The sequence below is a fragment of the Tachyglossus aculeatus genome, chromosome 16 (assembly GCF_015852505.1).
Source record: "Tachyglossus aculeatus isolate mTacAcu1 chromosome 16, mTacAcu1.pri, whole genome shotgun sequence".
Lineage (NCBI taxonomy): Eukaryota > Metazoa > Chordata > Mammalia > Monotremata > Tachyglossidae > Tachyglossus > Tachyglossus aculeatus.
In genome coordinates this window covers 26706954-26779042 of record NC_052081.1, presented here as the reverse complement: position 1 = coordinate 26779042, position 72089 = coordinate 26706954, and positions in this window count along the sequence as shown.

The window sequence follows — 72089 nt, the reverse complement described above, 5'->3', positions numbered from 1 at the left end:
TACTGAGCATTGGGGTGGGTATAAGCAAATCAGGTTGGACAGAGACTATGTCCCACATGGGGCTCACAATCTTAATCCCCGTTTTACAGATGAGGTAAATGAGGCACAGGGAAGTTAAGTGACTTGCCCATGGCCATACGGCAGACAAATATCAGAACTGGGATTAGAACCCATGATCTTCTGATTCCCAGACCTGTGTGCTATCTGTTACGCCATGCTGCCTCTCCGGTTTAGTGGGACTGTCACAAAGCCTGAGATTAACAACCATCAAGGAAGTTAAGGAAACTAAACAAACTGGAGCCAAATTCTTGAATTTTTTAAATTTCTTGAATTACTGCTAGAGCAGTAATAATAATTATAATAATGTTAATGATTGTTAAGTGCTTACTATGTGCCAAGGACTGTACTAGGTGCTAGGGTAGATAGAAGATAATCAAGCCCTACATAGTACATAGTCTATGTAGGAGGGAGAACAGGTATTGAATTTCCATTTTGCAGCTGACAGAACTGAGCCACAAAAGAATTAGGTCACACAGCAGAATCGTGGCAGAGCTAGGATTAGAACCCAGGTCCTCCTACTCCCAGACATGTGCTAGTCACACTGGGCCATGCTGCTTCTAATATCTGTATCTAAAGCTCTCCACCCTCTTCTATCTTTCAATTACTTTGTGTCTGATTGACTGTAATCTGCATCTTTCCTTAGTCTTTATAGTTCCTCTCCTCAAAAACTTCAAATTCTATCTGTTTCTCTGCTTATCATTGGATTTGATACAAGTACAATATAACAATAAACAGTGATATTCCCTGCCCAAGACGAGCTCACAGTTTAGGATGATTCCCGGACTAATCCCGACCTCCCTGGTGAGGTCATCTTCTATATTGGTTTATTTATTCAATTACATAGTCCCTTATGGGTCCATTTTTTTAAAATTTCTTTGGTTGTGGCCATTGGCATCTACGCTTTCCCTTTTGTTCCTATTGAAACTGTGCTATAGACTGTAAATGTCTTTGGGGAAGGAATCAACTCTGGGTATCCTACTTACCCAAGTACTTAGTATGGTGCTCTGCACACAGTAAACACTCAATAAATACCAGTGGTTAATCGACTGATTGCTTGATCTCTATCTCTCTGTCTTCCCCATTTAATTCTAGGTTCCTGAGAAAGGGCTGTTACATTACTGTATGCTCCCAGGAACTAATATAAGTTCTGTCCCAGATAGACATTTAGAACAGTGCTCTGCACACAGCAGATGTTCAAGAAATGATGATGATGATGATTTGCACAGCAATTTTGGACTTGTCCGAAGTATAGACAATTATGAAGGACTGTGAGTGGCATAAACAAAAGTTTTGAAAATGAAAGGGTAACTTCCAAGGAATTTTATTTTTAAAGATAGCCTGTTATGACTTTTAGGATGGATAGATTATTTTTTGGCAGGGGGTTTACTGTTTAATAAAAACACTTCTACTAAATATGAAAGAAGCTTCAGTCTCTTAATTGTACTGTCTACGTCCTGTAGGCTAAGGGCTCCTTGTGAGCAGAGTTCTTGTCTACCAACTCTATGGTATTGTAGGGATAATAGTAATAATAATAATTGTGGTATTTGTTAAGCTCAATGCACCAAGCCCTTGTCTAATAGCTGGGATAGATACAAGGCAATCAGGTTGGACACAGTCCCTGTCCCACATGGGGCTCACAGTCTTAATTCTCAATGTACAGATGAGGGAACTAAGGCCCAGAGAAGTTAAGTGTCTTGCCCAGGGTCACACAGCAGACACATGGCAGAGCCAGGATTAGAACCTACCCATGTCTGTACTCTCTCAAACATTTAGTACAGTTCTCTGCAAGCAGTAAGCACTCGATAAATACCATTAATTGATGGACTGATTGATTAAGCATCCTGGAAGATTCCTGATAATCATGCAGTACAGGTTAAAGTGATTTTTCATCTGAGCCTTCGCTAGGGCTCTGGATTTGAAAGTGGCAGCCAGAAATGTTACTTTAGGCAAGAGCTTATGAATTATCTCCATTTCTCAGATGAAAGGAAGATTGATTTGCTTCTATTCACACCAGCCATTGCATTATAAATATTATTTCAGTTACGGTTTCCTATGTGCCCTTATGACAGAAAGACTGAAAATAAGGAACAAAACCAATAATGGATGAAAACCAAAAGCATATGTACTGAAGCAGAATACACACGGCAAACAATGACTGTTAAACAGATGAATCCACTGAAATGTAAAATATTCCACAAAGTTTTGGCAGCTTTGAAATGCTACACTTTCTAGATTTCATCTGTTAATCATCTGAAGGAACTTTCTCAGCTAACCAGAAGACAAACTCTGCTCTTTCTGCATTAGTAGTTGGAAGTACTGACAATAGAATAATTGTAGGTTCAAATGTATCATAAAACAGGGGAGTAGCAATAGCCCAAATGAAGGAAAAAATTATATTTGCGTGTGACAACCTTTCTGAACTGAACATAACGCAATCTAACACATTTAGAATCTTTTGTTCCAAGCCAACTTCAATAAGCCTTTAAATAAACATGATTAAATTAGGGATAATAGCACAATGAAGCTGACGGACAAAACGTGAAGATTTGAAGACTAAAGAATAATGATGTACATAATAATAATAATAATAATAATAATGATAATAATGGTATTTGTTAAGTGCTCATTATGTGCAAAGCACTGTTCTAAGCACTGGGGGATACAAGGTGATGAGATTGTCCCACATGGGGCTCACAGTTTTAATCCCTGTTTTACAGATGAGGTAACTAAGGCACAGAGAAGTTAAGTGGCATGCCCAAGGTCACACAGCTGACAAGTGGCGGAGCCAGGATTCAAACCCATGACCTCTGACTCCCAAGCCCAGGCTCTTTCCACTGAGCCATGCTGCATGGAAAACCACCCAACAAACTATGTCCTAAAAGACCAAATGGAAGACTATGACCTACTTTCACTGCACACTTCCAAGCACCTAGTTCAGTGTTGAATAAATGATCTCGAATGAATGAAGAAAATGTACTTATTGCCAAAAATTCATGAAATGTAAATCGAAGCTTTTTGTGACTTTTAATGCTCTGTATTCCTACAGTGCAGTACTAATTCAGAAAACCTGGAGTTGGAGAAAACAAATTTCCTCAAAGAATTAACTAAACCCGCAGAGAACATATTAATCAAATCGTATTATTAGCATACACCAAACATAAAATTCACCAATATCAAACCTAGTTCGGTGCATACCAACGTATTATGAATTGATTCCACAGAATAAATAAAATTCCCTTTACAGGGAATCTAAACACTGACAAGGAAATGAATATGTTGTTGTTGAGGGAGCTGTTAAGGAATCCTACCATTTAGTATAGTAAAATAAAAAGGCAGAATTGCAAATCTTTTAGGGAGAAGACAGATGCCAGCAAATTGGCAAACTTTTCAAAGAAGAGTAGCACTAATAGCAGATTTGTAAAACATTTCTTTAGAGCTTCTTGGTCAATCAATTGATCATATTTATTGAGCACAAACTGTGTGCAGAATACTGTACTAAGTGTTTGAGAGAGTACCATATCACAGAGTTGGTGGACACGTTCCCTGCCCACAACAAGCTTACAGTCTACAGGATGCTCCTTGTAGTTTATGTCCTCCATTCAGTAAAGTCTAAAGCCTAAAAAATGTTCATGAATGAGGATCAAGCTTCGTCACTGCTTCCCCTGATACTATTCAACTGAAGTACTTACTAGTCAGCATGGCTCAGTGGAAAGAGCTCAGGCTTTGGGGTCAGAGGTCATGGGTTCAAATCCCGACTCCACCAATTGTCAGCTGTGTGACTTTGGGCAAGTTACTTAACTTCTCTGTGCCTCAGTTACCTCATCTGTAAAGCGGGGATGAAGACCGTGAGCTCCCCATGGGACAACCTGATCACCTGGTAACCTCCCCAGCACTTAGAACAGTGCTTTGCACATAGTAAGTGCTTAATAAATGCCATTATTATTATTAGTCACCTTGCAAGAAAGAATGTATTGGAGAGGGAAGCAGAAGAGTTCAGAATGAAGAAAAACAGAAGGTGCACCATTTACATGAACTTTTTCTGGTTTCATCACTCGATCACAGAGTTTCCAGTACTCTACCAGTCTCAGCTACAGGAGAGAGGCTCAAACAGAAGCAAAACCATTCCACTCCTAGCTTGGGCAATGCCCAGTGAGTGGAAGACAATCTGCTACAAGTCGAAACTCGTCTGTGCTCTGGCAGATGCGGCATGGGATGGAGTGGAGGGTGGAGACTCAGGTTTACCAAGCAGAAGATGACAAGGGTAAACCACATCCAAATTTTTACCAAGAAAAGTCTCTGGATCCATTACCAGAACGATTGTAGATGGAGGTGGGGCGTTCTGGGAGAGATATGTCCATGGAGTCGCTACAGGTCGGAGATGACTTGACAGAATAAGGCAAGACAAGACTATATGCTAGCCACTGGAGGTACTTGGAGGAATACTTTAGAAGCAGGGCACACACTCCCTGCACTCAAGGAGTTGCAGTCTAATGGACTGGACAGACAAAACTAATTTACAGGTCGTAGAATCGATTATAAACAAGGAAAATGCAGGAAGGTGTACAAACACATTAGAACGAAGAACCTGAAAAGTAATTGCAAGTGCGGTTAAATATATAAAATATAAATACATAAAAACACATTTCTAGATATGCGTGCTGAGGATAGGGTTAGCTTAATACATGCCCGGCTCACCATAGGTGTCCAGTAATTATGATGATATTTATTAAGCAATAACTATGTGCCAAACTCTGTGTTAACTGCTGGGGTAGATCCAAGACAATTAACTCTGATACAAACCCTGCTTCACAAGGGGCTCATAGTCTAAGAGGGAAGGAAAACAGATACGATTGAATGACTGGGGTGTTATGAAATGATCTGGGATGGCTTCCAGGAGGAGGAATTTAAGAATGTTTTATTCATGGAATGAGCTGTCTGGGAGATTCCAGAGGGAAGAGACTTTTTGGCTGAGAGAACAAAGAGAGCTAGGGTTTGGAGGGAGGAGTGTTGAGAGACAGGTACAGTTAAAAGGGAACCTGGGAAGAGCTCTGAGTGTGAGTGGGGAGTAATAATGATTATGGTATTAAGTGCTTACTATGTGCCGGGCACTGTACTAACTGCTGGAAGAGTGAAATACCTCTTCTCCCTCCTACTTAGACTGTGAACCCCATGTGGGACAAGGACTATGTCTGACCTAATTAACTTGTATCTACCTGAGAGCTTAGAACAGTGGTAGACACATAGTAAGCACTTAACAAATACCATAAAAAAGAGAGTCGATACATAAGATGTTGATAGCAGGTGAGGAACTTTGAAGTCCATGGTAAGAAGTTTCTATTTAATGTAGCTGTGTACTCTTCCAAGCCCTTAGTACAGTGCTCAACACACAGTAAGCACAATAAATACAACTGAATGAATGAACCATTGTGGGGTTTGATAATAATAATAGTAATAATAATAATAATGGCATTTATTAAGCACTTACTATGTGCAAAGCACTGTTCTAAGCACTGGGGATGTTACAAGGTGATCAGGTTGTCCCACGGGGGGCTCACAGTCTTCATCCCCATTTTATAGATGAAGTAACTGAGGCACAGAGTAGTTAAGTGACTTGCCCAAAGTCACACAGCTGACAATTGGCAGAGCCGGGATATGAGCCCATGACCTCTGACTCCCAAGCCCGGGCTCTTTCCACTGAGCCACGCTGCTTCTCTGATGAAACCAGGTTTCTTTGATGAAACCAGAGACTCATCCCACTATAAGGTAAGGCAAGAGCATATGCATTCCCAAGAGTAACAAGTATTTCCATGAAGGACATATGGTGTCGGCTGTATCTATACATACAGATTATCTGGATAATTTGATAATTGTATAATTTTGGCCTAAAATGCGCATATCATAACTGATAGAGTTTTTTTAATGGAGATTGAAATATCCAGATACTTAGGATCAATGTATAATCTAGATCTGAATTATTTGGGTGAATTGAATGAGGAGACATGTCATCTTTTATGTGGAACTGAACCGGGATTTTCCTAAAAAACAGGAAAGGCAGATTTCATTTATCCAAAAGCTGTAGGGCTGTTTTTTTTCCGTCTGCACTTCTACCGTCAATAGCCCTTCATCTTGTCCTTCAGATGGCAAACCTCTGCACTTAGAATTCAGTAGGTCTCTTAAATGAACAAACCTCTCAATCCTTCCTTTACTTAATTCTAAAGGTATTTAAAATATCTAAATATTTTAAAGGCATCTTGAGCTGCTGAATTTTTATAAAGGCTTGACGAATAGAGGTGCCATAATTTCGGTCTAATGCTCTCTAATTTATTGTGGATTGTCGTTTAACTTTTTTTCTTTTTAGTTATCATTTCAGACATGAGGCTAATAGAATGTCAAAAAAACCCAACCCGATTTACAGAGAAATGGACTAGGAACCTTTACATGTCAAAGAAGAAAAACAGATATTCAAGTTCCTAATATTTTTCTGCACTCCTGGAACTTTAAATCCATTTAAAACATGGTTTAAAAATTTATTGTTGAAGCAGGGGAAAATCTTTAGCTCTGTGTCTGAGATTTTGTTGGGCTAAGTTTGAGCACCAGGCAGATTTTTACGGTTGAGTTATAAGCCCCTGAAAATAGGTTTATTATAGAAATGCTAACACACAACCATAGCCTATAGCAACATGAATGGCTCCATATCAAAATGCTTAGATCCCACCCTTTGTGTAGAAGTGATGAAGGAAACACTTGATTTTGTCTTTCTGCTAATACATGTCAATGTCAGTTAGCAGTTTGTGTCATTTTATAACTGGATGTATGCAGGTTTTAAGTAATCTCAGCATAGATAGGACTCAAGAGGCCCCATCTCATAAATTACTTAACCTATCACACATCCGAAGGATGCTTGACAGCAGGAATATATTCTCCTGGAAGGAGAGAGATTTTTCAGTCTTTCTATTTTTGGAACAGTAAATGTTATAGCACGTATTCCATTTAGTGTCAACATACAGGAAAGTATAGCTTTAATCCTCAGTTCATTTTACTGTGCATGAACAAAGGCCATGGAGTGTGCACGAAGAACCTCAGAGTCAGATACTATCATTTGCTCAGAATTTAAATGTTCTACATACTTTCAGGATCTGAAGTTTTCCCTAAGAAACCCACATGTTTATTTTCTTTCTCCTTTTTTTTACTACAAAGTAAAACATTTGGAACTATATTGCATGGTGCTCATACAATTTTCATGACAGAACTAAAATTATACTCAGATGGAGGCTGATTCACTATTGTGATTGGTTGCAAAAGCAGTCTCTCCCAGTAAAGTACTTCAGAATCCCTCATCACATTGGTAACTAACGAAATGGTCTAAAGTTGCCATGTGTACATTGTCTAAGTCTAAATGTTGAAACATTCCAAAGTTCTATTTCTACTTCTCGGGTCTAGTCCTGTTTCTTGTGAAAGTATAGATGCATTTGAATTGACTGCATTGCCATTTCAGTCAGTTACATGCCTGAATAGGATTTCACTGTCAATCATCTTTGAAAATGAAGGATGTTTTTCCTCTTGGAAAATGAAATTGGGCCGTAATACAGTCGCTTGTGTCCTTGAAAGAAATCAAGGAGAATTAATGAAGGGAAGGAGATGGATTCATAGATACAAATATCAAGCAATCAATAGTATTTATTGAGCACTTACTGTGTGTAGGCACTGTACTAAGCACTTGGGAGAGCACAACAATATAGCAGACACATCCCCAGCCCACAATGAGCTGCTGATTCATATTTTTTGATACGATGCCTATATTATTATTATGTCCAACACTAGTGAAAGGCTTCACACTTTTGCCAGATGCACTATTTTACTGTACTGAATATTGTAGAGTTGCAAAAACCCAAGAAAATATAAATTATTGTATGGTATAGTAGAGTAAGGCTGACATGGAAGGTGGGAAGTGTGGTGGGATTGAAGTACCAATAATATTTTCACTTCTCCCACTGACTTCAAAGCTTTCTGAAAGAAAGAAGCCCTGTAATTTAATTCAGTTATTGGATTGATAAGAATAAGGATTCTCAGGTCACCCATCTGCTTCCTTCCTTAACTTGGAGTACCCCACAATTCCATTAACACTGAGGATATAAAGTGCATAGTCTCTTTCAGTTATAGGGATTTAAAGGTTGTTTTTTTTTTGGTTTTTTTTACCAAGGAAAAATAATGTCTAATTCTCCCATATGAACATTCGTTCTTCCGCTTCTCTCCAGCCTCACCAGTACTGGCTCACTTACACATCAAACTACCACTGACAAAGGATCTGAAATCTCCCTGCTTTTCCTTACTGTTGGCAGTTGTCATTTTTTATTCTTTACTCATCTTTCCCTCATCATCCCCACTCACCCTGCCCTCTTTTAAACTTTGACCGCTGTTCCCTGTTCCATGTGTTAAACCCATCCACACCCACCCACTATTAACACCGCCCCCAGCCCTGAACGAAAAAAACCAGTGGTATTTGTTAAGCACTCATATATGCCAAGTACTGGGGAAGATATAAGATAATCAGATCAGACAATGTTACTATCCCACATGGGGGTAACAGTCTAAGTGAGAGGAGGAAGAGGTATTGAATTCCAATTTTTCAGAAGAGTAAGCTGAAGAACAAAGTTAAGTGACTTGCCCAAGGTCACGCAGCAGACAAATGGTAGATCCAGGACTAGAAACTAGGTTCCCTGTCTCCCAGGCCTGTGCTCTTTCCACCAAGCCAAACTGCCACTGCAGCCCTGAGACCCCAAATTCAAGCCCTCAAATCCAGTCTTTTTGGACGTTTTTGCCAGCTTCCTCATCCTTGTCCCACAAGATGGTTCCCATCGAGCCCTCAGAAACCTAATCTCTGAAAACCAAGCTGGCAAACATGACTAATAGAGACTTTTGTCAATACATTACAAACTTCAACAGGAACACTACTGCTACCTATTCCCATTAGCTTTATTGGCTTTGTCCCAGAGCTAGGCAGGCAGGCTGGAGAGGTAGCTATACTTTCTCCCTTGGGCCATTTACCTAATCAGAGAGTGGAGTTTGGGTAAGATTTAAACTGAATGTGAAGTTTCCCTTTACATAAGAAGCCCAAGCTTACTATTTGGCAAAATTGTGGTGCAGTTTCTTGATTTACAGCCATTTAAGTGAAATACATCAATTCCTCTCCAGTAAGTACAATTCAAATGAGGTAAATGCCTCTTCATTTAATAGACAATATTGAAAACATCTGCTCTGAGGAGCAAAATCCAAGACCGTGTTAATTTTTGCTGTTACAACCATTTGAAGCCCATTTCACCCCTCTGCTGATACCTGAATCATTTTTTTAAAATAATCAAACACAATGCAAATGTATTAGGAAGGCATCTTGGGTTTGTTTTCATTTGAGCGTATATATGGGTTTATTTATTTATTTTGCAAATAAATTATGAAAACCTCTAACATGAGATAGTGTTCTGCTAACAAGATTTGATTTAAAATTCATGTCCAGCATAATGGTCTATCAAAGAAAACGTTGCATTTGAATCTTGTGTGTGTGTGCATGTGTGTGTGTGTGTGTGTGTGTGTGTGTGTGTGAAATGCACAAAGTAATTACAAATGTGACAAAATCTAAACTCTACATTTAAAAAGGGAATGGGGCTAAAAATATCGCTTGATGTGTAGATAGTAAGAACGGCTTATGAGCCAGTGAGTTGTTTTATATATTGTAAATAATGCTGAAGGTTGCAAACAGTAAAGATTATTTTTAAAAATATGCCTCAAAAATCAAATTAATTTAAAAATAAGATCGTACATCAGAGCTTTGTTCCAATTGACGGGATTGTCTTAGTCACACAATAGCCTCCTTTTAACAAATGTCTATCATTTATTTCACATCTTAACAGACTTCAGTGCATTACCTTGCATCAGCCCAGCGGTGTCAATCGCAAACTGTGGGGCCCAAGCTAGATTAAGCTGCTTATTAGCAGGAGCCTCAAGCCTGCCAGCTTGGGCTGCTGTTTGACCCTCAATTTCTGGGAGCCACAAGTGAAAAGGACATAGAGGAGATGAAGAGACAGAGGACAGAGCTCTTTCTGCCTATTTTCTCACTCATCTCCTTTTTCTCTTTGTCTACATTCCCACTTGAAACACATATTCAGCAAGAGGGATGGATTTCCATATAAGCAGATATTTATGAATATATAAATTACATACAGAGACCTGTAAATGATATGCAAATATCACTGACCTTCCTGTTTGAAGAAAACACACCTGAAGCTGATTTCGCATAGAAATATGGTAAACCTCATTGAGAACCTCCTTTGGTCAATAACCACAGCTCCTTAGGATCATCCCAAAAGAGACATCAGCAAAATCCTGCAGTTGACAGGCAGACCAAGATGCTAAGGCTGAAGAAAATCAAGGTAGCGGTGGCATCTTCCAAAATGAGAACTCCTAGCACACACTGAGAAAACCAAATGTTTCAGTGCACATCTGTATCACCACAGCTCCCCTGAAGAGCTCAAATAGCTCCTCCTTCCCCCGACCATGAGGATATCTATCATCAAGGATGAGGCTCTACAAAGAAGAGAGGATTCTCAGTCAAAATGTTCAGTTTTCATTTTTGAGGAGCAATAAAGTACCTAAATTTCATATTCACCGTATCCAACATCTACTATGAGCAGAGCAATCAATCACTCAATCAATTGCATTTATTGAGTGCTTACTTTGTGCAGAGCACTATACTAAGCCCCTGGGAGAGAATGATACAACAGAGTTCATAAACACGTTCTGTACTAAAGGCTTGAGAGCATACAACAAAAGCAGAAGACAAGGAGGAGTTTTCCAAACTAACAGAGAAATTAGCAATCTAATAATTTGGTGGTACTTCCTCAAAAACTAAAAATAAGGAAGGGACTTGAAACCTAGATTTCTATTTGGTTTCTCCTCCTTTGAGGAAACACTGAGAAAATACCACAGAACTTCCAAGACACTACCATAATCACCTTCACCAAGTAGGAGAGAGAGAGTTGTGGGTGGAAAACACCCTTCAGTATCTCACTGTTTTTCACTGCTGGCAATCCATAGTCAAAGATTTCCAGATAGACTTCCAAGCTATAAGTTTGACCTGGACTCTTTAAATTCCACTGTGCTTAAAACCAAGATACATTACAACTGACTTGATCAGTGCAAGTGTTGGGAGTGAGATTAGACTGAATTTTAAGTTGCATTCGTAGACCTGATGAAAGTGTTTGACACCATCAACAGATTTGGGTTTGATCAAAGTTACTAAGCAAATTTGGCAAGGTATTAAGAGAACGTTCATCAGTACCTTTTGACTAGTCTATTATGGTTTGGCCAGTAGAAATAATGTAGATCCAGATTTATTTAGGGATTTCTGAAATAAGCAAAATACAGAGGACTCCATGTGGGACAGGAAGCATGTCTGATCAAGTTATCTTATATCTTCCCCAGTGTTTATCACAGTGCTTGGCATATAGCAGGCAACTGATAAATGGCATCATTAAATGCCACTGTCATTAGGATCTTGACTATTTTGGATTTTTTTCTGATTAGCATCTGAATCCTAATACCAAATTATTCCAAGATAATTTTCCCACTGGATATTGTTTAACACACCAGCATATTCTGGAGAGATGACTGTCAGGAATGTAATTATATTACAATGGAATTACCAGTAAATACATACCTCAAAACTATCCACACAAATGTCTAGAAGTCAAATCCATTAGTATCCAAGCCACTATGACTGGTTGACATGCAGAATTTAAAAAAACCCCTCATAATCCACAATGTATATACATTGCTCAGGTGTTGTGTCTCTCTACAGGGAACAGGACACACAGCGATGTTTCTTTTGAACACCTTAATGAAGTTCCCTGACCTCCCTGGCATATACACGCAGCCAGAGCTGATTTCATCCTTTCAAAATAGCCATGCTTTCTCCCAGATATTTGGCGATGAAACAATTGTCCTATCCTAGAAAAACCAGTCATATAAATTCAAAAAGAGAATAGTCTTTGTATGTGCAATGTGGAAGGGTTCTGTTAGCCTTTCATTCCCATCCCTCACACAGAAATAGAGCCTCATCAGAAGTGTCATCTTTGAACACTACAAACGCAAGCTCCAAGGGCCACCCCTTTGGAAAGGGATTCATGCTTGAATAATCAGGAAAGCCACGGAGAAAAAAAAACAAAAAAGAGCAATCTGCATGCAACTCACATCGAAAATATGAAGTCTCTATATCTCTATCGTGAGAAGCAGCGTGGCTCAGTGGAAAGAGCACGGGCTTTGGAGTCAGAGGTCATGGGTTCAAATCCTGGCTCTGCCAATTGTCAGCTGTGTGACTTTGGGCAAGTCACTTAACTTCTCTGTGCCTCAGTTACCAGATCTGTAAAATGGGGATTAAGACTGTGAGCTCCCTGTGGTACAACCTGATCACCTTGTAACCTCCCCAGTGATTAGAACAGTGCTTTGCACATAGTGAGAGCTTAATAAATGTCATTATTATTATTATATTATTATTATTAGCACTGGAAAAACCTGCATTACAGGAAGGAAAGTACATTTGTGGTGTGTACAACTGTGTATGGGTATGTATGTGAATGCATATGTTCTATTACATTTGTTGCTCCCATTTTTCTTAAAGTGCAAAACCGAGGCTCAAAGGGGTTAAGTGTCTTGCCTAAGGTCATATCCAGGGAAAGACAGTACCTAAAATCCATGAAGTCTAGAAAAACAGCAGGAAAATGTGATGACACATCCATTTTCAAGGAAAGAAAGTTAGCATGAAGAGGTCCAGTGAGAACGGAAGGAAGCCACGTGGCTATTGCATATAGCACAAGACTGGGAAGGACTTGGGTTCTAATTTTGGCTCCGTCACTTAATAATAATAATGATGATGATGGCATTTGTTAAGCGCTTAATATGTGCAAAGCACTGTTCTAAGCGCTGGACTTGTCTGCTGTGTGACCTTGGGGAAGTCACTTCACTTCTCAGTGCTTCAGTTTCTTCATCTGTAAACTAATAATAATGATGGCATTTGTTAAGCACTTACTATGTGCAAAGCACTGTTCGAAGCACTCGGGGGATACAAGGTGATCAGGTTGTCCCACGTGGGGCTCACAGTCTTAATCCCTATTTTACAGATGAGGTAACTGAGGCTCAGAGAAGTTAAGTGACTTGCCCAAGGTCACACAGCAAACATGTGGCGAGCCAGGATTAGAACCCAAGATCTCTGACTCCCAAGCCTGTGCTCTTTCCACTGAGCCATGCTGCTTCTCTGAGGATTAAAATGTAAAATGAGGATTAAGACTGTGAGCCCATGGGGGACAGGGACTGTGTCCAACCTGATTAGCTGGTATCTACACCAGCACTTAGTACAGTGCTTGGCACATAGTAAGTTGGCACCTTGTACTTCCCAAGCGCTTAGTACAGTGCTCTACACACAGTAAGCACTCAATAAATATGACTGAATGAATTGAATGAATGAAGTGTTTAACAAATACCAATTAAAAAACAAAGAAATATTGACTGTAAGCTCCTTGTGAGCAGGGAACATACCAACCTTGTTATACTGTACTCTCCCAAGCACTTAATACAGTGCTCTGCACACAGTAAGTGCTCAATAAATGTGATTGATGGAAAAAAGTTCCACAAAGGACAACCATACATGATATATCTAAAATATGAAGCTTCTATTTGGAAAATTTTCCAAATATAAGACTTTCTAGCAGGGAAGTCACTCTGGGTGTACCCTGGTGTAGAAACATATGTTTCAGAATGGGTTAGTTAAAGAAACCATTGTGAACACCTACTACCTTTGGAGAAGCCCCAGTACATACTATATGCCAAGAATTATATTATGCACTAGGATAGATTTCAGATAATTAGGTAGGGCACTGCCCTGATCCCATATAGGGCTCACAGTCTAAAAGGAAGGGAGAACAAGTATTGAATCCCCATTTTATAGATGAGGAAACTGAGCCACAGAGAATTAAAATGATTTGGACAACATCACCAAGTACGTATGCAGTGGAGCTGACAGTGGAGCTAGGATTAGAACTCAAGTCTCCAGACTCTCAGGCCCACGCTCTTTCCATTAGACTGTGGAACACTACAGTTCTTTAGAACTTTGATAGCAGTGGTAACTCCCACGAAATTTGCAAAATCGGCCATACCTCCTCTCATATACAGGTTCACTATTCTTTGAAGTGGAAGATGTTTGAAAAAGTGTTGCTGCCAGTTAGGATTCCCTTCTTGTTCATGAAAGAGGGGAGCCTACAATATCTTTCAGGTGCTTTAATGACAATCAAAAATCTGCTGACACTTTTAAGAGGTATTTTGACTCCTTGGCCTCGGATGGGATCTACAAATCCCTGGAACTTTTCAGGCTTTAGCATCTCATCACTGGTTTCATATGCTACATAATATTATCTGTATATCACAACATGGACTTCCATAAGCCTTCGTTTTATCAGGAACATTTGGAAATATAAGAGTCAATGACACATTGCTTGCTTTGTTCTACATAGCTCCTTGATCTCTAGCATCAACTGACATCGGGCGGTGTTGATGTTCGCCTTGTCTCTTCTTGGAGATTTTTCAGGTGTCTTTCCCACTCAAGGAAAATTCACACTGGACCATCTGCGTAATCTGCATGCCTCTTTTGATTCATTGGTTGAATCATTAATGAAAGTTAATTAGACATTTTTTCCATTAGATTGTAGATTGTAGAATGACTTGCCCAAGGTCACAGAGTAGACAAGTGTCAGAGCCAGGATTAGAACCCAGGCCGGGGCTCTTTCCACCTCACCTAAGTACAGTGCTCTGCATAAAGTAGGCCCCCAATCAATCAATCATATTTATTGAGCACTTACTGTGTGCAGAGCACTGTACTAAGCACTTGGGAGAGTACAACACAACAATATGACACATTCTCTGTCCACAATGAGTTTACAGTCTAGAGGGAGTATACAGTCTAGAGGGGACTAATAAATAGTATAGATTGACTGATCAATTGAGCACGGACTGCACCAAGCAAAGATGAAGCTAACAATCAGAACAGAACTGAGTTGCAATAATTCATATATCTCCTAAGCCCACTGCTGACTAAAGAATCTGGTCAGCTCTGCCACTTGTCTGCCATTTGGGCAAGTCAATTATCTTCTCTGTGCCTCAGTTCCCTCATCTTCAGAATGGGGATTCAATACCCCCAATACCTACATGGGCCCCATGTAGGACCTGATTATCTTCAATCAATCAATCACATTCATTGAGCATCAAGCAATCATATTTATTGAGCACTTACTGTGGACAGGGCACAGTACTAAGAGTTTGGGAGAGTACAACACAACAGACACATTCCCTATACTCCAGCGCTTAGTATAGTGTTTGACACATATTAAGCATGTAACAAATATATACAATTATTATTATTATTACACAGTGAGATAGCACTGTTTAGAGACATCCATAATCACTTTTTATCTGTAGAAAGAAGATGATGTTGATCATTATGAGTTGGAGTCGACCACTGTTATAAAGACTTGCTATGTGCGACATAAATACAAGTCATTATAGATTATTATTTTAACCTGGACCAAATTTAGATTAGTTGTATGAATCATTCATGAACCTTTACTTTGTATAATTAAAAACGTGTGGTTCTGGGAATCTTGGCTTGGTAAGAAAGTTAATGGAAAGGTACTAGGATTGGGTGACCTTCTGGTCTAAAGTGAGATAAATTAACTGATAAAACAAACTCCATTTTCAGTTCTAAAAAAAAAAATCCCAATTTATTTGAAATGGCCTTATACAGGTTCATTCTGGTTTGTGGCTTACATTGTTCCTTGTTACTCCTTGTTACCTTCTCTGTACTTCCCAGGTGAAAGAGGCTGAATAATTTTCTATTCATTATTCCTCTGTTTCTCCTGATATCCAAAGAAATCACTGGCTTCATGCCATACAATAACTGTCTCATCAGTGGCTCATGAAAGGCTAAGCAAGAGGTTATAGCTTCACTTACAGATCTGGGGGAATATATTTGGGTTGTCTAATGTATTCCTCTTTCTAAAATCGTGTCAGTGAAGGGAAGCCCAGTTTTCAGCTATTCTTTAACATGATATCCACAACAGGATATTGATGCACAGCCTAGTGGAAAAAGCATGGTTCTGGGAGATCTAATTCCCACTCCAACAGGTGTCTGCTGTGTGACCTTGGGGAAGTCACTTAACTTCTCTGTGTCTCAGTTACCTCATCTGTAAAATGGGGATTAAAACTGTGAACCCCACGGGGACATGGACTGTATCCAACCTGATTATCTTATATCTACCCCAGTGCTTAATATAGTGCCTGGCACATAGTAAGTGCTTAACAAATCCCATAATAATATAATAATTTTTAAATTTTAATTTTTAAATTAAATAATTTAACAGTAACAAAAACACATGGATATTTGGTCAGAACCCTATCATGTTTTATGAAATAGCCCATTGTGAGAACTCATTTAATCCCCTGGGATAAGACTTGTCTTGTCTTATGCCGTCGAGTCATCTCCGACCCATAGTGATGCCATAGACACATCTCTCCCAGAATGTCCCACCTCCATCTGCAGTCATTCTGGTAGTGTACTGCAAGTGTTTAATTTGTCATTGAAGAAATAATGGAATGCTGGATCTAAAAAGCTCTACATTACACTGAAATCCTTACCGTCGACTTTAAGGCACTTAATCAGCTCTCTCCCACCTACCTTACCTCGCTGATCTCCGACTACAACCCAACTCACTTATTCCAGCCCTCTACTGCCAACCCAATTACCTTGTATCTACCCCAGAGCTTAGTGCAGTACCTGACATGTAGTAAGCACTTAAAAAATACCACAGTTTTTTTTTTGTACCTCAGTCTCATGTATTCCACCACTGACCACTTGCCCACATCCTCCGTTAGGTTTGGGACTCCCTTCCCTCTCTAACAGTCCATCCTCTCCCATCTTCAAAACCTTCCTAAAATCACATCTTCTCCAAGAGGCTTTTCTTCATTAAGCTCTTATTTCCCCATCCTCTCTCCCCTCTTTGCCTACTTTGCACTTGGCTGGGTGTACCCCTATGATACTCCCCTCACTCCCCACAGCATTAACGTACCTATCATTTTACTTTATTTCTCCTGTCCGTAATTTATTTTAATGTTTGTCTTTCCCTGTGGACTGTAAACTCCTTGTGGGCAGGGATCGTGCCTACCAACTCTGTTGTATTAAACTTTTCCAACTGGTTAGTACAGTGCTCTGCACACAGTAAATGCTCAATAAGCAATAATAATAATAATAATAATGGCATTTGTTGAGGGCTTACTATGTGCAAAGCACTGTTCTAAGCACTGGGGAGGATACAAGGTGATCAGGTTGTCCCACGTGGGGCTCACAGTCTTAATCCCCATTTTCCAGACGAGGTAACTGAGGCACGGAGAAGTTCAGTGATTTGCCCAAGGTCACACAGCTGACAATTGGCAGAGCCGGGATTTGAACCCATGACCTCTGACTCTCAAGCCCGTGCTCTTTCCATTGAGCCACGCTGTTTCTCATTGCTCTCAGTCAAATATCATTGATTGACTGATTGATTGGATATTGGCATCTCTCTAAGTCTCCTTCTTAATGGACTGTCATCTTCATTTTCCTTCCCAAATCCTCTGCACCTAAATTCAGCATCGCTCTTGACAACACCACTATCGTTCCCCGTTCTCAAACCTACAACATTGGCATTATCAATCAATGATGCCTCCTTCTCTACCAGCCTCATATTCAATCAATCACTTCCTTCATTTTCTTTACAACATCTCCAGAATCTTCTCCTTCGTGTCTGTCCATATTGCCACCCTGCTGGTTCAAGCAAAGGTAATATAGCACTTCAACTCCTGCATCAGCCTCCTCATAGACCTCCCTGCCTCCAGCCTCTCCCCTATCCAGTCTATACTTTATAGTTATTTTTCTAGCCACCTTTTGTTATCTTTTTTCATCATCAATAGCATTTATTGAGCACTAACTATGTGCAGAGCACTAAGCACTTGGGAGACTACAAATAATAATAATAATAATAATAATAATAATAATAGCATGCATTAAGTGCTTACTATGTGCAAAGCACTGTTTTAAGCACTGGGGAGGTTACACGGTGATCTAAGTGCTGGGGAGGTTACAAGGTGATCAGGTTGTCCCACGAGGGGCTCACAGTCTTAATCCCCATTTTACAAATGAGGTAACTGAGGCACAGAGAAGTTAAGTGACTTGCCCAAAGTCACAGAGCTGACAAGTGATGGAGCCAGAATCTGAACCCCTGACCTCTGACTCCAAAGCCTGTGCTCTTTCCACTGAGCCATGCTTATTCTCAAATACCATTATTATTATTATTATTATTATTAAATACAATAGAGTTAGCCAACATGTTCCCTGCCTTTAATGAGTTTACAGTCTGTAGGTCTAACAGTCTTCCAGTCTTTTTTCAGTACATTTCTCCACTCCTCAAAAACCACCCATGATAGCTCATTCTTTTTTCATATCAAGCAGAAAAGCTTCCCCACTGACCTTGTCACTCAATCAGCTACTTGTCCTCACATCTCTCCCACTATCCCCCAAGTCTCATAATAATAATAATAATAATGATAGCATTTATTAAGTGCTTACTATGTGCAAAGCACTGTTCTAAGCGCTGGGGTAGATACAAGGTGATCAAGTTGTCCCACGTGGGGCTCACAGACTTAATCCCCATTTTCCAGATGAGGTAACTGAGGCACAGAGAAGTGAAGTGACTTGCCCAAAGTCAACACAGCTGACAAGTGGCAGAGTCAGGATTTGAACCCATGACCTCTGACTCCCAAGCCTGGGCTCTTTCCACATCCTCCCCACCCACTGTGTCACTTAATTACTTTGGTCTACACACACTTCCACACTCAATATACTTCTGTACCCATCAGTGTGCTCTATTGCTTCTCTCCAACTGCAACTTATTTTTGTATCTGTCTTGCCTGCTAAATTATGAGGTCAGAGATGCAGCGTGGCTTAGCAGAAAGAGCCTGGACTTGGGAGTCAGAAAATGTAAATTCTAATCCCGGCTCCGCCACTTGTCTGATGTGTGACCTTGGGCAAGCCACTTAACATCTCTGTGCCTCAGTCAACTCATCTGTAAAATGGGGATTAAGGCTGTGAACCCCATGTGAGACAACCTGATTACCTTGTATCTACTCCAGTGCTTAGAACATAGTAAGCGCTTAAATACCATCAATATTATTATTGTTATTATTATTATTACTATGAACAGGGATTGTGCCTACCAACTCTATTGTACTTTCCCAAGGGCTTAGTGCAGTGCTCTACGCAGTTATCAATGAATACTATGGATGGATTCAAGAAAGATGATCTGAAAAAGCAGAAATTCCTCTTATCCCAAGTGTATCAGATTTAAGGACTTTTCTTTCAGTGATTCCCATGGAGGGTGCATTGGGGTGACCATGGCAATTTAGCCTCTTTGAGGATCCAGGTCCTGACCCAAAGTGTCTTGGGCTCCACCCTAGATCCAGGGACCTCCAGGAAGTACACGCTGCCCACTTTAGAATTGAACGAACTCCAAACTAAACTGGTTTTAAAACAAAACTAGAGGAAGAGAGGGAGTGACTTTTTCCTGTTTCCAAATCTTATTTTTTTTTTTTTGGCAAAATGGGACTTACTGATTCAAAGGACAATCAAGCTGGAAAAAGACCCTCTTTAGGCTTCTAGGTCATCAGTTCACTTTGACAAAAGAAGGTTTTGATGAGTTTGGGGTAAATGAAGTGGAAACATTTCAATTACACTTTCTTTGAAACCCATGGGTTTTTAAATTAAGGGAAAGTGATTGGCAAAACATGTTTTGGTTTTTGCCGAAACTGTAATGTTTGAAAAACAGTTCAAGATGTTCATCCAAATCCCAACCACATCTGGGTTCACATCCATCTCTAGTTTAAATCTATTTTTATACTTCGACAAGTTTGCTGGAACTCTTCTGCTTGAGAAATGCAAAGAATAAAGACTCTCACTGCAGAAGACACCCTCCATATTTTTCCCTGTAGATGACAATACATTAAAGTTGAAACAGACAGTGTTCAACATCTTCTGTACAAGTAATTGACTTTTTGGCTTATATTACCTCATGTTTCCAAAATTCAGTCATGATTAATAAAAGATTTCTCTGACCTGTTTATTACATTTATTTGGAAAAGAAGTATGGAAGGTCATTTGGAAGACTGTAAGAGTTTCTAGAAGACTATGGACAAAGAAAAGGCTGAGAGAAGTCTCTGCAATATGTGAATAGGTTTTCACGTTAGTAGAAATGGGTAGTGAAAGGAGGGTGGTATATGCAGAGATGTGGAGAAGGAACAAAGAAATTACTTGGGAAACATTGACTGGATACAAATAAATCAATAGTTTGAGATCTTAAACCATATTTCTCTATTGTCCCCATTGTGCGTAGAATGGATATAAATATTGTCGCAATCTAAGTACAAGAAGGAACATGGAGAGAAGAGACATGGGACCGGGGAAGGTAAGAAGCAGCATGGAACAGTGGATAGAGCATGGGAGTCAGAAGGTCTCTGCCATCTGTCTGCAGTGTGACCTTGGGCAAGTCACTTCACTTCTCTGTGCCTTAGTTACCTCATCTGTAAAATGGGGATTGAGACTGTAAGCCCTGCGTGGGGCAGGGACTGTGACCAACTTGATTTGCTTGCATCCACCCAGCATCTAGTACAGTGCCTGGCTCTGTACTAAGTGCCATACCATAATCATTATTATCAATAATACCATAATCATTATTATTATTACTGGGAAAGCTGGGTAATGGCTGGATTTGAGGATGAGCTGAGTATTGAATGGAGATCAGTACTTTTCTGGTGTTAATTAAATATTTACTGATTCTATGACTCAAGGAGGAAAAGCTACCCTTTATAGAAGATATTCTATAGGAATTAACAGGTGAGCATTGCCTGGTGAGATACTAAGGATGGACAGAAGCAGACTTGGGTCTTGAGAAGGTAGAAAGGCAAGAAGGCCAGGGGTCTGTAGCGAAGCTGGAGGGGATTAATGGGGAGAGTGGGCTACCAGGAGATATTGGTGTTGTTTTGAATACTTAGGGGCACAAATGAAAGTTTGGGATTAAGGCAAAGAAAGGAGGAAATCCAGAAGAACAGACTTAGGGGGTTCTCTTCGAGCAGGAATGGCAAACAGTGATCTGGGCATTGTTAGGGATAACATCCAGGGAGGAATTAAATTCAGCTCAGTGGTCTGGGACAGGGAATGTAGTTCAGTGATTCAATTCCGATCGGAATGTGGTTGTATTTCAGTGTTCAGCAGTCCGGGTAGCGATCAAACACAGAAGGAATGACACTGGTCATTGGCATAGTTTGTCCTCAGGCATTTCCTGGACCAGTCATTTATATGTTATAAGTCCCTGTTGTTCTTTAAGATACGTTTGTCTCTGGATAACAATCATTCCATTCCCTTTCATTCATTTTCCTGCAGATTGGGAATTCCTCCTGAGAGCACGGGCTTGGGAGTCCGAGGATGTGGGTTCTAATCCTGGCTCCACCACTTGTCTGCTGTGTGACCTTTGGCAAGTCACTTAACTTTTCTGTGCCTCAGTTATCTCATCTGTAAAATGGGGATTAAGACAGTGAGCCCCACCTGAAACTACCTGATTACCTTATCTGCCCCAACGCTTAGAACAGTGCTCAGCACATAGGAAACATTTAACAAATACTATAATAATAATATACCTTGTCCTTGCACTCATCACAATAGCTGGCTATTGATAACACTTCTGATTTCACTGACTTGCGGGTGAGAAAATCTTTTTCATACACCTCTACCCCTTCCTAATATAGGACCTTTGACAGTCAGGACATTTTAAATCTGAAGCTAATGAATTTGCAGAAGGAGAGTTACAGACCTTTACTACCCTGTTGTCTCAAAGACAAAGCAACTCGAGTTTTCAGAGATTAAGGAAAAACTGGATCCTCTGGGGATTGCATCCACCATACAGAATCCTACTTAAGTGTGCTTTTGAAGAAGTTCCAATTTTGCTATGGTTATTTGGTTATGGTTTATTTGGGAATGAGATAAGAATGGTATTCTCCTTATAACTCATTGAACACATCAGTTAATTTATCATGTTGCTGAGGACACTGAAAAGCTACCTATTTTCTGCCTAAGTGGAAATGGTGGCATTAGTAATTGGGTTGTCACATGAGGTGCAATATGTGGTTTCAAAGCCATTATAGGATTAGAGGCAATTTGAGTATTATTATCCCCATGATATCACTACAAGAGGTTGAGGCAAGTGGCAGGGCTATGTTCTCTGTGATTCAATCACTGTGCCTTGTCGGATTTATATGATGGTCTGTCAGTCTGATACAATGGCAGCCTACTAAAGCTTTCCTTCCTACATGGCAGGCTTTTATAAGCTAGCCTATCTATATCAGGATGCATATCTTTTTTTTTCTCTCTCCTAAAACTCACCCATGCTGGGCAGCAGCAGCATGGGAAAGAGTCACGGGAGGCGACTCAAGTTTACTGCGCGGAAGGTGGCGATGGTAAACCATATCCATATTTTTCCCAAGAAAATTCTATGGGTACACTACCACAATGATTGCAGATGGAGACAGGAGCATTCTAGGAGAGATGTGTCTTTGGTGTCACTGTGGGTTGGAAACAACTCAATGACATAAGGCAAGATAAGACAAAACTAATTCTAAGCCCTTCAATTGACTTTTTTTAAGCATTCTGTCTTACTGCATGCAACTATGCCAAATATATCTTTCTAGGTTACTCTCTCAAATGCTGCATCCTTAAAGATAACCACATCTCACACAACTTTTCCAACCCGAAATGAGGATGATATAGCCTCTCAGGAAGATTAAGAAGGGATATCGTCATCATTTTCCTTTAATTCCTCCCTATAGCTCAATTCCTTTCTAGTCGTCCTCCTAGGCATCCATCCATTCCTGCCCTTATAGAAAAGCAGCTTGGCCTAGTGGAAAGAGCACAGGCTTGGGAGTCAGAGGTTGTGGGTTCTAATACAGGCTCTGCCATGTGTCAGATATGTGATTTTGGACAAGTCACTTAACTTCTCTGTGCCTCAGTTAACTCATCTGTAAAATGGGGATTAAGACTGAGCCCCACGTGGGACAACCTGATTACCTTGTATCTACCCCAGCGCTTACAACAGTGCTTGGCACATAGTAAGTGCTTAACAAATACCACCATTAATGCTGTTGTCTTTTTCCTACCTCTCTTTCACCTCCCACTTTCCCTCTGTGTCTCAGCCTCCTATCCCTGCAGCTGGAGACAAAGAAGGATGAAGATGAGATGGTCACTGGTCTCCTGTTCTCAGGAAGTTCTGTCACATGCAAGATAAAAAAAAAAGCTGATGATGATTAATGAACCCATATCTCAAAAATATGAATTGCATATCTGTGGGTGAGGATCCCAAATGCTCACAAAATTAAGAGATGACCCCTGTCACTGGGCCGTTACTCTGGATCAAGGGATGCCTGAAAAGGTGCAAGAACTGGGTGGGGGAGGGGGAGGATGGGAAAAAAAAACACTACAAAGACAATCATTTACATTCCCTAATGGAAATGTTGCTGTTGGAAAGGGGAACTATGCTGATGAAAATCTGGGAGAGGTTGGCTTTAAAGCAGAGTGGCCTGGTGAATAGAGCATGGACCTCAGAGTCAGAAAGACCTGAGTTCTAATCCCAGCCCTGCCACTTTTCTGCTGTGTGACCTTGATCAAGTCACTTAATTTCTCTGCTCTTCAGTTACCTTTTCTGTAAAATGGGTATTGAGACTTTGAGTCCTATGTGGGATGGGGACTGTGTCCAACCTGTTTAGCTTGTATCTGCCAAAGCGTTTAGTACAGTGCTTGGCACATAGTAAGTGCTTAACAAATATTATTATTATTATTAGTAGTAGTAGTAGTATCTACCCCAGAGCTTATTACAGTTCCTGTTACTTGGTAAGCACTTAAATATCATTAAAAAAAAACACAACCCAGGAACTTTTCCAGGGTAGCTAAGAAATCCAATACCAATTATGATGTTCTATTATTATTAATAACAATAATAATAATAATTACGGTATTTGTTAAGTGCTTACTATGTGCCAAACACTGTTCTAAGCACTGGGGTAGATACAAGGTAATCAGGTTGTCCCACGTGGGACCCACAGTCTTATTCCTCATTTTACAGATGAGGTAAGTGAGGCACAGAGAAGTGAAGTGGCTTGCCCAAAGTCACACATCTGACACGTGGGAGAGCTGGGATTAGAACTCATATCCTATAACTGCCAAGCCTGTACTCTTTCCACTAAATCACACTGTTAGCCTAACCTAGCATTCTCAGTGTGGTGTATTGGCCACATTCATTTAACCCAACATGCTAGGTACCTAACTCCTGCTGACAGCTGGTTCAGTGGAATTCATAGAAGTGACAGAATAACATTTGCCCCAGCAATAAACAAAGCTTAATGGCAAAAAGAAACATATTGATGTGGCAAAGGAGAAATGTAAATTGGTGAAATCATTTTCCCTTGAGTTTTTCGTAGAATATTCAGGATGGGTCTGCAGTAGCCCTAGACTCGTCCTGTGCTTCCCTGTCTTCCAAAGAACATGGGTGAACAAGGTTCACATCCTAATTCACCGGACGGTCCATGCTTTAGTGGAAATCAGGCTCCAAGACGCAGCATCCATTTAAAGTAGGCAAGTGACTAGCCATTTACCCTTGGAGTGAGGGGTATCAAGTGGGGACATTCAACTAAAACTGAAATTTCCTGGCAGCAACAAGTAGATTTCCTTGCCTGGGGTTGTAATGAGGTCTTAACATTAGTCAATAATTGCTGGAGCACTGATTCAGATTCCAGTTTGAGAAGCGAGCCTGTGATGCAGGTCGAAGAGGAGTCAGCAAATTTTGGGCAGATGAGCCAGACAAAAGGAGCACCAACTCCTCGAAAATTGCAGAGAACCAATCATACAACTTATACGCATTCCCTCCCATGCCATGTGACATCGGGGAAAGGGGAGATGAGGGGAGAGGATGACGACGTGAACTGGATGGGGTTATTTTCTTTCACTTCCTTCCCTCTGGCCCAAGGATGTGAGGTGTCAGTGCCCACTTGGGTGAGCATGGGCAATGGTGGCATGGTTCCTATGTTGCCTCACAGTGCCATGGGGACCAGGAACATCGCTGGGGGTGGATGCCTTGAGCCCGCTCTCTCCAGCTGGGAGCCAGACACTGTCTCTCCCCACCCTGTGGCCAGAGACAAGCTTTAGATGAGCTTTGGATGAGCTGAGACAAGCTGCTCAGTGAGCCCATTGTTGGGTAGGGATTGTCTCTGTTGCCAAATTGTACTTTTCAAGCACTTAGTACAGTGCTAGTACAAGTACTTAGTATAGTGCGCTTAGTACAGTGCTGGGGAAGCAGCGTGGCTCAGTGGAAAGAGCCCGGGCTTGGGAGTTAGAGGTCAGGGGTTCAAATCCTGGCTGCACCAGTTTTCAGCTGTGTGACTTTGGGCAAGTCACTTAACTTCTCTGGGCCTCAGTTACCTCATCTGTAAAATGGGGATTAAGACTGTGAGCCCCCCATGGGACAATTTGATCACCTTGTAACCACCCCAGTGCTTAGAACAGTGCTTTGCACGTAGCAAGCGCTTAATAAATGCCATTATTATTATTTAGATGTGCTGCTCCAGTGCCTTTCTGGGGCTCCTTTTCCCGCCCACAGTCACCCGACTTCCCCCGTGTCTGGATTAGCTGCTGAGACTTCCCTTTTTCCCTCCCATCTGTGAAGGGCTGCAAGTCCAAGGGGGTTTCCAAGGTAGGTGGAGAGTCTGCTCCCTCAGGGTGACTTCAGGGACGGGAGCCCCTTCTCTAAAGGGGTGACACCCTCCGTCGTGGGCAGAATGGGGAGGGGAGAGATCCAGTTCTAGTCAGTAAATGAGCTGGGCCCTGAGTGACCCCAGAGGCCCCTGAGGTAAGGCCTGGATCTATGGCCTTTTCTGGGGGTGGATACCCACCCTCCCACCCAATAGAAGGTGCTGGGTGGGATGCTGCCTGCTGTTGATTTCCCCTGCACTCCCTTTCCAAACCCCTGAAGTTATTCAATCATATTTATTGAGCGCTTACTGTGTGTGGAGCACTGTACTAAGCGCTTAGAAAGTACAATTTGGCAACAGATAGAGACAATCCTTACCCAACCATGGGCTCACTGAGCAGATGACCACTCTGCTTATATTCAGAGTCCACCAGAAAATGAACCTTCTCCAAGGGATATCCTCTAACTAATGTCAATCATTCTGCATCATGTCATTATGACAGTCATCCCTTTGCATTCATGTATAGATCCGTCCACATTCTCCATGTACCTATACATTTTATTCTTTTTGCTATACTTTCGCTGGGCTTCTTTTACAGTATGTTAAGTACTATGTGGCCAGCACTGTAGTAATACTACTAATAATTATAATAATAATGATGGCATTTGTTAGATGCTTACTATGTGCCAAGCACTGTTCTAAGCTCTGAGGTAGATACAGGGTCATCAGGTTGTCCCACGCAAGGCTGACAGTCTTAATCCCCATTTTACAGATGGGGTAACAGACACAGAGAAGTTAAGTGACTTGTCCAAAATCACACAACTGATAAGTGGCAGAGCTGGGATTAGAACCCACGACCTCTGACTTCCAAGCCTGGACTCTTTCCACTGAGCCACGCTGCTTCTCTATCGCTGGGGTAGACACAAGCTAATCGTATTGGACACAGTTCATGTTTCATATTAATCCCCATTTCACAGATGAGGTAACTGAGGCCCAGAGGAATGAAGTGACTTGCTCAGGGTCACCCAGAGCCGGGATTAGAACACTCGACCTTCTGTTTCCCAGGCCCATGCTCTATCCAACTACGCCATTCTGTTTCCCTTCACAAAGCCCAGCATGGATTCATTCAATCGTATTTATTGATTGCATACTGTGTGCAGAGCACTGTACTAAGCACTTACGGATTGCAGCAGCAGTGCTGGAGAAATTGAGAGCAAAGCTGGAGCTTAACTACAGTTCCTGCAACTAACTACCCAGAGCTCAGCGGCTGTTTCTTTCCCCTCTTCTGCTCCTCCTGATACTCTGCTCTGCCCTAATACCGTTTGTTGTGGAGGGTCTGAGGATTATTATGAAAAAGAACTTGGAGGCAGGAGACGTATCTAAGAACTCTGTTGTACTGATCATACCCTCCCAAGTACTTAGTATGATGCTCTGCACAGTCGTTGCTCAATGAATTCCATTGATTGAATCATTTATTGTTTATTTGACTAGCTGGGTGAGCTCTTGGTTAAGTGTATATCTGTCTGTCACTCTTGCATGTTGGCACAGTGGATAGAGCATGGGACTGGGAGTCAAAAGGTCATGGGTTCTAACCCTGACTCCGCCACTTCTCTGCTGTGTGACCTTGAGCGAGTCACTTCTCTTCTCTGTGTCTCAGTGACCTTATCTGTAAAATGGGAATTAAGAGTGTGAGCCCCACATGGGATGGGACTGTGTCCAACCTGATTAATTTATATCTACCCCAGTACTTAGAACAGTGCTTGGCGCATAGTAAGAAATAACAAGTACCAAAATAGAGACACAAATATTCGTCTCTTGTATTGTCTTCTGTCTCCCTTTCTTGCTGTAACCCTCTCTTTCTCTCTGTCTCTATTTTTTCTCTGTCTCTCCTCTTGTTCCTTTTCTGCCTTATTCCCTCCCTTGATCCCCCATCCCCTGAAATTATTCCCTTGTCTAAACGTGACCTCCAGAAAACAGAGTCACTTTGATTATTTTCCTGAGGGCAAGTGAAATGAACTTTTCCACTGTATATGTTTTACCTATGACAATGTGCCCATATGCCAGTTAATAGTCAGTGGTATGTACTGAGCATTTGCTTTATGCAGAGGACTGTACTAAGCACGTGGAAGAGTACAATAGAGTTGGCAGGCACGATCCCTGCTCACAAGGAGTTTACAGTCCAGGGCGATACAGAAGTTCACCAGTCAGGCCCAGTCATCATTTTCTGAATTTGCTAAAATGCACTGTTTCATATATTTCTCTAACAGGAAGCAATTTTTTTCCCACCCACGCTCACCGTATGATTTTCAGACAACCACATAATGTTCATCATAAATGGTACGATAATCCTAATTTTAATAGTTGTAAGAATTGTGCCAAAAACCCATTTGCTGCCTCGGAGTCCTCTAAATTGCTAGGCTTTGCCTCTAATCCATGCCCTACTTAGTAGAAGTATCGATAGCAAGATATCACTTCATATGCTCTATCGTAGCCTGATGGAGCATCACTCTGAAGTTTCAGGCCGCTTCGTGGTTACAGTTGCCTTAGATCCAATAACAGTTAGAAAAATGGTTTGCATTAGAAAGTCTAACTTCAGAATTTGATATTTAGAGTAGGAGAAACCACCAAAAGAATGTAAAACGCATTTTCTGAAAGGTTGGAAAGAGCCTTACAGAATCTCTTTACTATTTCAAATAAGGAAAGTTTAGTGTCATTGGATATTTTGTTTGGTATCAAACAATTAAATATTTTATTTTAAAGTGTTAGGCCCTGATGTTGATGCAGAGTTAAAGGTTACCCACCCAATCCTCTTCCCTAAACTTGAGGATCCTGGGTGATTAAATGCTGCCCCTCAAGTTAGTCAGCCAGTTGTATTTATTGGGTGCTTACTGTGTGCAGAGCACTGTACTATTTGGGAGAGTACAATATAACAATGTTACAGACACATTCCCTGCCCACAGTGAGCTTATAGCCCAGAGGACTATAAATTAGAAATTACATCTCTAGCCAGAGCCTTTGGACTAGATCAGGGTGGGTCAGCAGTTCCAGAGAAAGATGCCCTTTAGGATATATAAGAATTGAAACTTCCCAACTTAATAATAAAAACTTTGCATTTGTTAAGCTCTTACGATGTGCCAAGCACAGTACTAAGATCAGGGATAGATTCAATATAATCAGATCATAATAATTATACTAATAATAATTCTGGTATTTGTTAAGCGCTTACTATGTTTTCAAGGCACTAAACTAAGCACTGCCGTAAATGCAAGATAATCAGGTTGGACACAGTCCCTGCCCTACCTAGGGCTCCCAGTCTTAATACCCATTTTACAGAACAGGTAACTGAGGCACAGAGAAGTCAAGTGACTTTCCCACGGTCACACAGCCAACAAATGGCAGAGATGAGATTAAAACTCAGGTCCTCTGACTCCAAAGCCCATGTTCTTTCCACTAGGCCATGCTGCTTCTCTAATGGGTTTTCAATTCCCATTTTATGGATGAAGAAACTAGAGCCCAGAGAAGTTAAATGACTTGGCAAAGGTCTTGCAGCAAGTAAGTGGCAGAGTTGGAATGAGAAGCCCGGTGTCTTAACTCCCAGCCCCGTGCTCTTACCACTATCTATCAATCAATTGTATTTACTGAGCGTTTACTGTGTGCAGGGCACTCTACTAAAAGTTTTGGAGAGTACAATCAAAAATATAACGGACACATTCCCTGCTCCTAATGAGCTTATAGTCTAAAGGGGGAGACAGACAATAATATAAATAAATTAGAGATATGTTCAAAAGAGCTGTGGAGCTAGAGGGGGAATGGTGAATAAAGGAAGCAAGTCAGGGTGAAGCAAAAGGGAGTTGAAAATGAGGACGTAACGGTTCAGTCAGGGAAGGCCTCTTTGAGAAGATGTGCCTTCAATAAGGCTTTGAAGGTGGAGAAAGTAGTTGTCCGTCAGATATGTGCTTTGCACATAGTAAGCGCTTAACAAATGCCATTATTATTATTATTATTACATGAAATAGGAGGATGTTTCAGGCCAGAGGTGGGGTGTGGGGTGAGAGGTTGGCGGCGAGATAGACAAGATTGAGGTACGGTGAATTGGTTGGTGCTTCCAGGGGCGAAACGTGTGGGTGGTTGTAATAGGAGAGTAGCAAGGTGGGGTAGGAGAGGGCAAGGTGATTGAGTACTTTAAAGCTGATGGTAAGGAGTTTTTGTTTGATGCAGAGGTGGATGAGCAAACCCTGAAGGTTCTTGAGGACTGGAGAAACAAGGCCTGTACAATTTTGCATAAAAATGATCCAGGCAGCAGAGTGAAACATGGATTGGAGTGAGGAGAGACATCAGCACGAATAATCCACCATGCAGAAGTGGCTCTATCCTGCCTGGATTATTATTATTAATAATAATAATAATGGCATTTGTTAAGCACTTACTATGTGCAAAGCACTGTTCTAAGCACTGGGGGGAAACAAGGTGATCACGTTGTACCATGTGAAGCTCACAGTCTTAATTCCCATTTTACAGATGAGGGAACTGAGGCTCAGAGAAGTTAAGGGACTTGCCCAAGGTCACACAGCAGACATGTGGGGGAGTCGGGATTAGAACCCATGACCTCTGACTCCCAAGCCCGTGCTCCTTCCACTGAGCTACGCTGCTTCTCCATTGCATCAGCCTTCTTGTTGACCACCCAACCTCCTGTCTCACCCTGCCCCAGTCCATTCCCTCTGCTGCCCAGATCTACAACACTGTTCAGGACATGTCTCCCCACTCCTCAAAAATATCCAGCCCATCCGCTGCCGCATAAAACAAAAACTCCTCTCCATCAGCTTAAAAGCACTCAATCACCTTGCCCCCTCCTACTTCACCTCACTTCTCTCCTTCTATAACCCAGTCCACACATTTCTCTCCTACAGTGCTCAGCTTCTCACCGTGCCTATATCCTGCCTATCTTGCCACCGACCCCTCGCCCACGTCTTATTTCTGGGCTGGAATGCCATCTCTCCTCAAGTCCGACAGACAATTACTCTCCCCACTTTCAAAGCCATATTGAAGCAAATCTCCAAGCGGCCTTTCCAGACTAAGTCCCACTTTTCCTCATCTCCCACTTTCTTCTGCATCACCCTGACTTGCTCCCTTTGCTCTTCCCCCACATCCCTAGCTACACAGCACTTATGTATATAACTGTAATTTGATTTATTTGTATTGATGTCTGTCTCCCCCAAGACTGTAAGCTCACTGTGGGCAGGGAATGGGTCTGTTTATTGTTGTACTCTCCCAAGTACTTAGTAGATGTCCAGAGAAGCAGCATGGCTCACTGGAAAGAGCCTGGGCATTGGAGTCAGAGGTCATGGGTTCAAATTCAAGCTCTGCCAATTGTCAGCTGTGTGACTTTGGGCAAGTCACTTAACTTCTCTGTGTCTCAGTTACCTCATCTGTAAAATGGGGATTAAGACTGTGAGCCCCCAGTGGCACAACCTGATCACCTTGTAACTTCCCCAGCGCTTAGAACAGTGCTTTGCACATAGTGCTTAATAAATGACATCATTATTATTAGTAGTAGTAGTAGTACAATGCTCTGCACACAGTAAGTGCTAAACAAATATGATTGAATGAATAAATGAATGGATCTATACAGAAGTGCTACGAAGGGTAAAGATAAATACCTAACTGTTAGAAGTGGCTAATGGGCTGTGAATTGGGAAGCTGGGGTCTAACTAGAAGGAAGTGTGGTCTAATGCAAACAGACTTAGGTTCTAGTGCTGGCTGCCGTTGTCCAGCTGGGTGATCTTGGACAAGTCATTTAACTTCTCAGTTCCCTCTGTGTGATATGGGTAAAAATACCACCTGCGTCTCCTTACCTCACAGGAGTGTCCGCATGCGAGATACTGTATTTATTGCCATAATTGACCAACTCTGTTGCATAATTTTTGTCAAAGTCTTAAAGGGAGAGGAAGCTACAAAAAGCAATGTGTGCAGATTCTGAAGCTAAAATCTCCTGTATCCAAACCTGATGTTGGGTAATGTCTTTTATGTGGCATGGCCATTTTAGTTCCAGAAAGAACAACCAATACTACCAAACTATGTCGCAAAGCTAGTTAGCAGCAATTTCTAAAAAGGAAGACCCAATCGTCTTCAAAAAGCAAAATTGCTGATATACGGAAGGTGGGTAAACACCAGATCTTACTGAAAGACACTGTAATTTCCTAAAGGGAAACCAGCACAGGTTAATGTGCAGAGGCTTGAGAAAGATTAAACTTCTCAGCCCTTAGAAGAACTGTATTAGTCATTTTTCTAAATACTCTGGCATTTTCTACGTAAATTATCAGCTCTCACTGAGGAAGTTCATTTTCCATGGCCACAACAAGGCTCTTTTTTAAAGGAACAATTGCGATTTCCCCATCATTTGCCTTACAAAATAATGGAATTAAAATGCAGCACTTTGCTCTCATGGAAATGGTAAGCTGTATTCTATAAATGGAAACTCTAATGGTGCTGTAATGATAATTAAACGAAAAAGGCTTTTTAATTGTCAATTACGTTTTTCAACTACAAAGTGTCCGGGCTACAGAATGGCCACTGTAGTGTGTGCCAATTACTAATAGAATTGTTAAGATTAGACCTTGAACGGATTTATGTACGATTCTCCTGGAGTTCAAACCCAAACACTTTTTTGACCATTTTGGTTTTTCCCCTGGTATGTCCTTGTTCGTATATTGAATAAAATCGTACTTCTCTTCCTTACCTTCAAAAACAGAGATAGTCAAGCCTCCTGTTCAGGGCTTCTGAAATCGATAATACAGTACTCAGAGGAAACTGCCCCCGCTAACCAATACGATGATAATACCAGAATTCACAAGAAAGAGCTATGAGCCTCTAGCACTTACCAGCTGTAATACTGAACAGATTACACAGAAATCAGGCCCAAAAAGTAATATGCTTTCACCTCACAGCTAGAAACGTTTAAGTTCAGGAAGAGGAAATATGTATTAAGAGAACAGGTTAAAAATCGACATTCTCCAGCCTTTCATGAAATCAAAATTATAGGCCTGATGCTGAGTTATTATAATGTATTTATTACCAGAATTGCTTTCATACTTAACTGATTCGGCCCATCTTGAGACCCTGTTTTAAAATGCACCACCTTGCCCACCTTTTCATTTTCATATGAAAAACAGGAAAGCAAAAACTAATTTACTCAGAGAGACACATCGCCTGTTTGCCCGTTTATCTCTTACAGACCACCCCTCAGCCCAATGTTGACAGTACATGATATTCCATTAATCTGCCTAATGAAAATTTAACCAGTGTTATAAACAAATAATTGGCTATTATCCTCTCAAAGATCCCGAATAAATTACTTCAGCTTATTTTTCCCCCCTCCTCTCTCTGGGCTCAAAGCTGGCCCTTTCTGATTGATGTTGCAGGGAGAGGAAAAGGAAAGAAATGATTCTACTTTGGCTGCTGCCTCCGTTGCTGCTATCACTGCCGCTGTCACTACTGCCACTGCCTGTGCTCCTCTACTCGTGGGTCTCTGTGAGAGTAGCTAATGAGAGGTTTGGGGGGCCGAGGGAGCCCCCAAACTAGCCCTTAGTTTGGGGGGTGCCTCTTTAAAGAGGCTGTGAGCTTTCCATTGCGCTCCACAGCCCCTCCCATCCCACCCCCGCCATTCCATCCGCTCCTATTTCATCCTCAGTGCCATCGCCAATGCTTTCAGACTCTGAAGTCCAACAGGAGACCTGACCTTTCATTTGTCATCCATTTGGGCACCCCTCACCCCTCTCCCCTCACCAGATGAGTGGGTGTGCTGGGTCATAGGGGGGCCTGTTTGATGGAACGTTCTGTGTAAATACAAACCGAGCATCCAAAGCATGAGCTCTAATAGAAACATTCCCTACTTATGGCTATATCTGACAGGTGGAAAATGTCTCAATCATCGTAATAAAACAAATCATTCTGCAAACCATTTCTAGTTGCCCGAATCATCTCTACTGGGGAGTCACAGCTGAGAGAGAGAGAGAGAGAGAGAGAGAGAGAGAGAGAGAGAGAGAGAGAGAGAGAGAGAGAGAGAGAGAGAGAGAGAGAGAGTGTATGGACCTCTGTATTTGAAGAAAACCAGGTGGCTTTCTACATGGGCAGGAGTGGATGAATAGGATCATGGTTTATAATATTGCTGTTTGTTAAGTGCCTACTATGTACCAAGCATGGTACTAAGTGCTGGGAAGACATAAGATAACTTGTACATAACTTGTACTTCCCAAGCGCTTAGTACAGTGCTCTGCACACAGTAAGTGCTCAATAAATATTACTGAATGAATGAATGAATGAATAAGATAAGCAGGGCCCATATGGAACTCAGCCTAAATAGGAGGGAGAACAGGTATTGATTCTCCATTTTGCAGATGACCGAACTGAGGCACAGAAAAGTTAAGTGGCTTGCTCAAGTTCATACAGCAGGTGGGTGGCAGAACCAAGATTCGAACTTAGGTCAACTCCCTGGCCTATGCTTTTTCCAGTCAATCCAATCATATTTATTCAGTGCTTACTGTGTGCAAGGCACCGTGCTAAAAGTTTAGGAGAGGATAATATAACAGCATTAGTATACACACTCCCTGCCCACAAGGATCTTATAGTCTAGAGTGGGGACAGATACTGAAATAAATCATGGGTAAGTGAACATGCGTGCTATGGGGCTGAGGGTGAGGTGAATTAGGGGTACAGAGCCAATGCCAGGGAGACACAGAAGGGAGAGGGAGTAGGGGAAATCGGGGTTTAATCAGGGAAGGGCTCTTGGAGGAGATGCACTTTTAGTAAGATTTTGAAGTGGGGAGAATGGTGGCCTGAGTGCTTCACACATAGTAAGCGCTTTATAATGCCATTATTATTAAAGGAGAGGGTATTCTGGGCTAGAGGCAGGACATGGGCAAGGGATTGGCAGTGAGAAAGATGAGATTGAGGTACAGTGAATCCAGCGTGGGGGCTGGATTGTAGAAGGGAACCAGAGACGTAAGGTAAGAAGGGGCAAGGTGATTGAATGCTTTAATGCCAATGGTAAGGAGTTTCAGTTTCATGTGGAGGTGGATGGGCAACTGCTGGAGGTTCTTGAGGAGAGAGGAAACGTTGTCTAAATTTTTTTTAACAAAACTGAGCTGGTCAGAGGAATGAAGTATGGTCTGGCCTGGGGAGAGACAAGAGGCAGGAGGTCAGAAAGGAGACTGATGCAGTAAATCAAAGATAGATAGAAAAAGTGCTTGACTAGGTAGCAGTTGATGGAGAGGAAAGGAAGGGTTTTTTTAGCAATGTTGTGAAGGTAGAACCAATAGGATTTGGTGACAGTCTGAATATGTGGGTTGAATGAGAGATGAGTCGAGAATAATGCCACGGTTATGGGCTTGGGAGAAGGGAGGGCGGTTGTGCTTTGTACAATGAGGGGAAAGGCAAGGGGGGAACAGAGTTCAGGTGGGATTATGAGGAGTTCTGTTTTGGACATGTTAAATTAGAAGTGACGGTGGGACATCCAAGAAGAAATATCCTGAAGGGCGGAGGACAGGCAAGACTGCAGAGGAGACAGATCAGGCCTGGAGATGTAGATTTGAGAATCATCCACTTAGAGATGGCAGTTGAAGCTACTAAGTGATAACTGCTTCTCTGATAGTAGACAGTGGCAGGTCTCCCTCCTTCCCTCATGGATTAGTCAGTCTTTTGTCTCTAAAAGTGTCACCTTGTTCTGGTAACCATGTTGGAAACCACTACATTTAGACTGTGAGCCCACTGTTGGGTAGGGACTGTCTCTATGTGATGCCAATTTGTACTTCCCAAGCGCTTAGTACAGTGCTCTGCACATAGTAAGCGCTCAATAAATACGATTGATTGATTGATTGATTGATTGATTGATTTACCACTACACAACTACTGTCTGCCATTTGTTTTTCTAAACGGGAGAAGCAACATCGTCTAGTGGAAAGAGCACAGGCCTGGGGATCAGAGGACCTGGGTTCTAATCCCGGCTCTGCCACTTCCTTGCTGTGTGACCTTGGGCAAGTCACTTAATTTCTCTAAGCTTCAATTCCCTCATCTGCAAAATGAGGATTAAGGTTCTGAGCTCCTCGTGGGATATGGACTGTGTCCAACCTGATTATCTTGTATCTATCTGCCCTAGTGCTTAGAACAGGGCCTGGCGCATAGTAGTACTTAACAAATACTATAAAAAAAATGAAAAGAGCTTAAGTACAACAACCATTATTTTCATTGGTGACTTTGAAGAGAGTGGATTCATGGTGGGAAGGAGCAGAAATTGGATCTCAAATGGGAAGGGAGGTAAAGGAGAGCAAGTTGGAGCAATGGAGATATGCAAGAGTTTGGACAACAATGGAAAGAGGTAGATGGAGATATAGCTAGGTGAGAAGTTATTTTTAGATGAAGCGCTATGGGCATGTTTGACTATTAATCAAACTGCTCAGCAGTGAGTGATATAAACTTCTGGATACTCATGTCCTTGTGGCCTCGTGGACAGAGTACAAGCCCAAGAGTCAGAAGGACCTGGTTCTAATTCCAGCTCTGCCACTTGTCTTGCTTTGTGACCTTGGGCAAGTCACTTGACTTCTCAGTGCCTCAGTTACCTCATCTGTAAAGTGAAGATTAAGACTGTGAGCTCCATGTGAGAAGTCCAACCTGATTAGCTTGTATCTACCCCAGTGCTTAGACCAGTGCTTGACACATAGTAAGTGCTCAACAAATACCATCATTTAAAACAAAATGGAAGAGGAACCCAAGTGACTCAGGATACTCCCAGGGCATTTCATTCATTCAACTGTATTTATTGAGCACTTACTGTGTACAAAGCTCTGTAGGTCTCCCATTCTTTACCATAATTCCACACTGCTATGGCCTGTCTTTCAACTGTCCAATACATTGCTTCCTCTCCTCAGTCCAGGCATTCAGTTGCATCCTCAGAATCTATCTACTTGAGCTAACTTCCTCTTCTCATGCAACCACATGCCAAACGTCGTAAGTGACATGCTGTGATTACACGGTAACCGTATGTCCTATTGTGTGTCATTCTCCAGAATGGATTTTTCTGAGAGTGGTAAGTAGTACTGGCATTTCATAAACATGCATTTACATTTGATAATATCCTTCATGCAAGTTCCTCATCTTTATAAATCATACGCAGACCCACTTAAAGGATATTTTTTAACAAAGATACAAAGATATATGGCATGGAACACCAATATAGAAATTATTTCACTGGCACTGTTCTATATGCCACTGGGTCATAAAATGTCAGCAACAGTATAGTCCCACCAAAGAATCATCATTTTGTCTGGGTGGCTTTTTAAAAAATTTTTTCTGGACCTGTTTCTTTTTTCATTTATCTTTCATTTTATTATTTGACGAGGGTCAGAAGCTGGTGGCCAGCCTTGGGCAGAAGTAGAAACAGCAGCTTTGTCTGTTAAAACTAAACCTTCCATTTTGCTTCCTTGTTGAGGCAGAAGGTTAGAGTGTGTAAACACAATACTGTATTTCCTAGCTGTTCCACGGCTTTGGACTTGATCCCCTTTGATAGTGGCTTTCTCATTAACAATTCATGGCTTTGACAGTCCGCTAGCATGAATACTAAGCTTTCTCCTAACTCTGGATGATCTGTTGTTATTTTTGGATGTTTTATCCCCAAATGAATCTAGATTTTAAGTATCATATACAAGGTGAATATTTTGTGACATCTGAAACACTTGAGCATTTATCCCCATCCTCATTTCTCATGTATACATGCATATTCAATTATTTATTCATTTATTTCATCCAGATATATTATTGCTACTACCTGTTATATCATTGTTCCTCCTCCTTTCACGACTGATAAAAAATTTTTACTTGTCCGTCTCCTCTAATTAGATTGAAAACTCCTTGAGTGCAAGCATCCTGTGTGTTATTTTTACCCATAGTTTCAACTTCTCCCTCTTGGTGTCACAGGCATTCCAAAGTCTCTGCTTCAAAACGGTTACACCATTTCTGAAGCTGGTCTCTCTTCAGCTGCTAATTCCCAACTCTCCACTGCTAAGCCACACCACTTGAGATTTTGCTTCAATTCAACTTTAAAGTATTTCTTCTGTCCCAGCAATCAATCAATCAATGGCATTTATTGAGCAACTAATTTTGCATGGAGTCATGTACTAAGTATTTGGAAAAGTACAAAATAGTTGGTAGACATAATCTCTGCTCTCAAGAAGTGTATAGTCTAAATTCAGGTTACCTGTTTACAGCTATCCCCTTTCAGTTTATAATATAGTAGACTAAGTTCTTTCATTCAATTGCATTTATTGAGCGCTTACTGTGTGCAAAGCACTGTACTAAGCGCTTGGGAGAGTGCAATACAACAACAGACACAACAATAACAGATAGAGGCAAACATGTCTACCAACTCTGTTTCGTTGTACTCTCCCAAGTACAGTGCTCTATGCACAGTAAGTGCTCAATAAATGCCATTGACGATGATTACAACCTTCGCTGGAGGAGATATGAAGGAGAATGGATCACAGCAGGATCCCAACCAACTCCAAAAACACTGTCATGCTTGAATGAAAGGATGAATGCACCATTAGATAAGTTTCAGGTAGAGATTCAGATGTGATGCATATCAAAGGCCCAAATCAACCCGGGGGGAAAATACAAATGGTATTGCATGTAATTAGTCCTAAGGCTTTTTTCAAGCTTCCCAACACTTTTCTGCTCATAATCGCCTTCTCTTCCTTTAAATCACAGCTTCAGACGCATGTCTTACTAGAATCATTTCATGTATTCTCTGGCCTGCCACCATAATCAATCAATGGTATTTATTGAGCACTTACTGTGGGCGGGTCACTGTACTAAGTGCTTCATCAACCATTTCTACCCCTTGCCTCACTCTTGTATCTTGTATCTGTGGTGAACGTTTGTTATAAGACAACTTCTATTCAGTTGTAACCTCGACGAGGACAGACTGTGTCTACACTTTAAAATGTCCCCAAAGGGCCTATTGAAATCCTAAATTGCCTTTAATAATAATAATTATGGTATCTGTTAAGCACTTACTATGTGCCAAGCACTGTTGACAGTCAAATTATTATGATTCACACATATATTTATATCTGTCCTCAGCATCATCATAATAATCATCAATGGTATTTATTGAGAATTTACTGTGTACAGAGCACCATACTAAGCACTTGGGAGAGTACAAGAAAACAGAGTTGGTAGACAATGTCCCTGCCCAAAATAAGTTTACAGTCTAGAAGAGGTTGGATAAGGGAAATGAAGTGATTAGTCTGGGAAGGCCTCCTGATAGAAATGTAATTTTAGGAGGGTTTTGAAGGTGGGAAGTAGGGTGCAGTGTCAGATATGAAGGGGGAAAAGGAGTTTCAGAGCCCTTTTGAATATATGTATGTTTGATTGTGCATTAAATTATTTAATCTGCTTCATTTCAATATTGCCCTCTGGCATATTTGTACTCCTGTCTGTCTGATCCTTATTCTTTCTCTAGTTTCCACTACTTTAAAAATCATTTTCCAGGTTTGTTGCCCTCATTAAATTGTAAGCTATGTATAAACAAAGGAACTTGTGTTTTTGTTGAGTTGTATTGTAGGTTCTCTTGTGAAGAACCATGGTTCTCAGAACCATCCCCAAAATATTCACTAGTTACTAGGTGTGAAGAAAATGGGGATTACATGAGCAATAGAATTATAATTATTATTGCAGATATTAAATGCTATGTATCAAAACAGTGAGCCAGATCAGACCCAATCTCTGCTCCACCCAGGGCTCACCAAAGAGGTAGCGAGAGCAAGTATCATTCTCATTTTACAGGTGAGGAAACAAAGGCACAGCATGGTTAAGTGACTTTTCCAAGGTCACACATCAGATAAGTGATCAAACTGGGACTAGAATCTGCCAGCAATTTTTTAAAATGTCATTTGTTAAGCAACTGCAATAGCCATCAGGCCACATGACACAATATAACCCAGTTAAAAGCAGGAGACCAATACTGGAATGACTCAATTGAAAACATCATACCCAGATATAGCTCAGGAAAATTATCATTCTCTCTTTTCTTCTCCTTCGATTCTTCTTCTGGAATTCGGAAGCATGAAAATCACACTCAATCATCCTATGATTGAGAAGCAGTGTGGCTTAGTGGAAGAGCACGGGCTTGGGGGTCAGAAGTTGTGAGTTCTAATCCTGGCTCTGCCACTTGTCAGCTGTGTGACTTTGGGCAAGTCACTTCTCTGTGCCTTAGTTACCTCATCTGTAAAATGGGGATTAAGACTGTGAGCACCACATGGGACAACCTGATAGCCTTGTATCCACCATAGTGATTAGAACAGTGCTTGGCAAATAGTAAGTGTTTAACAAATACTATCATCATCAGTCTCTGGGCCTTAATTATCTCACCTGTAAAATGGGGATTAAGACTGTGAAATCCACGTGGGACAGGGGCTGTGTCCAACCCAATTTGCTTGTATCCACCCCTGTGCTTAGTAGTACATAGTCTGGAACATAGGAAGTGCTTAACGAATACCACATTATTATTATTCCCATAATGAGGGAGTGATGTTTTTGACAAACTCCACATTAAGGAAAACTTGCATTACAGTATGCACTAATAGTAACTGGAAAGAACATGACACAATAACTTCTTTTGTTATTGTGTCATGTTCTTTCCAGTTAGCCACACAAAACTACAAATACATTCTGTAAATTCCTTAAAGCAGTTACACAAAACACCTAGTAAAAACCTAAGTAATGGAAGAACCAATTATATTGGGAAAAATGGAATCTGACTGATTCAAGCAATCAAGCAATGATATTTATTGAGTGTTTACTGCGCGTAGAGTGCTGTTCTAAGTCCTTGGGAAAATATCATACAAGAGACTTGGTAGGCATGCTTCCTGTCCACGAGAAGCTTACTGTCTATAGTCTTACGGTCTACAGAGGAGTTTACAGTTTACAATCCTTTGAGACTGTGGCATAGAATCCACAAATTTGGCCATTCAGAGTTGAAAGGCGTGCAACTATTTTTCCTAATTATCAAGCTTATGGAAACTGCATGTGTTGCAATAAGATTTAAAAAAAGGATGCAGCTGAAACAAATTCCCCTAAATTTCAAAGTTAGTGCCTAACACACTTCAAAGTTGTGATTAGACTAGGCCAAGCAAAGTCAATCCAATAATCTCTTCCGACACTGATCAGAACTTAGTCAGAACCAACATCCTTATTTATAGCTTTATCACGAATACAGACCAAAATCCTTGCATCGTTTATTTCTCCTGAAGGGATGGCAATTCAGAACTTCCTCTTTGACTCTGCGTTGTATAGCCTCTTCAGCAAGGAAAGTTAAGAGTGTGGAAAATTAATCATAAAACTAGAATCAGTCTATTTCATTTGCTCCATATTTAGAATAATAACAATGATAATAATTAACAATTATTTGTTAAGCACTTACTATGTACCTAGCACTTACTATATGTCAACCAATGACCTAAGCTCTCAGGTAGATACAAGAAAATCCCTGTCCCATATGGGATTCACAGTCTAGTTAGGAGGGGTAGGATTTAATCCCTATTTTAAAGATTAGAAATCTGAGGTACAGAGAAACTAAATGGCTTGCTTAAGATCACCCAGCAAGATCACCAAGATCAGTGGTGGAGCAGGGTTAGAACTCAGGCCCTCTGATTCCCAGGCCCACGCTCTTTCCACTAGGCCACACTGCTTTCCATTAGTTATTAAGATAGAGTTATCTTAGTAAATAAAATATTACATAGAATCAGTCTCTCCACTCCCCAAATTATTAGGCTGTTCTTTTCAAAGCACTGACTTACTACCACACTCCTGAGCACCATTCTTTACTATACAAAACAAATGTAACACACTTTTAGGTACTACACTGTAATGAAACATGCTACCAGCTCAATAAAGCAGAAATTTTGTGATTTCCACAGTTGGGTGAACATATTCTGTGCATTTGCTTGGACCGAATGGGTGCTGGGAGTTAAATAATAATGAAGATGGTATTTAGACTGTAAGTTATTTATGGGCAAGTAATGTTTCTACCAACTCTGTTCTACTGTATTGTACTCTCCCAGTAATAATAATAATGGCATTTATTAAGCGCTTACTATGTGCAAAGCACTGTTCTAAGCGCTGGGGAGGTTACAAGGTGATCAGGTTGTCCCACGTGGGGCTGCACAATCTTAAATCCCCATTTTACAGATGAGGTAACAGGCACAGAGAAGTTAAGTGATTTGCCCAAAGTCACACAGCTGACAATTGGCAGAGCTGGGATTCGAACCCATGGCCTCTGACTCCAAACCCCATGCTCTTTCTACTGAGCCACGCTGTTTCTCTAGTATTTACTACAGGGCTCTGTGAACTGCAAGTGTTCAATAAATACCATTGATATTTATTAAGCTTTGATTATGTTCTGTGTGTCAGATGAGACGAAGTCCCTGTCCAACATGGGGCTCGCAGTCCGACATGAGGAAACTAGCGCACATTTTACAGGTGAGGAAACTGAGACATGGAGAAATTAAGTGATTTGCCCAAGATCAGACAGCAAGCAAGTCCCTCCTACTTAGACTGTGAGCCCATGTAGGACAGGGACAATGTCCAATCTGATTATTTTATATCTACTCCAAGCATTTAGTACTGTGCTTGATATCTCCTCCTCCCCATCCCCCCAGCCCTACCTCCTTCCCCTCCCCACAGCACCCGTATATATATTTGTACGGATTTATCACTCTATTTTACTTGTACATACTTACTATTTATTTGGTTAATGATGTGCATATAGCTTTAATTCTATTTGTTCTATTTTGACACCTGTCTACATGTTTTGTTGTCTGTCTCCCCCTTCTAGACTTTGAGCCAGTTGTTGGTTAGGGACCATGTCTATATGTTGCCAACTGTACTTCCCAAGCACTTAGTACAGTGCTCTGCACACAGTAAGCACTCAATAATAAATATGATTGATTGAATGAATGAGTATATAGTAAGTACTTAGTAAGTACCATAACAATAATAAGTGGTGAATCAATCAATCAATCGTATTTATTGAGCGCTTACTATGTGCAGAGCACTGTACTAAGCGCTTGGGAAGTACAAATTGGCAACACATAGAGACAGTCCCTACCCAACAGTGGGCTCACAGTCTAAAAGGGGGAGACAGAGAACAGAACCAAACATACCAACAGAATAAATAGGATAGAAATGTACAAGTAAAATAAATAAATAAATAAATAGAGTAATAAATATGTACAACCATATATACATATATACAGGTGCTGTGGGGAAGGGAAGGAGGTAAGATGGGGGGATGGAGAGGGGGACGAGGGGGAGAGGAAGGAAGGGGCTCAGTCTGGGAAGGCCTCCTGGAGAACTCCTGGTGAAGTCAAGACTAGAACCTTGGTCAGCTGACTCACAGTCCTGTGCGCCTTCCACTAGGCCACACTCCCCTACCTGAGTTGTGTAATAATAATTGTGGTATTTGTTAAGTGTTTACTATGTGCTAGGCACTGTACTAAGCATGGGGTGGGGGGGATACAAGCAAATTGGTTTGGACACAGTCCCTGTCCCACGTGGGGCTCACAGTCTCCATCCCCATTTTACAGGTGAGGTAACTGAGGCACAGAGAAGTGAAGTGACTTGTCCAGGGTCACACAGCAGACAAGTGGCATAGTCAGGATTAGAACCCGAGACCCAGGACAGTTCAACAGACACACAAAGTGGTAGGATTTGGTGATATATCCTGACGATAGGGCAAGGGATGGGAGGAGGGTCAAAATCCTAGGGCTCCTTGACATAGCAAAATGCAAATATCAGGACAGGATAGAAAATCCACGAGTGTGGATTAGGGCTAGGCTAAAGATATTTACCTGTAAGATCCTTGAGGACTCTCCTCAAAAATCTCCAGTGGCTACCAATCAATCTGCACATCAGGCCGAAACTCCTCACCCTGGGCTTCAAGGCTCTCCATCACCTCGCCCCCTCCTACCTCACCTCCCTTCTCTCCTTCCACAGCCCACCCCTCACCCTCCGCTCCTCTGCCACTAATCTCCTCACCGTGCCTCATTCTCGCCTGTCCCGCTGTCGACCCCCGGCCCACATCATCCCCCGGGCCGGAATGCCCTCCCTCTGCCCATCCGCCTAGCTAGCTCTCTTCCTCCCTTCAAGGCCCTACTGTCTCAGCCTACTGGCTCACCTCCTCCAGGAGGCCTTCCCAGACTAAGCCCCTTCCTTCCTCTCCCCCTCTCCATCCCCCCATCTTACCTCCTTCCCCACAGTATCTGTATATATGTATATATGTTTGTACATATTTATTACTCTATTTATTTATTTTACTTGTACATATCTATTCTATTTTATTAGTATGTTTGGTTTTGTTCTCTGTCTCCCCCTTTTAGACTGTGAGCCCACTGTTGGGTAGGGACTGTATATGTTGCCAACTTGTACTTCCCAAGCGCTTAGTAAAGTGCTCTACACACAGTAAGTGCTCAATAAATATGATTGATTGATTAATTGGGATCATGTCTACTAATTCTACAGTAGGAACTCAATAAATACTACTGATAGATTGATTTTGAACTAGGGCTGAACTAAATATATTTGAGTGATTTTTCTGCCATGTAATGATAGGATTGAAAACTGCACACCAAGTATGAAGGATAACAAGAAGCCTTAGTGCTTAACACCTTGTTATCATGTCAGTCTGAAAGAAATCAAAGTCTACCTAAAAGAGAGCATTTTGCCATTCATAAATTCTCGAGCACGTTTATGCCACACTTTCCACAAAAAAAAAATGGTGCAGGTTCTGTGTTGATTATATGCCTCTAAGAGAGCTTGACACATATTTGTAATTTGTTTTAAAGTCTAGCTTCTCCACGATCCTCTCTAGGGCAGAGACTGTGTCTACTTTATTGAACTCTCTCGTGCTTAATACTGAATTTTACACATGGTAGGAGCTCATTAAATAGTCCGTAGGAGGGAGAACAGGTATTGAGTCCCCATTTGGCAGATGATGTAACAGGCCCAGAGAAGGTAAGTGGCTTGCCCAAGATCACACAGCAAGTGGCAGAGCCAGGATTAGAACCCAGGCCTTCTGACTCCGACGCTCTTTCCACTAGGCCAGACTGCTTCTCACCTAATGTGGACAGAGCACTGTAGTAAAGTCCTTGGGAGAGTACAGCACAACAGACTTGGTAGACACATTTCCTGTCCATGAGTAAAAACAGCATGGTTTAGTGGATAGAGCACAGGCTTGGGAGTCAGAAGGTCATGGGTTCTGATCCCGGCTCGGCCAACTGCTTTCTGCGTAACCCTGGGCAAGTCACTGAACTTATCTGTGCCTCAGTCTCCTTAATTACCTCACATGGGACACCGACTGTGTCCAGACTAATTTGGGTCTTCTACCCCAGTACTTAGAACAGAGCTTGACATATAGCAGACATTTAACAAATACAATAAAAACAATAATAATAATTAGAGAAGCAGCATGGCCTAGTGGAAAGAGCACAGGCCTGGCAGTCAGAGGACCTGCGTTCTAATTCTGACTCGCCACCTGTCAGCTGGGTAACCCTGGGCAGGTTACTTATTTCTCTGTGCCTCAGTTACCTCACCTTTAAAAGAGGCTTAAGACTACGAGCTCTACGTGGGACAGGGACTGCGTCCAACCTGATTATCTTGTATCTACCCCAGCACTAAATACAGTGCCTGGCACAGAATAAGCACTTAACGAATACCATATAAACAAAAAAAATGGAGCACTAAAAATGAGGACTAAAAATGTACATACTTACTATTCTATTTATTTTGTTAATGATGTGCATATAGCTTTAATTCTATTTGTTCTGACGACTTTGACACCTGTCTACATGTTTTGTTTTGTTGTCTGTCTCCCCCTTCTAGACTGTGAGCCCGTTGTTGGGTGGGGGCCGTCTCTATATGTTGCCGACTTGTACTTCCCAAGAGCATAGTACAGTGCTGTGCACACAGTAAGTGTTCAATAAATATGATTGAATGAATGAGTGAAAAACAGCTTCCCAGATAGCTTGACATTTTCAAACTAGGAGAATAAAACAAGGTTTCCAATAAAGTGATGGATGACTTTTTCCTTCCATGAGTTTATTAAAATAAGGCATCTCCTATCTTTTAACAAGACCTGGCATGTGCTTACATAAATACAACACACCCAGTAACCTAATCTTTCAGCAATCTTGAAGCAATTAACTCCTTCTAATCTTTAGCTAACAAAGCCCACCATGCAAAAAGCCCCTTGAGAATAACACTCTGAAGGCTTCTGCCAGCTTTCTCCCTCTATTTCTCTGTTACTTGGTGAGAAAGGGCTCATAGGATTGGTCTGAAAGCAGGGATTCATCTGAAATAACACAGATGAATTATCATAGATCATAAGATCTTCATTAACTCCTTATTTCTCTGCTAATTAACACAAAAAGAATGAGCTGAATGCTTGACAGCCAGTGAATGACCTACAGCCCCGTGGTTAATAGGATGCAAATGACATCTAATGAGAGTTTCTAGCTCAGTCTGGGCAGTTGGCCTGATATTTTTGTTGTGGATTTTGAAAGTGTTTGAGAGGAAAACAGTTTACCCAATAATTTAAGCTGCAGCTGAGTTGGTAATAAAGTCCATGGATTTATGGAAGTTCAACACATGGAAGAATTAACTTGCGCTGCTAACCACCATGTTTAGCTTAAAGTGATGTCGTCCTAGGAGAGGCTTCAAACTCTGTCCTATTTCTTGGGGGCAAAAGGAAAGAATGTGTTGTGGCTTTTCAGAACGTTTTTAAAGAACTGCCTTTACTCAACACGGCTTATAGCTCACTGCAAGATATTTCAGCTTAAACAGTTTTGCTTCAGAAGCAAATTTACAATCTGGGAGCACCGCATCAGAATGATCAACTCACGTCTGGGTTGTGTGTTTTCAATCAAAAATGTTGATCACATTGAAGTTGTTTATTCTACTCCAATAGAGACATTTTGGAATCCATTTCAAGTTGATAATTAAACACCGGCTTAAAAAAACAACAAAAACCCCCACAAAGACGTAATAAAAAGCTTCTGTCCTGCTCAATCCAATAAAACTTCCCCTCTGACAAAGGCTGCCTCAGAATCAATGACTGGAGTTAAAAAGTCTCCACTGTCTTATATGCAGAATTCTGATGCAAATAGAAGATGGTATTTATTGAGCACTTACTGCGTAGAGCACTGTACTGTTTCTGAGAGTATGATGCAACAGAGTTGGTAGACAAGGATCCCTGCTTGTAAAGAGCTTAGGGTCTAGATGGGGAGCAGACATTAATGTAAATAAATAATTTATAATATATCATTGAGATATATATTTATATGTACTGTGGGACTGAGGCAAATATCAAATGAGCAAAGGTCACAGATCCAAGAACGTTGACGTCGCGGGGGGGGGGGAGGGGGGGAAGAGAGAGCCAGGAAAAAGAGGGCTTTACTCAGTGAAGACTTCTTGGAGGAGATGCTTACCTTACTCAGATTCTGAATCACCTCAACAGTCCAGGAAGGTCCAATGACTCATCCAAGGTCACACAGCAGGCCAGTGGCAGAGCTGGGACTGGAACCCAGGCCCCCAGACATGGGCCTTTCCTAGTAGACCTCAAGGCCTTCCTGAAAAGAATTAAGACTACATTGAGAGTACAACTCCTCACCCTTCAGTATTTAGTCATGGCTTTGTATCAGTTTCCACTAATGAGAAAAACAAAATGGATTCAATTACTGTACTATTAGTTTCTTGATTTAATAAACAACCTTCTTTCTAATCGTTTAGTTGAGATAATACATTCGGAAGGCAGATTAGGTGAAATTGAGTTTCTCAGGTCAGCTAAAATTATCCCCTTTCCTCCATTACACAGTAACCCAATTACTTTCAGTAGAGCAATTGATCTAAATAAAGACATGGTCCTTCTGCTATAAAGCCAAATGTTAATAATAATAATAGTAAAAATATCTGTGGCATTTGTTGAGCATTTACTTTGTGCCAACACTGTACTAAGTGCTGGTGCAGATACAAGATAATCAGTTCCCCCAAGGGACTCACATTCCAAGTAGGTGGAAGCACAGGTATTGAATCCTCATTTTGCAGATTAGGGAACTGAGGCAAAGAGAAGTCAAGTGACTTGCCCAAGGTCACACAGCAGGTACATGGCAGAACCAGGATTAGATTCCAGGTTCTAGTCAGTCCGGGCTCCTTTCCAGTCCTGCTTCAAAGGACATGGGGTTAACCTGATGTTTGTGCATAACTTCTTCTTATGATGGAGATACAACCTAACAGCTTTCATACAGGTAATTTTTGCTTTTAAAAATGAAAGTAATAACAGACTGAATTTGGACAGGGAGAGTAGAGGTTTGGAGAGTTGGCCAGTGAATTTGAAACAGTTCCAAGACAGGACACTGACTTTCACTTCACTGGAAGTAAAATAGTCATGTCATCCCCAGCTTAGTTTGTCCACCTGAAATACACCAGCTCTCTTGTTCCTCTTTTCCCACTTGCCCTCAATTCCTGCAAACACCCCATATTCTCGTTGTCCTCATCCCTCCCTCCTCCCACTCCCAAACCTTCTTCTACTACATGGTCTCTCTCTCTCTTTTTTTTTTAGCCTGTTTTCTAGTGGGTCACCAAGACCCCCCAAGTCTCATCTATCCCCCTGATCACACCCAGGCCAATGGCGGTGTCGACCCCAGCTCCGGCAGTTGGGAAATAATAATAATAATTATTTGTATTATAATGATGATGATGACATTTGTTAAATGCTTACTAGGTGCAAAGCACTGTTCTAAGTGCTGAGGAGGATACAGGGTGATCAGATGGTCCCACGTGGGGCTCACAGTCTTCATCCCCCATTTTACAGATGAGGTAACTGAGGCACAGAGAAGTTAAGTGACTTGCCCAAAGTCACACAGCTGACAATTGGCAGGACTGGGATTTGAACCCATGACCTCTGACTCCCAAGCTAGTGCTCTTTCCATTGAGCCATGCTGCTTCTCTAAGACTCTGGGGGGGGTGGGGGCAGGGAGCAGAGGGGAGACTATTGGACGAGGGAACCCAGGGATTGAGAGGGAAGGATAATAGTAATAACAAATTAGTAAGCAATGTGGTTTAGTGGAAAGAGCATGGTTTGGGACCAAAGGACATGGGTTCTAATCCCGGCTCTGCCACTTGTCTGCTGTGTGACCTTGAGCAAGGCACTTAACTTCTCTGTGCCTCAGTTACCTCACCTGTAAAATGGGGATTAAGACTGTGAGCCCCACGTGGGACAACCTGATTACCTTATATCTACCTTAGCACTTAAAACAGTGCATGGCACAAAGTAAGCGCTTAACAAATATCATTATCATTATTAATAAACATCATATTTGTTAAGCACTTACGACATGTCAAGCTCTGTGCTAAGAACTGAGGTAAAAACATGATAATTAGGTCGGTCACAGTCCCTATCCCACATGGAGCTCACAGGTTTAGGGGACATGAGAACTAAAGGAAAACAAGGAAATATGGGTAGAGGATAGTGATGAAGGGTTTAGGGCCAGAGTGGGCTTAACTGATTTCTAGGTAAACAGGGAGGGATGCTATGACTCTCATACTTCCAGTGAAGTAAAAGTTAGGGCACTTATTGCCTTCTTGCAAAACACAAGCAGGAAAAATACCAGCTTCTCTCAACTTATCCAGATTTATTGCCCAAACAGTCCTCAGTGTACTGAGTAATCAGATAATCTTACTCCTCATTCAGACCTGTGTGACTAGGATTAGTATACTGCACTAGCTAGGGAAGGGAATTATATTACTTGCAAAATGTTTTTTGCAAAAAAATACAGGGGCAGCAGCAAAAAATGGATTTCATTATTATTCATTTATGTTATGGTATTTGTTAAGCCCTTACTATGTATCAAACACTGTTCTAAGCACTGGGCATTCCTTCCATGGCTCAGTGGAAAGAGCCCGGGCTTGGGAATCAGAGGTCACGGGTTCAAATTCCAGCTGTGTGACTTTGGGCAAGTTACTTCTCTGTACCTCAGTGACCTCATCTGGAAAATCAGGATGAAGACTGTGAGCCCCACGTGGGACAACCTGATCACCTTGTATCCTCCCCGGCACTGAGAACAGCGCTTTGCACATAGTAAGCACTTAACAGATGCCATCATTATGAAGCAGGGTGGATCAGTGGAAAGAGCACGGGCTTGGGAGTCAGAGGTCATGAGTTCAAATCCCGGCTCCACTGCTTGTCAGCTGTGTGACTTTGGGCAAGTCACTTAACTTCTCTGTGCCTCAGTTACCTCATCTGTAAAATATGGATTAAACTGTGAGCCCCACGTGGGACAACCTGATCACCTTGTATCCTTCCCAGCGCTTAGAGCAGTGTTTTGCACATAGTAAGCGCTTAAAGGCCATTATTATTATTATTATTACAAGTTAATTAGTTGGACACAGTCCCTGTCCCACATGGGGCCCATAATCGCTTACTGTGGGCAGGGAATGTGTCTACCAACTCTAATTTTGTATTCTTCCAAGTGTTTAGTACACTGCTCTGCACACAGTAAGTGCTCAATAAATACAACTGATTGATAGATTACAGAAGTGTCAACTCATACCGAGGGCAAGAATGATCCAGGGGATGGCCTTCCAGGGGAAAAGATCGAACTGGGAAGGGGATAATGAGGTAGCCAGAGAGACAATTAAAGATAACAGAACAGGAAAATAAAAACAGAGCAGACAGAAAGTGAAAGAAGAAGGATAAACAGGAAGACTGGGAAACGGGAGGCAGGGGGCTCTCTTTCTCCCTTTTTCTTTTTCTCTCATCTACAAAATGGGGATTAAAATTGTGGACCCCATGTGGGACATGGACTGTGTCCAACCTGATTATCTTCTTTCTACCCCAGTGCTTAGTACAGTGCCTGGCACATAGTAAGCGCTTAACAAATACCATTATTATCATTGTTATTATGATCCTTGGGGACTGCCATTGGTTCATCAGAGGAAGAAGCTGGACAACCCCTCCTTCACTGCTTTTTTTTCCTCTCTATAACCTCAAGGGCTGTCACCTTTCCTCCCCCCACCCTAGCCTAAAGTAAAATCTTAACGGGATCCACCTACAGGGGAGAATATCACCCTCAAGATGGCCACCTAAAGTGGTCACCTCGGTTTTTAATGCAAACAAGTCAGAGCAATTGCCTCTCAGTTGGAAATAGTAGGGATTTTCAGGGGTTGGAGCAAGGAGAGCATACTTTTCCACTTAGAGCAATGTACCTGAGTAATTTTACCTAATCTGCTGTTATAATAATAATTGTGGAATTAAGGCCACACTCTACTGAGAGTTAGACTAGATTCAATATCATCTGGTCAGACACAACCCCTGTCCTATATGGCACTGAGTTTAAGGAGGAGGGAGAACAAGTATTTGATCCCCATTTTATAGATGAGAAAACTGAGGAACAGAGGAGGAGTTAAGTGACTGCTCAAAATTACAGAGCTGACAGAGTCGGAATTAGAACCCAGGTCCTCTGACTCCCAGGCTTATGCTCTTTCCACTAGTCCACAATGCTTATCTGGATAAATCAAACAAAAATGATTTTGCCTGGATGATCTGGATAGCTAACTTCTCTGTGCCTCAGTTAGCTCATCTGTAAAATGGGGATTAAGACCATGAGCCGCATGTGGGACATGGACAGGGTCCATCCTGATTACTCTGTATCTACCCCAGTGCTTAGAAAAGTGCCTGGCACATAGTAAGCTCTTCATAAATACCATTAAAAATTGTTTTGGGGCTGGTTTATTCAGGGATTTGCTTGGGATCCTCTGCTTCCCTTTGATACAATGAAAAAGCATCTCTGTGAACACTTACCATGAATATAGTTCAGTTGTGTTAAAGTCAAAGCCATTATTTTACTGCAATCATATACATTTATGTATACATACATATATTTTAAACCTTATTTTAGTGGCTTGTTTAGTTCTCAAATCCCTTCTTCCATCAGAACTCACCTCTAGGATATTCAATTTGCTCAATCTGACATTAGGAGAGAGTCACTGCTGGTTTGCTAGGACTCTTGCAGATTGATTCAGCACCTCTCCTGTCAACCCATTTAAGAACTTTTGGTGTGTCTTCTCAGAGGCCACTCCAATGTCCATTACACTTGTTGATCAATCTCTGCTTTTTATGACCATTTCCATCGGGTCAGATATGGGATTGGACTTTGGAAATGGTTACTCTTTTCCATCCTGAGGAGCAATTACTCTATAACAGAGAGATGAAAGAGTGTCTCTAAGGGTGATATAAACAGGTCCCCAGGTAATAATTTGACTTTGTGGGAAAGTCTTCCCTGAATAATGGACCCAATGTATCAAGACACATTGTTCCACTGACCATCTCAGTTCATTTATTGTCAGGGTCGTGGTTAAAGGTGAGGAGGCTAGTACCCAGGGATTTGATTGGTGCCATGATTCACTCATGCATTCAATCGTATTTATTTAGCACTTACTGTGTGCAGAGCACTGTACAAAGCACTTGGAAAGAACAACTCCGCAATAGAGAGAGACAATCCCTGCCCACACCGGGCCCTCAGTCTAAAAGCAGAGAGCCAGACATCAAAAAAAGTAAACAGGCATCAATATAAATAGAATTATAGATATATACATGTCAAAACAATAAGTAGGCATTAGTATAAATTACAAGAATTATAGATATGTAAATATATACACAAGTGCTGTGGGGGGGAAGCAAAGAAAGCGAGTCGGGGTGATCTGGAGGGATGGGGAACTGAGGAAAAGGGGGGCTAGTCTGGTCTAGTCTTAGTCATGATGAATTTGGATGGGCAGTAGATAATATTGGGGCCCATGACTTTCACTTTGGTGCTACTTTTCTGAAACTGAACATCCAGAACCAATGAAATAGAATTATTTGAAAGATAATGTGGGTTTTTTCTTTTGTTTTAAAACCATAATCTTATATGTGAGGTAAATAGATTTCAAATCAGAGAGAAGCAGCCTCCTGTTCATTAAACCCTATGTAAAGCTAGCTGTTATAAAAGGACAACTCCATATTACGTATATCACATACATGTGTGAATGATATGGTGTAATATCTCCCATGTGGTATGTGGAAAAAAGAATCAAAGTCAATCTCCTACCAGTCTCTAGACTATAAGCTTGGTGTGGACAGGGAATGCACCTACCAATTCTTTTGTATTGTACACTTCCAATTGCTCAGTACAGCACTCTGCACCCAGTAGGCACTCAATAAATACCATCGATGATGACATAACTATCTCTGCAATTTGCCTTTAGCTATACGCAGCAGCAGGAGCCTTACATGACAGTGACTCCGATATTGGAATTTTCAATTTATTTAAATTAGATCTGATTTTATACATATATACTTACTATGTTATCACTTTTTAAGATAATCTTTTAGGTTAAGTATGTTCCCATATTAAACTGATAATTATCCCTCCTTTCCTTTCTCTATCCCCCTGACACTCACTTGCTGGATTTTTGCTTCATGTATTATTTATGGACTAGAATTAATATGTAGAGTCACAAAAACTTGAAAACTCATAATTATTCATAAAGGGCTTTAAGGTTATTTAGTACATATTTATGAAACTTTCTGTTTGTGAGGAACTATGAAAGTTCTATGGAGGTGTATTGACTAAGGTTAATTGCTAATGTATGGAAAAATCTGAAAATGGTCAAATTATTTGAATGAAAATATTTGTCAGTTTTTCTGATCTATATTTAAGGGAAGTAATGGACATCAATAGCCTTGCAAATACATTCGGAAATGATTGTCTGAGAGCGAAGATTTGCATATCTCTGCACACAGTAAGAGCTCAATAAATACGATTGGATGAATTAGTATCTAAGACAAACAACCAATGAGGGAAAAGTGACTAGATAATAATAATAATAATAATAATAATAATGACATTTATCAAGCACTTACTATGTGCAAAGCACCATTCTAAGCGCTGGGGAGGTTACAAGGTCAACAGGTTGTCCCACGGGGGGCTCACAGTCTTAACCCCCAATTTACAGATGAGGTAACTGAGGCCCAGAGAAGTGAAGTGAATTGCCCAAAGTCATACAGCTGACAATTGGCAGAGCCGGGATTTGAACCCATGACCTCTGACTCCAAAGCCCATGCTCTTTCCACTGAGCCACACTGCTTCTCTGCTTAGATAGAAACTTTTAATTACTGGGCAAATGTAACAAGTGATAGAAATTCATCCTGTTTGTATATATCTATAAATTATACATATATATTAATGTATGTCTCCCCCTCTAGACTGTAAGTTAACTGTGGGCAGGGAACATGTCTACTAACTCTAGTATTGTACTCTCCCAAGAACTTTAAATAGAGTATTCTGCACACAATGAGAAATCAATAAATGCAATTGATTGATTAATTGTTGTCTATCTTTGTTGAATTATGTTCTTATACAAATATCTTCTAGACTAGAGAAATGTTAATACCAATTTCAGTTGAACAAAATCTATTTCCTTAAAATAAGTGGTAGTTGGTAGTTACGAAATGAGCATCACTGTATCTAGCCTGCTAGCGAAAGTTACTCAGGGTAAATTCAGAGTAAAAATATACAGTGTGTGAGCGTGTTTAGACTGTGAGCCCTATGTGGGACAGGGACTGTGTCCAACCCAATTACCTTGTATCTACCCCAGTGTCTCACATGTAGTAAGCATTTAAATACCACAATTATTCTTTTAGTATTTTAAAAGCATGTTCATTCACTCAAAGGTATTAATCAAGTGACTACTGTGTGCACAGCATTGTACTAATAAGATGTTTGGGTGAGAACAAGAATATTATGGCCTAATGATGTATACATAAAACTTGTTTTCACTTTGCTCAAACTTTGGAGAGGCTTAAAACATGGGGATTTGTTCAAGTCATCCAGGATGAGTCTGGTTCACAACTGTTAGCTGGAAGGCCCCACTAAAAAAAGAGAGGAAAGAAATGTCATGGTGGGAGTGTCAGGAGCTGGTAATGTAGCAGTAGGAGCCGAAATCACTGCCTCAGGGGCAGCAAAGGCAGACATGGTTTGAGGAAACAAGGGTGATTTGGGGTAGAGAGCCAAGAAAAGGCCGACTCTGGGGAAATGGGAGATAAATTAACACAGCCAGTTAGGAAAGTTAGATGACAAGCAGCACGGCTAAACGGAAAGAGCATGGGCCAGGGAAGACCTGGGTTCTAATCCCTCACTTGCCTGCTGGGTGACCTTGGGCAAATCACTTAGTTTCTCTGTGCCTCAGTTACCTCACCTGTAAAATGAAGATAAGACCTTTGAGCCCCACATGGGACATAGATACAAGCTAATCAGGTAGACACGGTCTATCTCAGTGCTTAGTACGGTATGTAGCACATAGTAAGTGCTTAACAAATACCATTTAAAAAACAAGGTACCATTTAAAAATCAATTGTATTTATGGAGGGTCTACTGTGTACAGAACTCTGTTCTAATCACGGCTCCACCACTTGTCTACGTGACCCTGAGCTGATTTGTACATCCCAAGTGCTTAGTACAGTGCTCTGCACAAAGTAAAAGTTCAAGAAATACGACAATGAATGAATGGATAAGTCATTTAACTTCTCTGGGCCTCAGTTACCTCATCTGTAAAGTAGGGATTAAGAAGGTGAGACCCATGTGGGAGAATGGACTGTGTCCAACCTGATTAGTTTGTATCTACCTCAGTGCTTGGTACAGTGCCTGTCACACAGTAAGCTCTTAAATACCATTCAAAAAAAAAACCAAAAAAAAAAAATCAGACTGACCCAATCTGGATCTTGAATATTTGTTATGATTTTTATATTTCAGGTGTTTATTTTCTAACATCTAGCCAGATTAGACTAAGATCTTTTCACTGGAAACACCGTGCCTGTGCATTACAATGAATGGAAGGAAACTGCCTTGACAAGGTGTTTATTGTTTTTGGTTGCCAATCAGACTGCCCATTTGATTATAGCAGAAAAGTGCACTCCCTAAAAAATACTCTAAAAGAACTGAGCCCTCTTTGACTGACAGCTGGTTTGTTCAAGATGGAGCAAAAGAATGATTTAAAACCAATTGCAAAAACACACCAAGCGTGAGAGTTCCAACTTTGCAAATCCTTGAAGTTGGCATAACTTCATTCATATGCTTTAACGCTGTCCAGTTTCCTCTGGAGTTCTTTTCCCAGTTTCCCTTTAAATAGGCCAAGAAACTCCAAATGATATATTAAGAGGTTTATTTTAGTTTTGTTGTTTTAATTCTTGGCATAACAGATGTTCTGGCATTTTTACACTTAATACCACTGTGAGTCTCACGATATCCCTAAAACCCTATGCAACTTTAGCTGGTCTCCCTCAAGATATTTCCCCCTTAATTAGACTTTTATCTTGAAGGGGGTCTGCTCTTGCTATTGGGAATATGACAGAATATGGGCAGAGTACTTTGTCTGCTAATTCTGTTGTGTTTTACTCTCCAAAGTGCTTAGTATAGTGTCCTGCACATAGTGCTCAATAAATATAATTATTTGGTAAAATAGAATATTCCCTCACAGATTTTAATGACTATTATTATCAAATGTCTTTGTAGAGGCTCTATGGATATATTTTCTCCAGAACTGTTCTATCTTCTGCCATGATCCGTAACCTTATTAACAGTTCTTCTGATATCGTTGTTATGGTTTCTATCCATCTACCTGCTGGTCTGCCTCTTCTGCGTTTTCCTTGGACTTTTCCTAGCATTAGTGTCTTCTCCAGAGAATTAGTCTTCCTGATGATGTGTCCAAAATATGCTAATCTAAGTCGAGTCATTTGGCCTGCCAAGGACCACATTAGCTTAATTTGCCCACAAACCTATTTGTTTTTTGGGCAGTCCATGGTATTTGCAAAAGTCTTCTCCAACAAAACATTTCAAAAGATTTTAATTGACATGGAAATTAACTGCATTTGCTTTTAAGTGGAAAGAGCATGGGCTTTGGAGTTAGAGGTCATGGGTTCAAATCCCAGCTCCGCCAATTGTCAGCTGTGTGACTTTGGGCAAGTCACTTAACTTCTCTGGGCCTCAGTTACCTCATCTGTAAAATGAGGATTAAGACCGTGAGCCCCCTGTGGGACAACCTGATCACCTCTCCAGTGCTTAGAACAGTGCTTTGCACATAGTGTTTAATAAATGCATCATTATTATTGTTATTATTTGTTAAGAGCTTACTTTGTGCTAGGCACTGTATTAAGCACTCAGGTGGATACAAGCCCCACATGGGTCTCACAGTCTTATCGCCCCATTTTACAGATGAGGTAACAGGCACAGAGAAGAAGTCCCTTGTCCAAGGTCACATGGCAGACCTTGGAGTGGGGATTAGAACCCAGGACCTTCTGACTCTTGGGCCCATGCTCTATCCACTACACCATGCTACTTCTCCTAGGAGTGGCATTTACAGACTGGAGGAATCTGTGTGTCTGCAGATTTTAAAGGGGAGTGCAGGAAAGGATTTTGAATTTTTTATGCTTATTCATTTGGCGTGGGCCAGGTTCTGTAAAGACCTATTCTTTTTTCTGGGTGAAAATTAATCTTTAAAAGGGATAGGATCAAGCATGAAGCCTTTCTACATAGCCATAGCTCCTAGCTTTCTCTTAGCAGAGGCCTTGAAATTTTAGTGCCTGGAATTCCAATCAGCCAATCTGTTGAAATGAAATTAACACAGGTGTTAATTTTACTAGTCACTATTTCCTTAATCTGACCACTGAAGAACTTCCCTTTGATTCAAATTCTCTTGACCTTGACAAGAGACTTGAATTCTTTAACTAGTCTCCGAAAATCTGATCCTTCTCATTTTCTTAACCTAGGTTTCACTGCAAACTAGAGGGTCAGGGTTTAGATCCTAATTTCTACAAACCCATTTTTTCCTGGATAATTAATTTTTGCAAACCATTTCTTTTCCTCCATCTCCAATAAGGGAAGGTGGATCATGTATAAAAAGATGAAAGGCTCTCTTCTCGGTTACAATGCTTTATAGATTAATTGTTTGGGCCCCTGCAACATAACAAATGGATCTAATGATGTTATTTGGACTATTTTATCACTTTTAAGATCAAGATCCACTATAATATATTGCTTTCCTATAACTCACAAACTCACCGTATCATACTATGTATAATGCATTAACAGCTACCAAATAGACCAAATAATGTCACTGGGTGCATTTTTTATGATGAATTTGGGGCCCAAATAATCTCTAAACCAGTGTGATAGTTCTCTGCTGAAACAATCAGTGGTATTTACTGAGTGCTTACTGTGTGCAAAGCACAATACAAAGCACTTGGGAGAGTACAAAACAACGGAGTTTACAGGTAAGTTCCCCACCCACAATATTTAATATGTGAGACACATATTAAAATAAATTATGGATGTGTATATAACTGCCATGGGGCTGAAGGTGGGGTGAATATTAAATGCTCAAAAAGTACAGGTCCATGTGCTGCATAGGCCACATAGAAGGCAGAGGAAGTAGAGGAAATGAGGGCTTAATTGGGGAAAGTCTTTTGGAGGAGATATGATTTTTTAATAAGGTTTTAGGGTAGGGAGAGTGGTGGTCTGTCATATTTGAAGAGGGAGTGAGTTCCAAGCCAAAGGGAGGATGTTGACAAGGGGTTAAAGGCAAGGTAGAAGAGATGGAGATATAGTGGGTAAATTGGTGTTACAGGAGTGAAGTATGTAGATTGAGTCGCATTAGGAAATGAATGAAGTAAGGTAGGAGACTGTGAGCAGATTGAGTGATTGAAAGCCCACTTTAAAGAGTTGCTGTTTGATAAGGAGGTAAATGGGCAACGCTTGGAGGTTTTTGAGGTGTGGGAAGACCTAGGTTGAACAGTTTTATAGAAAACTGGGAAGCAGTGTGGCCTAAGTGGAAAGAGCACTGGGCTCTAATTCCGGCTCCACCTCTTTCCTGCTATTTGATCTTGTCCAAGTCACTTAACTTCTCAGTATTTCAGTTCCCTCAACTGTAAAATGGGGATCTTCTGAATCCCCATTTTACAGTTGAGGAAACTGAGGCACAGAGAAGTTAAGTGACTTAGATTGTGAGCCCCAGGGACAGAGACTGTTCCCAGCCTGATTAATTTGTATTTATCCCAGTGCATAGAACAGCTTTTGACACATAGTAAGTGCATAAACAAATTCACTAATTCAATCGTATTTATTGAGTGCTTACTGTATGCAGAGCACTGTACTGAGCACTTGGAAAGTACAACTAGGCAACAGACAGAGACAATCCCTACTCAACAACAGGCTCACAATTTAGAAATCAGATAAAAAATGAAGATCTGGGTAGCAATGAAGTGTGACCTGGAGCGAGGACAGACAGGAGAATGGGAGGTCAGTCTGATGCAATAATCAAGGTAGGATGTAAGTGTTTGGGCCACCAAGGTTGCAGTTTGGATGGAGAGCAAAGGGCTTTAGTGATGTTGTCAAGTAAAAACTGACAGGATTTGGTGACAGATTGGATATGTGGGTTAAATGAGAGAGATGAGTCCAGGATAATACCAAGGTTATGGATTTGCTAGAGAGGGAGGATAGTGGTTGCGTTTATAGTGATGGGAACCAGGCAGAGGACAGTTTGGGTGGGAAGACAAGGAGTTCTGTTTTGGACATGCTTAGTTTGAGATGTCAGCAAGACATCGATATAGAGATGTCCTGAAGGCAGGAGTAAATGCAAGACTAAGGAGAAGGAGAGAGATCAGGGCTGGAGAGGTGACTTAGGAATCATCCACATAGAGATAGTAGTTGAAACCATGGGAGAAAATGAGTTCTCCAAGAGAGTGGGTTATAGATGGAGAACAGAAAGTACCCAGAGCTGAGCCTTGAAGGACTCTCACAGTTAGAAGGTGGGAGGCAGAGGAGGAGCCAATGAAAGACATGGAGAGTGAATGGCCAGAGAGACAGGAGGAGAACCATGAGAGGACAGTGTCCGTGAAACCAAGGTTAGATAAGGTTTCAAGAAGAAGGGGGTAGTCCACAGTGGTAAAGGCAGCTGAGAAGCAGAGGAGGGTAAGGATGTATTAGAGGTCACTGGATTTGGCATGAAGGGCTAGGAAATCTCCACCATGTTTAGGACTTCGCATCTTGTTCAATTTAGTCTGAAGATGGTCACAAACATTATCAACATTTCCCAGTTTGCAGTCACCTTTGGCTGTTGATTTAAAGCTTCTAGTTTTGCTCAGGCTACTCGTGATGTTTACATACTGGAATCTATTATGCATAGAAAAATTAGGGATTATCTTTGACCTGGGTACTGCAGAGTTTTATGCAAAACTAAGTAGGGTTATTTATTCATTTAATCAAATCCATACATTTGCCACCATCACCACTATGTCGAAGCAGCTCTGATTTCTGGGGAGGTCAAAAGCAGCGACGCTCTGCTTCTCAAGATCCTGGTCTGACTGTGGGCACAGGTAGTTTGGCTGGCCTTCAAACAACGTTAAACACTTTCACAACTTGTTCCATCTAACAGTTTTGTTTTTTAGAGAGGTGACTAATCATCCAGCTCTCTTGTATTGTACTCTCCCAAGTGCTTAGTAGAGTGCACAGCACGGAGTTAGCGCTCAAGAAATACTACCGATTGATGGATACAAAGGCAGCTGTGGGAACTTGGGTCAGTCACTTAACTTCTCTGTACTTCGGTTACCTCATCTGTGAAATGGGGATTAAGACTGTGAGCCTTATGTGGGACACAAACTATGTCCAACAATTACCTTTTATCCACACAGTAGTCTGCACATAGCAAGTGCTTATCAAATACTACAATCGTTATTATCATCATCATTATTATGGTACTTGCTAAGCACTTACTATGTGCCAAGCATTGAACTATGCATTGAAGTAATAATAAAAATGATGGTATTTGTTATGCACTTACTATGTGCAAAGCATGGTTCTAAGCGCTGGGGGGATACAAGGTGATCAGGTTGTCCCACGTGGGGCTCACAGTCTTCATCCCCATTTAACAGATGAGGGAACTGAGGCACAGAGAAGTTAAGTGACTTGCCCAAAGTCACACAGCTGACAATTGGCAGAGCCAGGATTTGAACCCATGACCTCTGACTCCAAAGCCCATACTCTTTCCACTGAACCACGCTGCTTAGACCAGAGTTCCTGTCTCTGTCACTGTCCCGCATAAGGGTTTCAGTCTAAGCAGAAAGAAGGATCAAGGGAACAGTTGCAATGTCTTCAGCTGAGAGCTGAAAGGAGACATTTCTATTTCCTAATGTTGTTCAAACCGAATGGAGGAGACAGGAGAAGAGGCTGAGGAAAAGAAGAATGGGCAAGGAAAAGGAGAGCAGGTGATGAGGGGAGAACGGCTGAGATCAGCTGAATGCAGCTATCAAACACTTACTCTCCCTACCTTCAAAGCCTTATTGAAGGCACATCTCCTCCAAGAGGCTTTCCCTAAGCCCTCCTTTCCTCTTCTCCCACTCCCTGACTTGCTCCCTTTATTCATCCTCACTCCCAGCCCCATAGCACTTATTCATCCAATCGTATTTATTGAGCGCTTACTATGTGCAGAGCACTGTACTAAGCACTAAGCACTTATATACATACCTGTAATTTTATTTATCTATGAATGTCTGTCTCCCCCTCTAGACTGTAAGGTCCTTGTGGGCAGAGAATCTGTCTTATATTGTTGCACTGAACTCTCTCAAGTGCTTAGTACAGTGCTCTGCACACAGAAAGCATTTAATAAATTTGATTGACTAACTGATGACCAGGATAACATCCTTTGGAGAGGGATGCGAGCAATATCTTGGACCACACTAATTCTTTCATCCTTAAAAAAGGCAAGACTGGGGCTTCTATGTACCACCTTCCTTTTCCCCTCTGCCTTGACACACATCTGCTCTCCACTTTACCCCCACTCTCTCCATCTTTAAAGCCCTAGTAAAATCATATCTCCTCCAAGAAGCCTACCCTGACTGACCCTTCCCTTCCATGTCACCTAGGCAGTTGGATCTGTACCCCTTAAGCACTTTGATATTCACCCCATCCCAACCCAGAATACATGGTCTTATTCTCAGCTAGTCCCCTTAGTTTATTTTAATGTCTATCTTCCCTGTTAGACTTTAAACTCCTTGAGGACAGGGATCATGTCTACCAACTCTACTGTACCTTCCCAAGCATTAACTACAGTGCTCTGCACACAGTAAGCACTCGATAAATACCACTGTTTGATTTATTGATTGATTAGCTGAACTTGGAGGTTGGACTGAGAAATAAGACGATGAGAGAGGGAGATAATCACTTTACTGACCAGTGCACTTTCTGAGAAAGTGGACCAATCATGGAAGCGTCCTTTTAAGATGACTTGGAAAGGTAGAAATTTCTTCCCCGAGGTTCAATTCTCAATTTTATCCTTAAACAAATAATCTCAGCATTTCGATTTCTGAAATGCACTTTTCAGGCCTCTAAATGCCTACGTTAGTGGCCAAAGGAAATTTACCCTTTGGAATTCTGAATAATATATGAAGTACAGGGGAATCGAGACAACTAGCAGACGAGGCCAAAGATCACCTAACTGAGAAGTTGCTTTTGCTGTGAAAGGAGCTGAAGGTGGAAAATTTAGGAACGAAAACCACATCTGCTCATTTTTAATGTTTTAGTCTTCAGTTCAGAAGTTTTCAGAATGAGAACACTTCTCAGAATATATGGTCTTATTCTCAGCTAGTCCCCTTAGTTTATTTAGTTATGGCATCAGGAACCACATTCCAGAAAAGGTCAACTGGGCAAATCGATTAGACCCTCGGAGTTATTGGGAGATAGACTGAAAAAAGCCCTGTGAAAAAGGTGAAAACATCAATGATATCTGTGCCCAGTGAGAGCTGCACTGAAAGCCCTGAAAAGTTTATCCAACAACTTTTAGTTTACTTAACAACTCAGAGCCTTCCGGGCTGTCCTGGAGGAGGGCAGGAGAGGTGACTGAACAGTCACCGTCAAGGAGGAGCTGCTGCTGGCAACCGATGAGACATCAGCATGGGACATGAGAAGCAGCGTGGCTCAGTGGAAAGAGCAAGGGCTTTGGAGTCAGAGGTCATGGGTTCAAATCTCAGCTCCACCAATTGTCAGCTGTGTGACTTTGGGCATGTCACTTAGCTTCTCTGTGCCTCAGTTCCCTCATCTGTAAAATGGGGATGAAGACAGTGAGCCCCATGGGGGATAACCTGATCACCTTGTAACCTCTCCTGCGCTTAGAACAGTGCTTTGCATGTAGTAAGCGCTTAATAAATGCCATTATTATTATTATTATTATTATTATCAGGTAGCCAGGGGTAGGGCCAGGGACCCTCCACAGCTGTGAGTATGGAAGGTCACAGCCAAATGTGCATAGGTGAAACCACAAAGAAAAAAAAAATCTGTGAATTCCAAAGTTCTCCTCTTACATTATTTTGAATGTACCTGAAATCCTTAAATTGGGTTGAAGTTTACTTTCATGGCTAGCCAGATAAATTGGAGAATGACAGCGCTATGTTCCCTACCTAATGTAAAATATTTGATGTTGCAATGTGCTTTACTACTCTTTGCCCATTAGAAACATTTGTCCTTGTCTCTAGTCAAACGATCTACTGGCTGCCAGTGGTAGGGCATTGTTTTTTGTGCTGCCAGAATACCCGCAGGTGGATATTGATTCTTCGGTTTAGGAGACATTCTCATGGGAGTGGAGGAGTTTAACAAGCTATCGTATGGCATAACCAATAGTTTCAGAAAATTCCAGAGAGGGAAAGAATGGTAGAAAGGGAAAAGACCCTAAGAATTATACTCCTTGTTCTTGGAACCTTTGTGATGGATCCTTGCAGAAGAAAAGAACAGGTGCAGGGGGAGTGTCTACCATCAGAATTCGTTGGCTGTAACAAACATCTTTTCAACCAATACTGATTAAAGGGGATGGAAGCAAAGGAAACTCAAAAGCAGGAAGAAAATACCAGACTAAGGCTTCAATGGGATAAGGAAACAAAGATTTTGCCCCCCAAGATTGACAACTATAAAATGAAATCATAGCCTCTTGAGGTTTATAACTATCTACATGTCAATGACACAGGTTCAGAAATATGATGTGGCAGATTAGGTATTATTTTCTACTTGCACTAGAACTGATAGCACAGACTCACATCTTTCCTTACTGCAAGGAACCAAGGTTTTCACTGCTGGGGGTCTCATTCCCTGACACCCAATGTACTCAGTGCTTAGAACAGTGCTCAGAGTTTAGAACAGCCCTTGACATATAGTAGGTGCTTAGCAAATACGATAAACAAAATAAGAGTTACATTCAAAGGCAGTGTCAAGAAGTTCCAAGATGCTATAATATGATCTGGAATATGTAAATCAAAGAGTAGGAGTCACATTCAGAATAATCTAAATGGTAAAAAGGATGCAGGTAAAAAGTGGAATTGTGGAAATTACATATGATACTTGCATTGGGTCTCATGTGAAAGTTTTAAAGTACTATAATTATGGTGTTTCTTAACTGCTTACTATGTGCCAAGCACTGTTCTAAATGCTAGGGTAGATGCAAGTCAAGAAAACTTTCAAAAATAATAATAGTGATAATAATGATAATGGTATTTGTGAAGTGCTTACTATGTACTGTTCTAAGCACTGGGGTAGATACAAGATAATCAAGTTCCACATGGGGCTCACAGTCTAAGTAGGAGGGAGAACAGGTATTTACAAACGACACAACTGAGGCCAAGAAAAAGTAAGTGACTCACCCAAGATCACACAACTGGCATGTGGCAGAGTCAGATTTAGAACCCAGGTATCCTGACTCCTAGTCCTGGATTCTCTTAGCTAATTTACCAAGAAGGAGAGAGTGGTAGAAGGGGTTTTCCACAGTTTGAGACTTTAGTCATCCCCTATTCCACTGCTCTAACGACTGTTCCATTCCCAGCAAAGCAACACCTGAAGAGCAAATAATTACAGTCCGGGGCGGGGGGGGGGGGGGGGGGGGGGGGTGTCTCCTATTTCGGGTTAACACATGAGCATCAAAGAACGATAGTGACCATCTGCAAATTAAACTGCCTTTGTGTGGTCGCTAATAATAGCTTGATGATGCACTACAGGTCCAAAATAACATCTGCTTGGATAGACTCTAGCCACTGTTTGCACGGAAATTGTTAAAAATCAATGATTTAAGGTCCTTCATTCCCAAACACGTGACCCTTAACAGATAAGATTAGTCTCTAATCACATACCTACATACCGAGTTGTCATTTGTTTTCCAAGACAGTGGTACCAACAGCAAGATCCTATCTAGGCCCGTGAGTGTGGCTGTAAAGGCAAATGCGAAACTGACTCACCCTCTGAAGTTGACAAGTAGCGTAGCCTAGTCAGAAGCACACGGATTTGGGAGTCAGAAGACCCAGCTTCCAATCCCAGCTTTACTATTTGCCTTCAAATCATCTGACTTCGGGCAAATCATTTAACTTCTTTGTGCATCAGTTTCCTCCTCTGGAAAGTGAGGATTAAATACCTTTCTCCCGCCTACTTAGACTTTGAACCCCATGTGGAACAGTAAATGTGGTCAATCTGGTAATCTTTAGTACTGATTACCAGCACTTTGTCACATAAGTGCTTAAAAATACCATTATTTTATGGCACTGATGACTGCACTAATAATAATAATGATAATAATGATGGTATTTGTTAAGTGCTTACTATGTGCCAAGCACTGTTCTAAGCGCTGGGGTAGATACTAGATTATCAGGTTGTCCTACGTGGGGCTCACAGTCTTAATCCCCATTTTACAGATGAAATATCTGAAGCACAGAGAAGTTAAGTGACTTGCTCAAAGTCACACAGCTGACAAGTGGCGGAGCTGGGATTAGAACCCATGACTTCTGATTTCCAAGCCCGGGCTCTTTCCACTAAGCCACGCTGCTTCTCTAATGGGTCTTATATCAGTCCTACACAGTCTCATTCTCTAGACTGTAAGCTCTCTGTGTGCAGGGAGCATGTATACCAGCTCTCATCATTTTACAGATGAGGGAACTGAGGCCCAGAGAAGTGAAGTGACTTGCCCAAAGTCACACAGCTGATAAGTGGCGGAGCCAGGATTAGAACCCACGCCCTCTGACTCCCAACCCCAGACTCTTTCCACTAAGCCATGCTTACCCCATCTTCAGGCCCATGCACATGTCCATATCCATCATTTATTTTCAGTGTCAGTGGTGTTTGTTGAGCACTTACTATGTGCCAAGCACTGTGCTATGCGCTGGGGTGCATACAAGATAATCAGGTTGGACGCAGTCCCTGCCCCACATGGGGCTCACGTTCTAAGAAGCAGCGTGGCTCAGTGGCAAGAGACCGGGCTTCACCTTTTCCACTTCTCTGCTGTGTGACCTTGGACAAGTCACTTCACTTCTCTGTGCCTCAATTACCTCATCTGTAAAATGGGGATTGAGACTGTGAACCCCACATGGGACAGGGACTGTGTCCAACCCGATTTGCTTGTAGCCAGCCCAGCGCTTGGTACATTCGTTCATTCAACTGTATTTACTGAGTGCTTACTGTGTGCAGAGCACTGTACTTAGTGCTTGGAAATTACAATTCGGCAACAGAGACAATCCCTACCCGACAACGGGCTCACAGTCTAGAAGGGGGCAGATAGGCGCTTAAAGCAGCATGCCTGGCACATGGTAAATGCTTAACAAATACCATACAGCTCTGCACACAGTAAGCACTCAAATATGATTGACTGATTTTGAGACTGTCTTTTAGTATCACAATCCTCACAAAGCAGTGCCCTCAATTACTATAAAGATATTGAAAACAGGATGAGGAGGCTAGGCCTCAAAGGGCATTGTGGTATCTCATCCCAACACCTGACAGAGGTCATCAACACCTCCGGAGGCCCTGCTTTAAATTATGATGAAGGTAGTGCTAGCAGCAAGATTCTCCAGGCAAGCAATGCCAGTGCAGAACCAGCAGTAAAGGTTTTGGAAAAGATGAATGTAGCATTCATGGCTTCTGGTTCACGTAGTCAATCTATCACTAAATCCTGTCAGGTCAACCTTCACAACACTAAATTCCTCCCTGTCCTCTACATCCAAACTATTACTACATTAATCCAAGCACTTATTCTATAAGTATACTGACAAATACTTATTCTGTATTCTTATATACACTATCAGCCTCTTTGCTGACCTCCCTGCCTCCTGTCTCTCCCCCTCCAGTCCATACTTCACTCTGTTGCCCGGATCATTTTTCTACAAAAACGTTTAGTCTGTGTGTCCTCACTCCTCAAAAACCTCCAGCGGTTGTCCATCCACCTCTATATCAAACAAAAACTCCTTACCAAAAGCTTAAAATCAGTTAATCGCCTTGCTCCCTCTTACCTCACTTCGCTGATCTCCTACTGCGACATAGCTCCCACATTTTGCTCCTCTAATGCCAACCTACTCATCGTATCTCCATCTCGTCTATCTCGCCTTTGACCTCCCGCCCACATCCTGCCTCTGGCCTGGAACACCCTTCCCCTTCATATCCTACAGACAATTACTCTCCCTACCTTCAAAGCCTTATTCAAGACACATTTCCTCCGAGGGGCCTTTCTGATTACGCCCTCATTTCCTCTCTCCCTCTCCCTTCTGTATAGCCCTGATTTTCTCGCTTTATTCACACCTCCCGCAGTCCCAGAGTTCATATATATATATCTGTAATTTATTCATTTATATTCACGTCTTTCTCCCCCTCTAGACTGTAAACTCATTGTAGGCAGGGAACATGGCTACCAATGCTGTTATACTGTACTCTCCCAATAGCTTAGTACAGTTCTCTGCTCGCAGTAAGCGCTCAATAAATCCGATCGATTGATTGATTGACCTAGAACCCTTCCAACTGTTTCCTGCCTCTGCTGGACCCAGGGAAGCTTTGTACAAGGTCTCCTCTAGGCAGCAGTGGAAGGAATTCTGGCAAACCCGAGGGAAAAACCACTGTTGTATGGTTTCTTAGCTCTTCATGCCCATGTGTTGAGCACATTTTTGCCTTTCTCTTCCTGTCTCCTCTCTTTCTCTCCCTCCCTCTCTCCTTTTTTCTCAGCCTCCCTTTCCCACCTTCTGGTTTTCCCACCCACTTCCTGCTCTCTCAGATGGTAAATCCCACTCCAAAGAAGCCCTGCCATCTTCTAACCCTGTCTTTTGTCTTCAGTCTGCAGACTAGAGGAAATCTGTCTCCATCAGTTACTGGGACTATATGGGATATCCATAAGAGGGCGATTGCTATGATGGAGACTCATTCATTCATTCAATCAATCACATTTATTGGGCATTTACTAATAACTGTGGTATTTGTTAAGCACTTACGTGCAAGGGACTGTACTAAGCCCTGGGGTGGATATAAGCAAATCGGGTTGGACACAGACCCTGTCCCACATGACAGTCTCAATCCCCATTTTACAGATGAGAAAACTGAGGCCCAGAGAAGTCAAGTGACTTGTCCAAGGTCACACAACAGAGAAGTGGTGGCAGAGCTGGTATTATAACCCATGAGCTTTTGACTCCCAGGCCCGTAGTGTAGCCACTAAGCCACACTGCTTCCCCTGTGTGCAAAGCACTGTAGTAAGTGCTTGGGAGAGTACAATACAAAAACAAACAGATACATTTTCTTCCCACAATGAACTCACAGTTTAGAGGGGGAGATGGACATTAATATACATAAATAACAGGTCCAAACATATGATATATACAGATTTAGACATATGAGACACTACATTTGATACATTTCAATTAGTAAAGAGGGCGTAAGAGATGGCTCAGTGTAAAGAGCACAGCCTTTGGAGTCAGAGGTCATGGGTTCAAATCCTGGCTCCACCAACTGTCAGCTGTGTGTCTTTGGGCAAGTCACTTAACTTCTCCGTGCCTCAGTTACCTCATCTGTAAAATGGGGATTAAGACTGTGAGCCCCCCCGCCCCCCCCCCCGTGGGACAACCTGATCACCTTGTAACCTCCCCAGTGCTTAGAACAGTGCTTTGCACATAGTAAGTGCTTAACAAATACCATTATTATTATAAGAGACCTTAAAATGTAAATACCGTTAGAGGGGCAGATCATTTCCCAACATCCTTCTATGCTGTCTCTGACAGTGGCAAAAGGGTGCTTGGAGAAACTGTATAATGGTTACTGCTTGCACACCTATTCTAAATTTTTTCCTCCACATTCTGAGCTTTCCACTTAGTAGCCCATTATAGGTTACTCATCCATGCATTGATCTGACCCCCCTTCCACCTGTTGGTATTTTCTTCCAGCATTCATTCATTCAATGTAGACTATGAGCCCACTGTTGGGTAGGGACCGTCTCTACATGTTGCCAACTTGTACTTCCCAAGCGCTTAGTACAGTGCTCTGCACACAGTAAGCGCTCAATAAATACGATTGAATGAATTCAATCGATTTATTGACCGCTTTACTGCACAACTTTACAATGGTAGCAAATTTTATCTGCTTCTAACCTGCTGAGTGAAGAAATGATTTTTGTTTGATTGTTTGGTTGGTGGATTGTTTTGACCCCACCATTTTCAAGCTTTAGTGGTAAAGCCTTTGATTGTAGGGGGATTTGGTGAGAAACTATTTTGTCTTTTCCCTTTCCTCACCCTTTATGATTTGGGAGACTTCTATCATGTCCAATATCAGCTTGCATCTTTTTGAGTTGATCCTCAGGTAGAAGCTGGAAGCAGCATGGAAAGAGTATGGGTCTGAGTGTCAGAGGATCTGGGTTCTAATCCTGGGCTTTGCCACATGTCTCCTGTGTGACCTTAGGCAAGTCACCTAACTTCGCTGTGCCTCAGTTACCTCATCTGTAAAATGGGGATTAAATCCTATTCCATCCTTAGACAATTAGCCTCATGTGGGACAGGGACTATGTCCAACCTGATTAACTTGTATCTACCCCAGTGCTTAGAAAAGTGCTTGGCACATAGTAAGTGCTCAATTAGTACTATTATTACCATTTTTTTATAACAGTAAACATCTTCAGGGAATATTGTTCTTCTCTGAATTCCCTCACACTCTGTTCAGAAAAAGTGGTTAATAATTGCCTGTTTATTGATTGATTGGTTGATTTAGTGACTCTTGTATACTTTCTCAGATGGAACAGAATTCCAGGTTTTCACTTACCTCGGCTTATCTAGGAAGGAGACAAAATTGTTTCTTTCATTTAGTTTGGTTTCCCTTTCCTGTTAGCATCCTCCTCTTGACTGGCCTTTTTGGCCTTATCCAAACATTGACCAAAGATTTAAAAGGATAGTAAGAAATCTCTGAAATCTCTTCCTATGTCTTCTCATGGGCATTACTTTGTCCTGGCTCATCAGCCAGTTTTCAGCTTTACACTTTGAGTAGGATGAGATCTACCTACCTGCAATGTGTCAATCAATCTATAGAATTTATTGAGCTCTTACTGTGTGCAGAGCATTGTACTAAACATTTGGGATTCCTTTCAGCTTAATATTTTACACCCAGAAAATCTGTAAACTTGGGGAGTTCACTGCACACACCCTCTTTATTTTATGACATTTGTTAAATACTTACTATATGCCAGGCACTGTATTTAGGGAGGTTTTTTTTTCTATTACCAAAATTGATGTAACACCTCCTCTTTACTCTTCTTCACCATACAAAGTAACCATTTACTCCTACTGGTAGTTCCCTATCTCTAAGATATTCTATTTTACATAGCAAAACATTTCCTCTAATTCCTGAATTATTCTTTTTTTTCAAGCCAATGGTGTGGAACCTAGTCAAAGGCCTTTGAAAACTGTATCACCTGGTTCACCTCTATTCACTTGCTTATTGATGACCAGTAGATTAATGAGGCATCAATTCCGCTTACAGAAACCATGCCATCTTGTGTATTTTGAAGTACTCATTAATTTTAAGCTTAATTATAGGCTCTATTAATTTGATGGCTGTAGAAGTGAAATTTACAATTCTAAAATTTCCGGGACCACCTCTGAAAGCCCTTTTATAGATGAGAGTTACAATGGGATCCATCAATGTCCATTCATAATGGTTAGGTTATACACTCTTGTCAGGAATTCCAAAACACTGCTGCCAAATTTCTGCAGGTATGCTGATTGATTTAAACCTAGTTTATCAATTTGGCATAAAACACCTTGTGTAGTCACTACAGTTTTATTCAGCTCCTCTAATCTTTGTGTTGGACTACTGACGATGTGTAATATACACTACAGACCAAAGAAAGAGGAAAGTGTTGGAATATGAGCTAAGGAGGTCAAGATGGAATATGTTCATTAAACACTTTTTCCAAGGCAATTCTCTCCTTTTCTTGATCTTATATTAATGTGTCTCTCCCATTTAGATTGATTATACAGTGTTTATTATGAATTTAAAGTCTCCATTTTGAAGGGGAGATATTTTCCATATGGTTGACATGCTGTTCAGGAGGTTCATAGATCCTGAAGAACTTTGATTAAAACTGACAGAAAACCCTTTGAAAACATGTGGATGTATATACATCATGTCATTTCGAATACTATGACACATTCTTCTCCAATTTTTCCTAATGAGTCAGCCACATTAAGAAATATGATAATACTTGGTTGATTTTTCTTTATGGGGAGAAAAAAAAATAAAAGTAATATTTTTTGCAAGAGATCTAAACAGCAAATAATGTTTGTGGGAATGAAAACTGTCATCTCTTGAGTAAACTTTTATATGCAACCAATTAGCAATTATAGGAGCATTCTTTGATGCCCAAGACTCAGCACCTGAATGTTCTGGTTCTGATCTTAGAACCACTGATTAGGTGAGTGTTTTATTCCATTTGGTTTCCAAATTATTCTCATTAACTTTATGCCCTCTCAGACCCATATGTTTTTCCTCTCCAGCTTTCTGCAGCTCCAGATTGACAATCATCTTTGGAACATTGCCCGTATACGCCATCGACTTGTCCCTACGTCTGACACTCACAACCATGTTAAATGTTTTGACACTGGGCAAACTAAAGTACATTATGGAATGCCAGAAGCCAAGTTTTGGCTTCTGTCATGACAGCAGGAGGAGATTTAC